Source organism: Pezoporus wallicus, unplaced genomic scaffold (assembly GCF_028554395.1).
Source record: "Pezoporus wallicus isolate ANWC-B61680 ecotype Strahan unplaced genomic scaffold, APGP_CSIRO_Pwel_v1 contig_7461, whole genome shotgun sequence".
Taxonomy (NCBI): domain Eukaryota; kingdom Metazoa; phylum Chordata; class Aves; order Psittaciformes; family Psittacidae; genus Pezoporus; species Pezoporus wallicus.
In genome coordinates, this window is record NW_026637976.1 from 387,144 (window position 1) to 458,764 (window position 71,621).

At 42.6% G+C, this 71,621-nt stretch overlaps 1 protein-coding gene across 14 annotated transcripts; it reads left to right on the plus strand.

Moving 5' to 3' along the window:
- The first annotated feature begins 18,122 nt into the window (after positions 1-18,122).
- Positions 18,123-56,676, plus strand: EMSY (EMSY transcriptional repressor, BRCA2 interacting). 14 transcript variants are annotated; one of them, XM_057408526.1, is made up of 21 exons: positions 18,123-18,401; positions 18,534-18,647; positions 22,163-22,262; positions 22,858-22,932; positions 24,829-25,004; positions 26,168-26,320; positions 30,407-30,666; positions 35,017-35,293; positions 37,501-37,785; positions 39,795-39,944; positions 41,412-41,585; positions 43,774-43,910; positions 45,369-45,542; positions 46,419-46,617; positions 47,866-48,030; positions 48,280-48,438; positions 50,358-50,417; positions 51,728-51,882; positions 52,579-53,142; positions 54,037-54,549; positions 56,021-56,676. In XM_057408526.1, the coding sequence occupies exons 2-21, from the start codon at positions 18,617-18,619 to the stop codon at positions 56,213-56,215; spliced, it is 4,002 nt and encodes a 1,333-aa protein (XP_057264509.1). In that variant the 5' UTR covers positions 18,123-18,401; positions 18,534-18,616; the 3' UTR covers positions 56,216-56,676. The 14 variants fall into 14 exon arrangements, with proteins under 14 accessions (XP_057264509.1, XP_057264507.1, XP_057264520.1 ...); XM_057408524.1 differs by having other exon boundaries at positions 18,534-18,642; XM_057408523.1 differs by lacking the exon at positions 18,123-18,401 and having other exon boundaries at positions 18,515-18,642.
- The last annotated feature ends 14,945 nt before the right edge of the window (positions 56,677-71,621 follow it).

The following is a 71,621-nucleotide window of genomic DNA, read 5'->3' on the forward strand; positions in this document are numbered from 1 at the left end:
AAATGCTCCATCCCTGGCAGTGTTCAGGGCCAGGCTGGACAGAACCTTGGGTGCCATGATTTAGTGTGAGGTGTCCCTGCTCATGGCAGGGGGTGGGAACTGGGTGATCTTAAGGTCCTTTACAACCAAAACCACTCTGTGATTCTACAGACAGTGTTCACATGCCTGTAGTTTTCCTTAGATGCGTATTTTTACATTTACTTTTGCTTTGGATTAGTTTTCTGAGATACAGCACAAAGCAAATGAAACATTTTCCCTAACAGGGACTTTTTTAGATATGAAAAATACTGTTTCCTCTGGTGAGCAAACCACTTGCAGTAATTGATACAAATGCATTAGTCAGCTCTTATTTTCCTCAACAGGATCTATGCAATCACTTTCTTGCTATGGATTTTTGAGCAACAACACACACAGACTGATTATGCACAGCTACTCCAGTAAAACTTATTTGTTCATTTATATATTTGCTGCACAAAACTCCAGCAGCTACTGATATCTCTATTTAGAAGTTGAAAAAAAAAGTCATTTCCTTCCTCAATAGGAGTGAACAGTGAGCAGCTGCAGCAAAGAAACCCAACAGGCTGCTTGGGAACATCAACAAGGGCATCACCAGCAGAGATAAAGATGTCCCTGTCCCACTCTACTCAGTGCTTGTCAGGCCACCCCTGGAATACTGTGTTCAGCTGTGGTCCTGCTGCACAAAAAAGATACAGACAGGCTGGAAAGGGGCCAGAGAAGGGCCACAAAGATGATCCAAGGACTGGCAGTGTTTGAGGAAAGGCTGAGAGCACTGGGACTGTTTAACCTGGAGAAGACTCAGGGGAGACCTTATCCCCATGTGCCAGTATTTAAAGGGTGTCTACAAAGATGATGGAGACTCCCTTTTTACAAGGAGTCCCATAGAAAAGACAAGGGGTGATGGGCAAAAGTTACTCCTGGGGAGATTCCCACTGGACACAAGAGGGAATTTTTTTCCAAATGAGAGCAACAAGTCACTGGAATAATCTCCCCAGGGAAATGGTGACCCCTCAGCATTGGGCACTGTTAAGATTAGGCTGGACAGGGTGCTGAGCCATCTAGTCTGGGTCATGCTGTGTCTGGAAAGGCTGGACCAGATGATCCTGAGGTCCCTTCCAACCTGGAATTCCTATAAACCTGCAAAAATAATGCACTCCCTTACACCTCGTGGCATCACAGAGCCACCACTTTACAACAGCTGTAAGTAAACAGTTGATAATATACAATACAGATGAGTAAAAACCTTCACATGAACACAACTACTGATTTATTTGTTCATTATTTAACTATACAGGGTGGTTACACAATCTCTCCTTCCTCCTAGGATAAATCCTTCTCCAGTCAAACTTAAGAACAGAGACAACTCCATTATAAAGATTTATAGTAATATCACAATAACTCTACAGCAAAAAGGAGAAGGAACTTCCACTTCAGTCTCAGTGACTTATTTTACTTTACTCTCCATCACTTTGCTACATAATCTTCAACACGGACTCATTTTTAAAGCGATCTGTTGGGTTCCATCCTAATTGGTGCATGTTGGCAATGTCCAGGAACCCACACAGAGAAGTTATGTGAAGAACCTGCTATTTCAGTAGGGCAAAGTAAGGTTGAGCTCCCCATAACCCAGTTAGTGCTGAAATTCATGAAAGTGAAAAAAATTACTCAGTCCACTTAAAACCAAAAGGCTTGAAATAGTCTTTGTGATTCCTCAATTAGAAAAAAGATGGGTCATGACCCAGGAAATAGCTGGAAGTGGATTCACCATCATCTCTACTTCAACTGAGGGCAATAAAGGGCAACTGTGAAGAAAAAAGGGGGGAATCTTGGGTTACCTCATGTTGTGCTAACTCCCCTGAATCACCTTCTGGCAACCACAAAGTGGTGTCAGCAGCGGTGAATCTAGAGCTGGCATGCAGTTGTCATGGACAGACAAAAGTCGGCCTGAATCCCTTTACCTCTGCTGTGGCTACCAACCAGAGAATAAGTTAAGTAGATACTAGTAGATGAGATTAATGAGTGATGGCAGAAGAGCTCTTTAGAGGGGGTTTATTCAGGAAATGAGTCTCCAAAGATTAAATTAACCACCCAGTACTTCTCTCCCTTCCCAAATTCTTCTACTATTACAGCTGCAGCCACTGCCTTTTGTACTGAAGTCAACACTGCCTGAGCACATGAGCCAAAAGAAGCCCTTAACGTGTAGAGCCCCATTCTGTATTCTCTGTTCAGACACAGGCGCCAAGCTCTTCACCTCATCAGAGCAGTGGATTAGCAACTGGAGCTCTAGACAGCTAGGAAATTCTAGGCAAAGACTGGAGCGTTGATGCTCTCTCTCAGGTGGCTGGAGGAGGTGGTGGAGGTTATGTGACTGGACTCAAGTATGCCAACTCCACCTGTGTTTGAATTCAGCCTTTCAGTCTTGCTATGAGTTTAGCTCCTAATCTAACACTCTCCGAGGAACAAGGAATGGAAGAACAAAGAAAAAGGAGATCAGACCCCTGAAACCACCCAACATAGCTCTGCACGGTGCTACCCAAGCAGCAACTAAAAAGATTTTGGAAGAAAATTATGTATAAAACTTTCTCCAGCTTTTTAGTATTCAACTAATGCACTCTGTAGACTGTTGCACAAGCACTTTAGTTGCAAAATATCTGGCACAAATTAAAAACCATCTCAATGTCATATATTACACCACTATTCAGGTATCATTCATTAGCTTTTAAGGTACATTTCTTCAGTCACAAGCTCTACATTTTCAGAGATATGCCGACATCTCATTGAAGCTCTAATGGCATTTTAATGGTTTATCTACACCTCAGTATGCTCCCTCCATACAGGTCAACTACAGCTGAATAGTATCTCTTTGCTTAAGAAGTATTTTGCTGTACTCACACTTCACCATAACTCAAACCATGACGACAGAGTCAGAAACACTGATGAGAGACAGACATCTTACTTAGGGGATCACGGCCTAGGCCATACAAAACCATAAAATATGCATCCTTTTTGAGGTAACGGAGGCTATTTATACATGTCGTGGGTTCAGCAGTAGCAGTCATGTTTCTCCTCCTTGGTAGCTGGTGCAGTGCAGTGTTTTGACTTTCGGCTCGGGAACAGAGCTGATAGAGATGTTTTGGTTTGGCCAAGGACTTTGTGAGCCTCATGCTCTGCCAGGGAGGAGGGGAAGCTGGGAGGAAGCAGAGACAGGACACCTGACCCAAACTGACCAAAGAGGTATTCCATACCACAACACGTCATGCCCAGGATGTAACTGGGAGTTAGCCGGAAGGGCTGGGAGACTGCAGGGTTGGAGTAGGTATCGGTCGGCGCTTGGTCGGGCTGGGGGGGGCGAGTTATCGGTCGGCTAGTGGTGAGGTGTTGTATTCTCTTCCCTTGTTATTTCCTTTATTATTATTATCATTGGTGGTAGCAGTAGTGATTTGTGTTATACCTTAGTTACTAAACTGTTCTTATCTCAACCCGTGGGAGTTGCATTCTTTTCGATTCTCCTCTCCGTCCCTCCGAGAGCAGGGGGAGGGAAAGAAGGGGGGGAAGTGAGCGAACGAATTACCTGACTGGGTTTAAACCACGACAATACATTAATATTTGATATGAAGAGACTACATACCATCCATTAAATGCAGCTGGTTCTTTTTTTCAAAGCCTAATCTGTGCACCCCTTCTCTTTATCTCAGGTAGTAAGAATAAATGAAGACAGTCTTCAATAACTAGTTAGCTCTCTCAGACATGCTAACACTCGAAAGAGCAGGCTTGGAATGCCTAACTGGAACTGCTTAGCACTGAACTGGGAAAAATACAAAAGCAATTATTCAGTTATTGTGGAAAACCTGAAAGCTGTAAAGTAGTAGAGACAGTCTACCTGGGCCTGTGTTTCTCACTATTTATTTATTTTGTAATTCAAATACTAATGCCATTATTCTCAACTTTCTCACTGGAAGTTACCAAGTGCAAACAACACATTTTTGTCACAAAGTACTTTGCTCACCAGACCAGTTTGACCTATAACAGTGAAAGGTTTCTATGACTGCGAGCAGCACACGCAACACATTGTCATTTACAACTGCAGGTGACTTCTGCAGTTCAAGCCGGAGAATAAACCACTAACACCCTCTAGTCTACAAAGCCATAAAGTTATTTATCCATATTTAAATGCTGTGGCTAAATTAGACTGTATGATCAACTTTGGACTTTTTAACATAGGTTTAAATGAGAAAGGCGTAAGATATGGGGGAGTACTTGTAGAAAACTTAAAGAATATCACCTTTGTCATTTCATGTTTTTAAGAGCAGAACTAAGACTCTACAAACAGTTTAGGTATAGCTTATCCTTTCTTTGGACAGTGGAAAGGTCTAGATGATCCTTCAGAGTCAATTTTAACTCTATTTTCTATTACTCTGTTACAGCAATGTCAGCTGTATCAGCCTGAACTACTTAAGAGAATTATGAAGTGAAAAAATCATACTCACACACTGTAGAAATACAACCCAGTACTTAGAACCACAGAATCATGTCTGTGATCCACTTTAATGTTAGCAAATGAAGCATCCATAAACCTATGTTTTTCCAACGCATTGTAGTTGAAATAAATTGGGTTTTTCTTCCAAATAATAATTATTTCTAAACTTACACAAGTGGTGGTTAAAAGTAGTAGTATTCTAATTCTGAAATGCTGTTTGGAAAAAACATCCCAACCTTTAAAATTAGTGCATTAATTACCTGCACTCTTTTTAATATATCACTGTATCGCTACCATGAAAACATTCACTCAAGATGTCTTTCAACAGAAAAATTTTCATTTGAAAGGGGTATTTTCTAGAAACAATGGATTTTCACATATTGACCAACTCGACAGGACTCAGATTTTACAGCATGGACTCCTTACAAATCAGATTAAGTTCAGAGAGCGCCAAAGCTCTTCCATTCCACACAAACTGCAACTGCTCCTCCAACTCACAGGATGGAAAGTGGAATTAGAAAATTCTGGGAGCAAATAATGCAAATGAAGTAGGACATACATACACAGAGTGATAGGACAGGGAAAATGGTTTTAAACTGAGAGGGTAGATTCAGATTAGACATTAGGCAGAAGCTCTTCCCTGTGAGGGTGCTGAGGCGCTGCCACAGGGTGCCCAGAGAAGCTGTGGCTGCCCCATCCCTGGCAGTGTTCAAGGCCAGGTTGGACACAGGGGCTTGGAGCAAGCTGCTCTAGTGGAAGGGGTCCCTGCCCATGGCAGGGATTGGAACTGGCTGAGCTTTAAGGTCCCTTCCAATCCAAACCAGTCTATCAAAGATTAAGAGTGGGTAATCAACTATTTTTATTTCCATTTTCATTAAAAGCATAAACATATATAATAGGGTTTGTACTGTAAAACCTAGCACATCTGGCCATCAGAAAGCTGTCTTGTTACTCCAGCTTTAACACAGGCATCGTATTCACCCAGGAGAGCCTGATGATGCATCTGAAAACACAGCTTTAAGCAGCAGCTACTACTTAATACAAGCTTTTCTATCTTCATTCAAAATCAGTTACAGGGAACTGTTTTCTTAGAAATAACTATATTCCCACCATTCCCATGGGGTTTGCAATTTTCTGGAAACCAGGTCAAGCAGCTTCAAGGAAGCAAACTATATATGGTATGTGTGTGTGCATATATATGTAAATATATATATATATTCTACACCTAGGTTGGAGCAATCCCAGGCACAGCTACAGGTTGGGCAGAGAAGAGATTCAGAGCAGCCCAAGGAGAAGGATTTGGGGGTGTTGGTCGATGAGAAAATGAACATGAGGCGGCTTCAGTGTGCGCTCACAGCCCAGAAAGCAACCGTATCCTGGGCTGCATCAAAAGGAGCGTGACCAGCAGGGCGAAGGAGGTGATCCTGCCCCTCTGCTCTGCTCTTGTGAGACCTCACCTGCAGCACTGTGTGCAGTTCTGGTGTCCTCAAAGGCCATGGAACTGTTGGAACAAGTCCAGAGGAGGCCACGAGGATGAGCAGGGGCTGGAGCAGCTCCTGTATGGAGCCAGGCTGAGAAAGTTGGGGCTAGTGAGCCTGGAGAAGAGAAGCTGCGTGGAGACCTCAGGGCAGCTTCCAGTGTCTGAAGGGGGCCTATAGGGATGCTGGGGAGGGACTCTTCATCAGGGACTGTAGTGATAGGACAAGGGGTAACAGGTTCAAACTGAAACAGGGGAAGTTTAGATTGGATATAAGGAAGAAGTTCTTTACTGTGAGGGTGCTGAGGCACTGGAATGGGTTGCCCAAAGAAGCTATGAATGCTCCATCCCTGGTGGTGTTCAAGGACAGTTTAGACAGAGCCTTAGGTGACATGGTTTAGTGTGAGGCATCCCTGCCCATGGGAGGGGGGCTGGAACTGGATGATCTTAAGGTCCTTTCCAGCCCTAACTATTCTATGAGATAGATATATATATATATATAAAACATCAAGAAATTTCAGCCCTTGTTACCTCCTTTTAGGGGAGAGAGAAGTGGTATTGCTCTAGCACTTATGCACCTTCCAAAACTGTGAGGAGCAAGTCAAATGATTTTAGGAGCATTATCTAGATTTAGAGATGACCTTCTCATAAGGGTTTCTATGTCTAAGTGCATGATTTATTTCCTGCAACCTCTTGCTCACACACTTCTTGCTCTACCAGTGCACCATCCCTGCTTTTTACCCACTGGGAGCTTGAATATCCCATCACTTCTGCTGTTGCTCATGGTGGTTTACCACTAACCACCACCCTTGTAATCCTGTGACAACTGCCTGTCACACCGACGTCCTGTTGTCACACACGTATCTCATCGTCCAGCACCTCAATACACACTGACAGATTTCCACCCCTGATCCAGTGCTGGGCTCCCCAGCCTCATCCTACTGCTCCCACACCCCTCCATCTGCCCCACACCTCCAACAGCCGTACACCCATGCCACTGCTGCCCCACAGACCTATCAGACATACAACCCCATACACCCCCCCGTACTACTCATACCCTCCCACTCCCCTCACAGCCAGGCAGCCCCCCCCGCTCCCTCCATGACCCATCGGACCCATCGCTCCCTCAAACCCCGAGCGGTGCGCATGCGCGCCCCCTAACGGGGCTTCGGGTCCGTTAGTGGTAGGGAGCGGTGTGTGAGCGGCCTTGGGTGGATTCACCTTAAAAATGGAGTTGGGATGTGGAATACGACGTGTTCTGGCTCTCTGATGGATGTTTTCTTATGTTCTGCTTTTTAGGAAGGTGTTACTCTGGAGCCTGCATGGGTAATGGGAGAAGGCTCGAGAAGTGAAGCTCCATGGGGACCTCAGAGCAGCTTCCAGTGTGTGAAGGGGGCTACAAGGATGCTGGGGAGGGACTCTTCATTAGGGACTGCAGTGACAGGACAAGGGGTGATGGGTTCAAACTGAAACAGGGGAAGTTCAGGTTGGATATAAGGAAGAAGTTCTTTACTGTGAGGGTGCTGAGGCACTGGAATGGGTTGCCCAGAGAAGTGGTAAATGCTCCATCCCTGGCAGTGTTCAAGGCCAGGTTGGACAGAGCTTGGGCGACATGGTCAAGTGTGAGGTGTCCCTGCCCATGGCATGGGGTTTGGAACTGGATGATCTTAAGGTCCTTTCCAACCCAAACCATACCACAAACAAGGAATATGTTAAGCAATCAAGTAATCAATCAGGGAGTATGCCTGATGTGGAGGCTTTGTCACATGTGTCAGAGGTGAAAGCAAGCTTAGGAAAAAGAACCAGGAGATGGAAGACTGGATGGTTGGAAGAGAAGAAAGAGTTATTCACCAAATATGGCTTGCTAGTAGTTTGAGGAATCATGGAATCAGAATGGTTTGGGTTGGAAGGGGCCTTAAATCTCCTCAAGTTCCAGCCCCCTGAAATGAGCAGGGACATCGTCAACTAGATCAGATTGTGCAAAAGTAGGTGAAGTAGCTATAAAATCTATAAATGCTGATGGCAAATGATAATGGTTTCAGGTATGGTAGTGCTGCAGTGTGAGAATTCAGCTGTGATATATTTTCTATATATTTTCAAAATCATATAAAAAAGTATCCTGACATGGAGATTTGTTGGGCTTTGGGAAGCAGAATGTAAACATGGGAAGCAGCCCAAGTCTTTGTTGTTTAAAAAAAGTGCATAAGGGGAAATAAACCAAAAAATTTACTTGTTTCTTTTAGCATGGCTTCAAGACTTGTAAGCTGTTCTGTATGAATATAGCAAAAGCTGTCTTTTGTAGGAAAAAGCATTGTTATCAAGTGCCTTTCAAACAAGGAGTCTCAAAATATATTTCATTGGAATAATTTTCATAACATTATTTGGTGTTAATTATTTGCCAGGATTCAAATTTAGGCATGGAGCTAATTCCTTATCAGTAGTTTTAAGCAGTCATTTAAGCCAATGCTAAAGGTAAGTTTTGGTGCACCTCCCTGCTTTCACTTTACTGGGCAATCACCAGCGTTCGTAGGCAGTGAACTGTGTAAGAAACTCAATCAGAAACTAACTCCTTTTTAAATACACTCATTTACCTTTAGGTTTCATTTAGTTCAGGTAAATGCCATGTGATATGCTGTGCAGATACATAAATGTTCACACTCAAAAAGAAGAGAAGGATCATTTTAAATTGCAGTAATAGTTCAGAAGCATGGCTCTGTAATGTTACGGGACTTTTAAAACCTGTTTCAGTAGGAAAAACTACTTTAGCCTTAAATAATATGAAAATTGAGAGTATGCTCTGCTCAAGATTGAAGGGCCTTTTCTCCTCCAAATTGATTGCCAAACAAAAGCATGTGTGTGGTAAAGCCCCTTCTCTACAAGTTTGTTTAAGGCTCTTCTAAATGTGAATATATCTGTATATAAACTTTCCTAATGAAATTAAAGCATCCTGAAGTCTCCTGGATGATGGGTCTTCTGAGGAGACTAATTTTCAAGTGATTGCTATATAAGGGAAAGAAAATGAGCTTAATTCTTTTCAACAAAATTACTAAAAGCCCATTGCCTATAAAGAAAATTAGTTTACTACTTAGTTGGAAATTATTAGCTTCTGTTGTACTGTACAGAAATCACCAAAACCCTTCTCTTCCTTGCAGAATAGCCTTTGAAGTGCATATATATAATCTGTATGCTGGTGATTTTGTGTCTTAGATAATACTTAAGACTAAAGTATTGCTCACAGCATATTTCCAAGTGTGTCTTTGCCTGTTGACATTGAATGGAGATTGCATATTGTGTTAGTAACATTGTACGTATAATCTGTATTCTCTGGATAAATGTAAGGAATTTTGCCTGCTCACATGGATTTTTAATTGCCTTTTCACCCCTCACTATCTCTTAAGGTCAGCTGTATCTTAAATCCAGGATCCCCTATCACATAATAGCAGTTGCAAAATGACTTCTTTAGTGTATGTCTCGAATTGAGCTGCACGTCTCTCCCAGGGTGGAAGTCAGTGGGGCTTGATGGTACTGTTAAAGTATGATTATGTAGTCTTGCAGGTTTCCTGCTATTAAAAACATATTTGCAAAAGAATATTTGAAGTCTGAAATGCTTTCATGACTCTTACCACTATTACATTCTCTTGCAAGTCATACAGCCCCGTTTTGTTGGCTTAACCTGTGTGTAAGAGGTCAACAGACATGAGGTTAATCCTGTGGAGGTGTTTTAGTAAATGTGTATCCAGACATGCTGAAATTCACAATGACGGGATGAAAAACAAGATGCTTCTATCCAGGGTTTGCCTACAGTTCTGCAGAACTAACTCTTCATTGACAGTGGAGAGAAGGGATGGGATCCAGAGGGACCTGGACACGTTGGAGAGGTGGGACCGTGTGAACTTAATGGGCTCAACCAGGCCAAGGGCAAGGTCCTGTCCCTGGGTTGGGGCAATCCCAGGACAAACCCAGGCTGGGGGAGACCAGATGGAGCAGCCTGAGGAGAAGGACTTGGGGTGTTGGGTGAGGAAAAGCTCCCCATGACCTGGCTTCAGTGTGCGCTTGAGCCCAGAACCCCCCTTGTGCTGGGCTGCACCCCCAGGGCATGAGCAGCAGCTCAGGGAGGGGATCCTGCTCCTCTGCTGTGCTCTGGGGAGACCCCCCCTGCAGTCCTGATCCAGCTCTGGGGCAGCAGCACAAGAGGGATGTGGAGCTGTTGGAGCGAGGCCAGAGGAGGCCATGGAGATGCTGCAAGGGCTGGAGCAGCTCTGCTCTGGAGCCAGGCTGAGAGAGCTGGGCTGGATCAGCCTGGAGAAGAGAAGGCTCCTGAAGGGGCAAGAGAAGGCAGCAATGTTCAGCATGCAAGAAGGTTTTCAACAGGGTGAGTAATCAGTGCTAGAGCAGGTAACTAGAAGGCAGGGTGGATTCTGCATCCTATGGGGGCTTCAGAGTTAAATTAGGTGGTTTTCTGTAAGTTGGGCTTGTGCATCCCAGAGAAGAGAGGGCTCCTTAAGAGAGACCTTAGAGCAGCTCCAGTGCCTAAAGGGGCTGCAGGAAAGCTGGAGAGGGGCTTTGGACAAGGGCCTGTAGGGCCAGGCCAAGGGGAATGGCTTGAACCTGCGCGAGGGGAGACTGAGCTGAGCTCTTAGGCAGAAGCTCTTCCCTGTGAGGGTGCTGAGGTGCTGGCACAGGGTGCCCAGAGAAGCTGTGGCTGCCCCATCCCTGGCAGTGTTGAAGGCCAGGTTGGACACAGGGGCTTGGAGCAAGCTGCTGTAGTGGAAGGGGTCCCTGCCCATGGCAGGGATTGGAGCTGGGTGAGCTTTAAGGTCCCTTCCAACACAAACCAGTCTGTTTCTGTGATTCTGTCATCCTATGTCATGGTTTAAGTCCAGTCACTAATTCAGAAAAACCATACAGCTGTTCACTCACTCCCCCCCCCCCCCCACCTTCCTCCCCCCGCTCCCAGAGGGATGGGGAGGAGAATCAAAAGAATGTAACTCCCACGGGTTGAGATAGGAACAGTGCAGTAACTAAGGTATAACAGAAACCACTGCTGCTACCACCAGTAATAATGATAAGGGAAATAACAAGGGAAGAGAATACAACCGCTCACCACCCTCCAACCGATACCCAGCCAGACCTGAGCAGTGATCCAGCCCTGCCAGGTAACTGTCCCCTGTTTATGCACTGGTCATGACGTGCTGTGGTATGGAATACCCCTTTGGCTAGTTTGGGTCAGGTCTCCTGTCTCTGCTGCCTCCCAGCTTCCCCTCCTCCCTGGCAGAGCATGAGACTCACAAAGTCCTTGGTCAGAGTAAACATTACTGAGCAGCAACTGAAAACACCGGTGTTATCAGCACTGTTCCCAGGCTGAAAGTCAATAACACAGTGCTGCACCAGCTACTAAGAAGGAGAAAAATGGCTGCTACTGCTGAACCCAGGACATCCTGTTATCTATGGAGCTGCCTTTGTTATCCAGTCTCTGTAGAGTAATCAAATACACCCTTTGCAGTTGATAGACTCAGTTGCTTCCCCAGCATTATAGCACATCTAACCTAAAAATATTTAGTCAAAATCAGGAGCAAGTCTTTCACTGATGAGTTGATGTGAACTCAAAAGTAATACATGGTCTGTTAACAGGTTAAAAGCACTACTTGAGGGAGAGCACACAAGCATCCCTAAAACAACACAAATCACATCCCAGCATGGCTAAATTCTGCTAAATGCTAATCTGGGATGTGTTCTTTGAATTGCAGAAGTGTGCTGGACTCAACAGTGGTTTTTGGTACATGTATGTGAGCACAGGTAAGCACACAAGCCGTGCAGTGGAGCGATAACTGTAATACATTGCCTTATTCCCACCCTTTCTATTCTGAGAAGTGGCTGTGCTTTCTTCCCAGCAAGTTTACACGTTCTTCACCAATGAACCACACTGATGGAGGTTTGCATCAGCCTCCCTGCATTGCACAGGGTACCAGCTTTAATTCGCCTTTTGTCATGGCACAAAATGACACAATGAAGGTTTATTTGTCACTATCTGAGGTTATTTAATCAAGTTATTGCCTCGGTGTAGTGAAGTGATGGATTTAAGCCTTGCTGATTTTAGGTACTTTGAGGAGTGAAGCTCCTATGTTTTGTAAAATAACTCTGTATGTTAAATATAATGTGTATTACTTATCATAGGGGAAAAAAAATCTCCTGTTAACTTGCAACACAAACCTGTTTGCAGTGAAAGCAGTTGAAATAGCTTTGGATTTGAATACAAGTAGTCCTGGGTGACAGTGCCTGTATTTGACAAGGCTGTGTGTAAAAGGCTCCTTTGGCAAGCCACTGGCACTGGAAAGTTGCTGAGGGTTCTGCTCTTACTTTAGCCAGGATTAAAAATGGGATTGGAAAGTGTTTAAGGAGGGAGAGTGGTCTGAGGGCAGTGGAATGAGATTAAAATAGGGTTGCTTATGTGAGGAAAACGTACCGAGTGATTGAATAGCCTCTTAAGTGGAAACCCCATTGGTTAGGCCTTTAAACCAGAAACCAAGGAAAAGACAAGTAATTTCTTTAACTTCTGTTAGAATTAAGGCTATTTCCCTCATATGCAAGACAGAAAACACTTTAAACCATCTTTAAATTCCCTCCAATTTTAAATCACCTGTAACTCTGCATTCATCTGACTATAAAAGAATAGTGGGTTTCTTGCTTCTTTCCTCAATTGCTTACAGGCTGAGCCAAGTAATATAATCTTTTTTTCCTTGATTTTCCCATTTTCCTTTAAAAATAGGACTCTTGGATGCTGAAACTTCACCGGTTACAGCAGACAAGGAGTAGCTGCTCACTGTTTCCATGTGCATAGTACCTCCGTGATGCACCTCTGTTCTACCTGGGAAAGGCTGCTCTGAAAAGGAAGGATTATGTCAGAGCCTGTATCAATTAGGTTGTAGCAATGCGAGTGGAGACGCAGTTAATAGCCCACAGCGAGGCTTCTGTGCTCATTTCCTATGAGCTCCTGAAGAGCTGAGAGGCACAGCTTTGTCCTGGTGACCTGGGCTGCATACAAATCACCTCCCTGCTCCCCCCTTGGGCCATCTCATGCCTCCGAGCTCATTGTCTTCCCCTTTCCATTGTCTTTGGGGATAGAAGGAAGCGTGGTGAGACACACATTCTTCTGTTAGTGCCCAGGAAGTTTAATTAATCAGAGCAGTGTCTGTAATTGATGAGAATCCTATTATTTAAGCTGATGGGGGATCTGAGGATGCCAGGTTGTAGAGAACATAAAGGAGAGCAGGAGTGCTTGATGGTCACTGCATTTCTTTACTGGAAGGAGGAAGAAATTTTGCTTAAATGCATATATTTGACCAAATTTTGGATTCCCCGAAGTTGGACACTGTTAAGATTGGCCTGGACAGGGTGCTGGGCCATCCAGTCTAGGTCATGCTTTGCCTAGAAACCAGATGATCCTTGAGGTCCCGTCCAACCTGGGATTCTATGATCCTTAAGGAAAACACCCAGCAGTATGCTGTTATAAATAACAATGTGTGGCTTTTGTATATCACTGTCATTAGGTTTTAAATGCTTTATATAAGTGGAAAATGGAGGCCTGGAGAGGTGATACAAGTCATGCAGTATTGCTCCCCAAGTCACCATCAGATGAAGAGTACTTTGTGTCCTGATGAGTCCCAGTTTCATCTCTGCTGGCTGTGATAGGAATGCTAATGGTGAGCTGCTGTTAACACATTTACATCTAAAGTATGAGCCTAATATGACCAAGGTACAGAAAATCAGTGATTTCAGTTTTAATTATGTTTCTTCTTAGCTCCCCTTGACTGCCAGAGAAAATGGATTATTACAAACTCCTTTGACCCCATGGGATTTTCACACTGTTGAGCATTGCCTCCTTAGGAAAGACCATGAAACACTGCAGCTCTTGGGAAGTTTGTCTCTTGGTTTACTTTGTGAACAGTCAGAAAGTGCTCTGTAATTTTGGGCCTCATTAAGTGATGACTCAGAGACTGAAGATGCAGGTAATGAGAACTAAGAAAGTGATTAGCACCTAATAGGCAACTGAGGCTAGAAAAAGTGCTGGCATTTTCCTATTCTGTGTTTTCTTCCTTTGTCCACACTGAATTCCTTCATTTTATATGAATTTACTGAGAATATGTGGGAAATTCAGCCGTATTTCTGTATTAAAGAAATAAGACCAAACCGTATTGGCTTTATTCTCATGGTTTTTTTTAGCCTATAATTGGAACACTCTTGACATTTTGTTCCTCACACATAAATAAATGCTGTTAAGTCTCAGGCTCCTTCAGGTGACCTCCCTTGATTAAGCTAGATGATCCAAGCTAGCTGCGTGAAGTCATTCTGAGTCCAGATAACCTTAATTTAGTCTTACAGAAAGATCAATGTTTCCCCTGGGACTTGTTAGTGCTGTACATCAAACAGAGCAGTGATTTTTATGGCACGGAGGAACTTGACTCGGGGACCCCTTCCACTAGAGCAGCTTGCTCCAAGCCCCTGTGTCCAACCTGGCCTTGAACACTGCCAGGGATGGGGCAGCCACAGCTTCTCTGGGCACCCTGCGCCAGCGCCTCAGCACCCTCACAGGGAAGAGCTTCTGCCTAAGAGCTCAGCTCAGTCTAAATCCAAATCCAAATCTAAATCTAGATCTAAATCCAAATTCAAATCTGAATCTAAATCTAAATCCAAATCTCAGCATCTGCTCCTCGGCAAGGGATCCATCCAAGTTGATCAACTACTGCAGAGCTCTGGCCATGCTTCAGGTTACTTAAGCTTTACAGAACTGATTTTTGTGTGCTTTGGGTGGATTTTTCCTTTGCTCACGGTATCCCAGCCCTCCTGTATTCATGGGTAATGGAGAATTGATTGTAGGTTAGTCTGAGCTAAATTGCGATGTTGCTGCCGTAACTACAAGCACAATTTGGCCTTCAGACTTTCTGGACTTATTGCATGTTCCTAGCTATAGGTCTTCTTTTTAATAAAACCAAGAAGTATTCATGTAAATCATCTTTAGAATCACAGCTATCACAGCTTCAGACACTTCATACATAACTGGCTTGGTTTTTACATCTCTCTTCTGTTCTGCATGCCGAAGGAAATGAAGCGTATACTATTTCCTTGAGTACATACATATGTATGCATGTGTGTCAAGCCACTCTGCCCATAATAACTTTGGATCCTGTTGGTGAATTCCATCCACGTTTGGAATAAAAAATTAAAGATCTAAAGAAAAGGACCAAATTGATGTAATGAAGTTTAATGAATATGGCTCTGAGCAGGCTGAGATAATGTATTTGTGCTCTCTCTGAGCTGTGTTGTTAGCAGAGATTTCACTGGGGAGCGTGTATGAGAACAGGGTGCATTAATAAACAAACCAAGTTGAAATACGCAGCTAAAATCTACACCTTAGTGGATAAATTTGCTTAATAATAGAGGGTTTGGTGTTTTCTTGCTTGTGGAATGATTTATTCTACAAACATAAGGGCCAGCTCTTAAGCCCATCAGAGGCAATAAAACCGATGCCCTGCTGGAGCATCAGTTACAACTGATGAATAAACCTCAACAAGGCTGTTTTATTCTGGTGAGCAGCAGGGTCAGTCCTGCTTGTGCCTATTGATCAGAGCAATCCAACACACAGGCACATTTGAGATGGGTTTGCAGTGGAGTCTTTGGTCTGCAAAGGAAGACTCCAGCTTGTGGTCCTAACCTGGTCTGCATCATCCTCAGGTTTGTGCCAAGCTTAGCACATATATGAAGTAGTACAATGCAGAGATGATGCTATTTGCCTTCAGCTGGTTCTTGTTTAGGAAGGCATTCAAATAGGAAGGAAAATTGTTGTAGCTGTCCCACAGCATCATTGTTTTCAAGTGCTTGGGTTATATACACCGCTGTGAAGAACAATGGGAAACTACAAGTGAGGATGTGTCCATCAGTGATCGCATTGAAGGACTATTTCTATCTATAGTTGGGTGGAAATAGCAGCACTCACAGATCTGGGAATAGGTGTTGTGATTCGATGCATCCCATCCATCTGCGTTGGCTTCCCCTCAGCCAATGTCCAGCTGGTTCTGGTGTTACGAAAGCAAACTATAACGGGGTTTTCTGAGAGAGAGTGGAATAAGGAGGAGTGTTTCCCTCCTCTTCATTGAACTCTCCAGCCCCAGGGTGTCTGTTTGCTTTGCAGAATCAAAAGGCATGCAAGAAGACTCTCAGTCTCAAAGGGCTCAACAAAGAAATGACTCAAAGATGGCTTGAACAATATATATCTAATGAGAAGACCTTTCCCTAACATTGTGTAATGAGATCAAGGTTTGTACTAGCATTATTACATTATATTATATTATAATTATATTGAAGATAGGCTGAGAAAGTTGGGGCTGTTCAGCCTGGAGAAGAGGAGCTGCATGGAGACCTCAGAGCAGCTTGAGGGTCTGAAGGGGGCTACAACGATGCTGGGGAGGGACTCTTCATCAGGGACTGTAGTGATAGGACAAGGGGTGATGGGTTCAAACTGAAACAGGGGAAGTTTAGATTGGATATAAGGAGGAAATTCTTTCCTGTTAGGGTGGTGAGGCACTGGAATGGGTTGCCCAGGGAGGCTGTGAATGCTCCATCCCTGGCAGTGTTCAAGGCCAGGCTGGACAGAGCCTTGGGTGCCATGGTTTAGTGTGAGGTGTCCCTGCCCATGGCAGGGGGTTGGAACTGGATGATCTGAAGGTCCTTTCCAACCCAAACCGTTCTATGATTCTAGATTATACTATCAAATTATATTATGTATTCATTTTGCACTTGCAGAGAACAGGACTGCTGTATCAAGCAATATGGATGCCCCATCCCATTTAAGGGACCTTAAAGCTCCTCCAGCTCCAACCCCTGCCACGGGCAGGGACACCTTCCACTAGAGCAGCTTGCTCCAAGCCCCTGTGTCCAACCTGGCCTTGAACACTGCCAGGGATGGGGCAGCCACAGCTTCTCTGGGCACCCTGTGCCAGCGCTTCAACACCCTCACAGGGAAGAGCTTCTGCCCATTTCAGTTTAAACGCATCCTCCCTTGTCCCACTGCTTCTCATCATCGCGCTCCAGAGATGCTCCGATTTGTTTCTAATCTGATCTAAGCCCTTTAAAAGAGATGCAATTCGCTGCTTATCTCACGGTACAAAGTTACAACCGCAGCTAGACACAAAGGAGCCGCGAGGCCCAGGGCTTTCGGCAGCTGAAGCTGGACGATGACAGGATCACACCGCTGAGGACCCCAGCCCGGAGCGGGTGTGCGCGCGGCTTTGGGGCGTGTTTTACGACCGTGTTGCGCGCACGGACCGTGTTTGACAACAGCCCGCACGTAACCACGGCCGCTCTTAACCCGTAAAGCCGGGAACAGCCCCATGCCGTCAGGGATGATGTCACCCCGCACGTTCCTCCTCAGAACCGGCGCCAAGCCCTTCATTCCTTCCGTTGAGGGGTGTGTGCGACGTCTTTAGAGCACACCGCGGCGGAGCGCGCTGCCGGGCACGGCCGAGCAGGTGGGTCCCGCTCCCCGGCAGCTCCTCCTCGCCGTGCCCCGGGACCGCCGCCGGGGCGCTGCCGCCGAGGAGCCCCCGGCACGGCCGGAGACGCTCCCCGGCAGCTCCTCCCGCCCTCCGCTTCCCCCGACGGCGGGGACCCGCGCCCCGGCCCCCGCCTGCAGGCCGCTGGCGCTGCCCCTCCCGCGGCCGCCGCCCGCCCGCCCGCTCGCTCCTTCCCGGCTTCCGAGCGCGGGGGGGATCCAGCGCCGCTGCCGAGGGCCATGGGGGGCACCGGGGAAGGGCTGGCGGGGAGCCTCCAGGCGCCGTCTGCCTCCTCGTACAGAGATGATCCTCCCTCCGTCTAACCCCGCGCCGGGGCTTTTGTTCCCCGTGCCCACCCCCCCCTCTCTTCGCTGTGTGCCGTTCCCTGCCCCAGCCTGCTCGCCTCCGGCTCCTCTTTTCCCCTTTATTATCCTCGTTGCGACGGGGAGATGCGGCTTCTTCCCCCGCCACCCCCGGGATGTCGCCGCGATGCGATGGGGCCAGGGGGTGTTCCCGTGTTTTGGTTTGGGGTCGGTTTCTGGAGGGAGGGGTTAGTGTTGGAAAGCGATTTTTCACGGTGTTTTTTTTTTTTTTTTTGCCGTTCTGTCATATAATGGGCTGGTGCTAAATGCGTCCCCCGGGGGGAAGGGGGAGCGTGCGGTTAGCTGTGGAAGAGTTCTTATAATAGGTGCTCTGTGCATAAAGAGAGGGAGGAGACTGGAGCATCGATTCGGAGAGCGTTTCGGCGTGAAAAAGGGCTTGAGAAGGAGGTGGGAAACTCGGTAAAACGGCTCGGGTGATGGAGCTGAGCTAGGGAATATAGGAGGTCCGTGCCCTTGTGAAAGCGCCAGATTCCTGCATGGCAAAGCGGTCCATTACAAAGGTTGGAGTGTGGGGATGAGAGGGAATGTGCCGTTGGAGTTGTGAGCAGGCTCGGGAGAGTTTGCATCAATCAAGTCTGGGAAGTTAATAAGTGACAGACTTGCTCTTGCTGTATTTATATTCCTTTTTCTAGCGAGGCTGAGCTCTCTGGGAGCGCAAACAGGAGGGCACGATGCCAGTGGTGTGGCCAACTCTATTGGACCTCAGCAGAGATGAATGCAAGAGGATCCTTCGCAAACTGGGTACAGTAAGATGCAATTTGTGGGTCTGTATGTTTGCCCTTTTAAGATTTGCCTGCCTGCTGCGTCCATGGAATACTTTAACGTGTCTACAGGCAACTTACAAGTCATTTCCTGCATTCTGCGTGTGTCATTGGTTTGACAGCCCTGGCTTCAAATGATGTTTGGCAGATGCTCTCCACCAGAGCAAAATGAATAGAGAATTGTGTTGGTTTGGGCGCGTTTCTCATGGATGTCCTAGTCCATCTCTGCCTCGATGGTGCATTGCTGTTCTTATTATGACCGTTACCATACAAGGGATACTCTGTGAAAGGAGGGTCCTCGTTTGATTTTCAGTTCTGTGTTAGGCACCTTTTTGTACCAAGAAAACCCCATGAAACCCTGGTTTAACCTGCACTGCAGGGGTGAGTTTGAGTAATAAAGGTAGAAAATGAATCTGATGGTTTGTGATCTGCAGTTACACAGATTGTCAGGGAAGTGTGAAATCAATGTGTTCTCAACTACCGTAAGAACAGGAGCTTTTTGCATTGTTCAGTATCTGAGACCCCTGCCTGATAGATATATACTGGGAGGCTTTTTGGTGCTCTGTCCTTGTAAATGTGTGAGACATGCTTTTGTATTTTGGCAGGTAATAACAATGTTTGTCCTTTCCTCACACATCCATTTTGGGCTACCAAAGGAGACAATCCTTTGTTTGACCATTGATCTGATCTTGTGCGGGCATTTCTGGGTTCTTAGAGATGAATTTAATGAAAGTTTTTTTTTTTGCCACTTAAATGATGCATAATGTGAGAAGAGAAGAAAAACCCCTTGGGTTTCTTGTCAGACTTTGTTCTGCAGAGCATAACACAGGAGATGATGTCAGGAAGAAGGTTGAGACTTCCTCTAACTTCCTGTGCCTGTCACAGCTTTTCTCGTTCTTCTTTTACTTGGACATTGAAAGATGATGTGTTGTGCTTCTTAACTGTGCCAAGGCTCTTGTACATGGGGAAGCCATCCCCTTTATCTTCTGAGAGTTGAGGATGTCTTTTCCCTGTTTATTTAATTTCTTGGGAATGTGGGAGCTGCATTCAGTTGAAACAGCGATGTTGCACACAGCATTCCAACTAAGCTGTACACCCGTTGAGTACCCTCAGCCTTAAGCGAGGCTCAAGAAGTACAAAAACTAAGAGAAAGTGCGGGATGCCAGAAGATTTGGACCGGATTCGTGCTGCTGAATTTTGTTAACGTAGCTCTGCTGGCTGGGAGCATGGAAAGAAAACTTCCACCCCAGCTGCTGGCAGAACCTTGCTGGTGCAGCTGAGCCAAACAGAGCTGCAGCTACACCTCCTTCAATGACATAACCTAGGCTGACAGGAAAAGAAATAAATAATAAAACCCTCTTTCTGGTTTTTTTTTTTTCCCTTTCCCTGTTTTTTCTTTCCTGGCATGAGCTGTGTCCCTACAAGGGGGCCCTGCATGTGTAGCAGAGGGTCAGAGCCCATAGGAGCCCTGTGTTTCCTAGGGAAGAGGAGCTCTGAGTTTAAATCCCTGTAACTGCAGGGCTGGAAGGGGAAGGAGCACGGGCAGTGGGAGTGAATAGCTGGCTAAGGGTTATATCCAGCAATATTCATCTGCTTTAGAGGGTTCTGCTTTTCCAGCTCTCAGCCCAACATTCATCGTGCTCCATCCCGATTGAAATGCAGTGGTGTAGGTGAGGCTGAAATGCATCCTGAGGTGTGCAATAGCTAGCATAGTTCTGCAGCATTTGTGGTTTAGAACTGAATAAAGGCATGATGGTAGCACATTGCACTCGAAATAATGATAGTTGTTTGTGAAACCTGTTTTGTGAAGCCGTTTGATGTGTTTTCTGTTGGAGAGAGAGCACACCATTTAGTGATTGCTTCATAGACACGCAGTCACAGAATGGTTTGGGTTGGAAGGGACCTTAGAGCTCATCTAGTTCCAAACCCCTGCCACAGGCAGGGACACCTTCCACTAGAGCAGATTGCTCAAAGCCCCATCCAACCTGGCCTAAATAAGGGTGAGGAACCTGCTTACAACTGTTCTGAAATCTTTACTATCTTCCAAAAGGCCAGAATGCATTTTTAAAGCCCTGATGTAAAGGATCTCTATCAAAAATGCAGAAAGAAACAAACATCTAATAATGATACAGTTGTATCTGAGAATTACTTCATGTTTTTAGCAGAGGAAAATAATTAGTATCTTAAATATTGTAACATGTTTGTCTAAATAAATGCTGATACTGGTAATAACCATTGCATTAATTAGCAAATGTTTTATAACTGAAGCTGTAAGTGCTTCTGTAGGCCACTCCACATTCCTGTGCAAGGCTGCAGGGTTAACCAAAGCGACTCTGCTTTGTGTTTTGTCTGGTTAATCAGGACAGGAAAGCAGGACTTCTTTTCAGCACAGTTCCTTGATTTGATTTGTAAATTAGCTCTTTGGAATCCTAAACTGAAAGCTTTTCAGATGAGCAGCAGTCTTTTGCAGTGAGCATCAGAGGTGTTAGGTTTTAGCATACCCCTTTTATTTTGCTTAACCGGGATATGTTGTGGGGCCGGTTTGGCTTGGCCACTGAAATGGGGGTGATAAAGCCAATTATGGAAGTGTCAAAAGAATTTGTGTTTCTGGTTTAAAGCAGGAGTTGCAGTGATGTTTCCTTACCCTGTGCTAAGCTTAGAACAACGAGTCATTCTTTGGCAGATCAGCAGACTCCATTATTTCATTAGGTGTGTTTTCACCCTGCTTCAGGGGACACAATTCAGACGTTTCAGTAGCCTTTAACTGTTTGATTTTTATTGAAACACTCATGGCATGACATTTAGATAGATCACCTGGAATTATAAATTCACCTTAACTGAGAGTTGTATGGTGGCGACTTAATCTCTGTGATAGTTCTACAGTTACACGAGTAGCTCTACATTTAAGAGTAGCCGCATTGTTTCTTTTGTGCTGAGCAGGTGTAATTCAGTGTATTGTGTCCTTTTCAGATTCAAGTAGTTGTGCATATCAAGTAAATGGGCATAAAAGGTTGTGATGATTCTATTTAACAGACTAGAGCTAATGTTCTCCACCCTCATTAAGGGAAGGCATTATGGAAAAATCAGTTGCTCTTTTGATAGTGCAGCTCTTTTTCAAGTCAAGCTTTCCTGTGGAACTTTTAACAAGGATACATGTTAAAAGATGTTCTTCTCCTGTTTCTAAAGAATTCTGAGCTACTCTCAAGTTTGGGGTCTGTTCCTTCAAGCATTCTGGTTGAACTCAGCTCAGAGCTTGACATTCAGTCGGGTTTATAAACTGAATAATCCTCTGTGATAGAATTGTTTCATAGAAAAGCTGTATGCTGCAGAGTAATTGACTGCGAGAGTTCTAAATCATCAATCTCCTTTGAGAAGCACTAAATAATTGAAAGACATGTTCCTCTTAATGGTTTTGCAAATTAATAGAATACTGTCAGAAGCATTTTTTCCCCCCTTTGCTGTGAGCATTAAATAAAATCCTATTTGTTCTAATTCTTCAGAACTGGAAGCATATGCAGGTGTCATCAGTGCCTTACGTGCACAGGGAGACCTTACGAAAGAGAAGAAGGATCTTCTTGGAGAACTCTCTAAAGTGCTTAGGTAACCCTGACCTCTTTAAAATCAGAACCAATGACCTGTTTCCTTTTAAGGTATTGCCTGTGCTAGGATCACAAAGCAAATCTTAATTCAGAGGAGAAATTCTCCATCTTGTGGAGGTTTAATTCGTCTTCTGCTTTGAGTTTTTAGCAAGGAAAACAGCCTTGTCTGTGTGGTTGAAGCTTTGCTGTTTTGGTGCTTTGTGAGATGCAGTGTTAAAAGCTTACGGGTAGCTCATGAGTGTGTGCTGGCTTCATCAAGGTAGAACTTCAAGGTCGTCTTCAAGAAAGAATGCTGTGTGTTCTGAGCAAATTTGTCTGCCACATGCTTTAAATTTATTGCTCTCATTAGGAGGTTGGATTCTTGCTGTTTGCTATGAACAGCAGTGTTCTTTTTATCCTTCAGTAGTATTTTCGAGCAACAATACAGTCATTCTTTCTCCCTGTGATGGCAAAAGTTAAGTGACAATCTCTTAAATGTAAATGCCCGTTCCCTTTCGTCTCTTGAGTAGATTATTCATAAGCTTAATTTCAGGCTAGAAGGTTTAGATAAATGTTCCCGTCTCCCTTTGACTAAAATATATTGCTGTTTTTAATAGTATTTCAACGGAGAGACATCGTGCTGAAGTTCGGAGGGCAGTAAATGATGAACGACTAACGACTATTGCACACAAGTAAGCTACGGGTCATTTTCTATGTGATATCAAAGGTACCCTGTGGAATATCCATCATGCCTTAACTGAAAGATAGAATTCTGAAGACTGAGTTAAAAAAACTGCAGCAAGTTAAGTGGTGACATCAGTGTCCACCCTTCCTGCTTGATGCAGCTGCTGTGCTGGCATCCACTGGGCTGGTTCCTCTTTGTGTTTGCTTTTGCAAGCTCCACATGATTTTGAGAGGTGGAGGGGAGCAAGAGGGCAAGTGCTGTCATATCTTTGATAGTTACTTAGCTGCCTTATATTAAGAACTGTCTTTAAACGGAGCAGGATTGGAAGTGTCTGTATTTTTCTTCTTTTTCTGTTACAGCCATTGATTTTTGACTATTGTAGATTAGGTGTCATGGGGAGAAAAAAGGAAATTGTACAACTAGCAGGCCAGTTTGAGTTAGCAGTTATACAATAGATCCAAGGCTTGCCAAAATCAGCAGACTGTTTTAGTGCTGCAGAAGGACTTTTAACATTTTAGTGTTTCAGTGTTCAAGTTTAAAGAGTTAGAAGTATGCAACCAGCAAAACCCACCAACTTCCTTACGCTCCTTTAAAGAAAGGGGAAAAAACTACTGAAGGATAAGCATTTAGTTATCAAATCAGGTGTTTCGTCTTGAATCAAGTTTCCTTTTTAAGTAGTAGTTCTGTTTTTAGCATTTTACAGAATGAGCATAAAGTTTGTCCTGAGGTGCTGAACTTCAGATGGATGTGGTATTATAATCCAGACAAGGTACAATTGTGAAGTGCTGCATCTCTTTATTTTTCCCTGTGGTAATTCTTTGTAAGTGATGGTTGGTAATACTGTATTTGACTTGAATAATTAACTCATTAAGGGAAACGGACTTCCCTAGCTTTGCTATGTGCGTTGTAGCCTTAATTTCTGTTGGAAAGATGTATTTTTACCTCAGCTGATGTAGCTCTGCTTACACTATGTGAATATGTATCTGAAGAACACTGAAGTGTGTCAGGATTTAACAACAGAGCAGGTCCTCTGCATTTTACAAACTGATTTGTGGTAGCTTTTGCTGCAACTTGCAATAGTTCGAGTGAGAAGTTGTGTTTTCAGAATATATGAATACATTAAAGTGGGTTGATTTGCTGAAGAACATAACGGCATTGAAAAATAATTTGCCATTTTGGTTTTGCTGATTTGACAAATGACTCGTATAATAAGTCATCAACAGAAACACTTTTCCTATCTTGATAAGAACAGCAATTTTTGGAAGCATTCCAGTTTGTAAGCACTAAGGTTAAGAGAAAACTGGAGCAGCAGGCTGGTTCCTGTTGAGGAAGGTGCTTGGGGTGTATTTAAATCATTTCATGTTCTATGACTTTGTTTGGAACTACTTTAATAAGTCTGAGAAACTCTTTTGATCAGGTAAAACAACATTTGCATTGGAAGCTGAGAGTTTTTCCCTGTGATGTAGCAGTAGATGTAAAATTCCAGTAGTCTTTTACTGGATGTGCAAATACCTACACATCCAATTTACACATCTGTTGGATAGGTAGATATTGTCATCCAGATGTAGATGTACTATTCAGGTACCAACTGTACCTGAATAGTAGCTAATCTCATCTGGGGGTTTTGAGCGTGACATCCACACACCTCTGTCCCCTCAAGGGCTCTTCAAAGCAAAACAGGTAAAGAAGCAGCAACTCTTAAGATTTCTGTGGGAGGATTTCTCCATCAGGTGGGAAAAATGTAAGGGCTTTCATGAAATGAAGACAGTTGAAGGTTATTGCTGTAGTGTGTCCTTGGAAACTTCCTTTTAGACTTTCACTGTTGAAAAAGCCTCTTGAATAAGAGTACTGGGTAGTTTGGAAACCGTGCAATATACTTACAAGGATGTGCATTTCTGTTTAGTATGTCTGGACCAAACAGCTCTTCCGAATGGTCTATAGAAGGTCGTCGACTGGTGCCGCTGATGCCACGGCTTGTTCCACAAACAGCTTTTACTGTTACTGCTAATGCTGTTGCCAATGCAGCGGTTCAGCACAACGCATCTCTTCCAGTTCCTGCAGAAACTGGGAACAAAGAAGGTGAGAGAAAGGCCTAACTGCTTCAGTCTGTGGGAATGTAGAAGTAATGTCACGGGAGAAATTGTTCTCTTAGGTTTTAAGTGTTAGATTATTATTATTATTATAATCTGAATCTTTCTTATTGCACAATATTCCTAGAAACATGATATTATTTATTTATTTAAATGTGTTTGCAGCACCTGCAGTGTAAATCTGATACTTGGTGTTAGTGAGCACACTAGCAAGTGAAATTAAGGAAACCAAATTGCCAGGAAACAGAGGGGAATTTCACTGGTTAACTTGTTAAGCTCTGTAAACTCTCAAAACTTGGACCAATGGCTTAAGCTTTTGTCAAGTTCTGTAAGTGCTGAAGGACGTTTAAGGTCTCTTCTGACCCAAACCATTCTGTGCTTTGATGTTTCAGAACACTTTAAGAATGTAAGTAGGTTTTGGTGAAAGTGGAGAAAATTTTGTTGGTTTCATTATTTTCCCCCTGCTTGAGATTAAACATACCCAGTTAACAAGTTAAAGATTGCTTTCTGCTTTCCCTGTGCCTTTTAAATAATGCTGGTAACACATTCCATCTAGCGTAGGTGAATAGGCTCGAATTGTGCTTCATGCAACCAGAGAACGTGTAACACTTCTTGAAACAAGCTGGTTGATTTTGGTTGTGTGAGAAATGCTGGATCATTGTGCTATTATTTACAAGAAAGAGTTGAAAAAAGCTGATTAGCAAAAATCAGTTGTTCATTACCGAAGGATTATTTTGGTTTCTTCAGCTGGTGTACTGTTGAGGATTGACACTAGCTATGTTCCATTAGTTATCAGTCTGGATATGGTCAGTTACAGTAAAGCAAAAAGATCAAAATACCAAATTAATGCTAAAATTAAAAATAATAAGTTGTAAAGTAAACCACCAGGTTAATACAAATAAATCTAGAATGAACAGCAGAGATTTCTGGGGGTGGGAGGATGGGAGGTTAGATTTCTCTGTTGTCTTTGAAAGCTATTAATTCAATGGCCATACTTAGGTCAAACTGGGGAGTAATTCACAGGATTGCAGAGGCAAAGGTATGGATAATGACCCAATAAGTCTTTGGCTTCCATTTCAGTTGTTAAAATAGTGATAGAATAATGGGATTCTGCACTTCAGTTATATGGAAGGTGTCTTTTCTCCTCTTCAGTGGTGGTTTGCTATTCCTACACAAGTACCACTTCAACCCCAACATCTACCCCTGTTCCAAGTGGCAGTGTAGCAACAGTGAAGTCCCCCAGACCTGCCAGTCCAGCCTCCAATGTAGTCGTCTTGCCAAGTGGAAGTACTGTTTACGTCAAAAGTAAGTGATACTAGCAACTGGTTAACAAAAGGGAAAGAAAGGGACAGTCTTGTGGCTGAAGCATGGACTGAGTTAAACACTTTGACCTTGGGCAAGTCGTTTAATGCCTTTATGCCTTCGTTTAGTCTAAAGGATGAATTTATTGCTTCCCCTTTTCAAAGAAATCACGTTCAGGATAAATCCACTCGCTGTAAAATGCTGCAGGGAGCAGTAATGACAAGGACAAGAAGAATGAAAAGTAGTTTCAAAATTAAACCTAGAAATTGCTGTATGTCAGTGGATTTCTAATCCAACTTGGTCAGAACTCATCTTTAAGGTGGCTCAGCTGCTGAAGTAATGCATTGTAGTCGCTTCCTTGAGTTAGAAGAGGTCCCTTCTTTCCACTTTCATTGTACACAGTAGCCTGGCAAGCATTTACATGCTCATATTATCTGTGGCCATTTTGTCATTTATTTGGAAGTGAATCTCAGTGAGGCTTGTATTACTTGGCAACTGTGAAAACTCCCAAGTGAAATCCCACCAGATACCCATCTTCATGCATTTAAACTTGGAAGTACCCAGGATATAACATCCACAATCAGTCTTTTTTCTAACCCCCTCTTCCTTCTTTCTTTGGCTAATAGATCAGCTGGTTTTAAAAGCAGAATATGTCCATCACATATGGACACCCAGCTCATCAAAGGTAGCTTTACTTAACTAATTAAAGCTGTTTCCTTCTGTCCTTACTTGGTGTCTATATCAAAATGCAGGTGACAAAGATTAACAGTGAAGTGGATAAGTGCTGTTTTTATGCTTGCTGTGGATCCCTTTCACATTTTAAAGACAATCTTTATGCAATATGTGGATGTTTGTATAAACTTCTAGCTAGCCAGAAATGCCACATTGTACATAATGTTACCTGCAAACTGCTGTCCTCAAGGGCTGAATCAACCCACAGAACCCATTACATGAAGATTTTTCATTTCTCTGATTTAGTGCACTAATCACTCTGCTTTAGTTTAAAGATTCAGGGGAAAAATGTTCTTAACCGCTTAAAAATTTAATTTAGCCCTCTAATGAATTATTACATGGTAATGCATGAATTATTACATGATGATGAGTGTAAAACCAGTCTAGACACACAGTAGAGAGATGAAACGTTCTCATTTTTATTCTGTCCATCCCTAGATTGCATTTTTTACACACACCCCCCCTTGCATGCTTCATTTTGTTCCCTTTTTCTAAGGAATTGTGTGTCTTTCAGTGTGTGTTGTATCAGTCACCTTAGTTTTAACAAACCTGCTGAAGAGCAAGCTCAGGAGGCCTGAGTTATAGTGGTGACTTTGCCACTGATCTGTTGCGTGACCTCATCCGAGTCACAGTCTGATTGAGCCATTAACCTCTCCCTGCCTCTGCTTCCTTGCTTGTCAGGTGTGAGTTACACTCAAGCTGTATTACCTTTTAGCTAAATGCTGGGGGAAAACTTTGTGCCAATGCAGTTTCTAACATGAAATCGTAGAAACAATGTCCTTGCAGACCCCCAGCAGTGAAAACAGGAGGTGAAATGAGCTCTGCTTACCAGAAAATAACATTCTATTAGTTTACTCTTACTTTCTTGTTTTTGTATTGTTCTTTATTGGGTTTTTTTGATGCATAAGGACTACAAATGGCTTTCTCTGAAGTATTTCTTGGTGGCCCACCAAGAAAACAGCACTGTCCTAACATCCTAGCTGCATATGGAGTTTTGATTCAAATGAATTCTGAAATTCCAGCACATTTTCAGTGTGGTTAACATCCTCACAGCTGTAAGTTTGCATTGTGCACTCACAGTAATACTTAAAACCCTGTTCATAATAGACTTTAAAGTCATGTAACCGAATCTCTGCTTTATAGGTGGAGATCACCTCTAGGCTTGTTCAGGGCTGTAAAGTGTTGATTAGAGCTTTGAAATCCACTTGTAGATATATGCTTCATCTGTACAGCTACAGCCAGCTAAAATGTATTTTTTGGAGTTCAAAGCAAACTTAAAATAAAGCCTTTGCTTTTCTTCTCTGGTTCAGCTTCTACAGAAGTGGATTTCCACATCTTTGTGTGGGTAAAATTGTTTGAAGTGCACCTGCGAATGAGCTGGGACTTGTATGAAGAGAGAATCCCATATTCCAGAAATCACTTGCTGTGCTACAGGGCACTTCCTTGTCCGTGTTAATTCCTACATCTTCACTTTTCAAGTGCCAGAATACTTAGTTATTTTGTTGGAGATTGTAATTAGCTCTTGACCCTAATTAGAGATAGACTGCCAACCAAGTCTGCTTGCCTTACTGGCAAGGCTGCGTTGTGCCATGACAGTGTTCTTTGTCTTTAAGCCCCAGGCATACGGAACAAGATCTTCAGCCTTGTTCTGCATAGGGGCAATTGTGTCTTTTTGGCTTATCTTTGGTTTGCTTAACACTGGCTAATTTGATAAACATAAATGCCACCCGTTAGCTGTAAGAGATTTTCAAGGTTATTAAACCACATCTTTCTGTAATGTATGCCAATTTATGAACTTATTGCCTACTTTGGAAAGTTTCACATGGATTTAAGATGCATTAATCACGCTGTCAGCCTTTGCTCAGCTGAGTCTTGCAGATCTTTGCTCTATGTGTGCAGTAGAGGGTTGTGAGGAAGAGCAAAATTCTTTGAGGCCAGACTTCTGTTGTTCATGATTGCCCATTTGGTGCCACTTTATGTGTGTTGCACAAAATGCACCAGACAAGGCAGAAGCTGGTAAAGTGAGGTTTGACCTTTGTAGTTAAAAGTATGTCATAAAATAAAGGATCTCAAGATGCCATGCTGAGGTGATAGGGAGAAGGTTTGCTATGATGATATGCATGGCATAGTAGGTACAGAGGTTGAAACTTAAACAGGGGAAATTTAGGTTAGATATAAGGAAGAAATTCTTTATTGTGAGAGTGGTGAGACGCTGACAAAGGCTGCCCAAGAAAGTTATGGATGCCTCATCCCCAGAGGTACAGGACAGGGCCCTGAGCAACCTGGACTAGTGGACGGTGTCCCTGCCCATGGCAGGGGGGTTGGAACTAGTTGATCTTAAAGTCCTTTCCAACCAAAACTAATCTGATTCTATGAAAACAGAGAAGACTACAGAAGGATCAACTGAAGGAGTCCAGTTGGTGTAAACAAAACCAGCAGCAAGAACAGTGTAATGTAGAGTTTTAAACTGAAATGCTGTCCTGGGTTCAGCAGTAGCAATCATTTGTCTCCTGGTGCAGCACTGTGTTTTTGACTTTCAGCCTGGGAACAGCGCTGATAACACCAGTGCTTTTAGTTGCTGATCAGAATGTTTACTCAGACCAAGGACTTTCTGAGTCTCATGCTCTGCCAGGGAGGAGGGGAAGCTGGGAGGATGCAGAGACAGGACACCTGACCCAAACTAGCTGAAGAGGTATTCCATACCACAGCACGTCATGATCAGGATGGGGCAGTTACCTGGCAGGGCTGGATCACTGCTCAGTCGGGCTGGGTATCGGTCGGCGGGTGGTGAGCGGTTATATTCTCTTCCCTTGTTATTTCCCTTATCATTATTATTGGTGGTAGCAGCAGTGGTTTGTGTTATACCTTAGTTACTGCACTGTTCTTATCTCAACCCATAGGAGTTACATTCTTTGGATTCTCCTCCCCATCCCTCTAGGAGAGGGCAAGGGAGGGAGAGAGGGAGGAACTGCCTGGTTCTGAGTTACTGCTGGGCTTAAACCACGACAAATGTGCATGATGTTATCCCAACCCCCTTGTGTGTGTAATCTCATTAGTCAAGCTTCTTGAGACAGAATGAAATCCCTCTATAGGATCTTAGGTTCTTTAAATCTCGTAAACTGAGTGAAGTAACACAGTAACTGAGTAGGTTGTGGGTTTGCTTGCTTTATGGTGGTCTGTATAAAGGACTCTGGTGTGATACAGGTTGGTTGTGACCATAAGATGTAATTTATACTCTAGTTCTTCTTACCTTATTTGAAAGTGCATACAAGGCTCAGCAAGTTTGTAGTGTTTTAGAAAGCACTTAGAGCTGCAGCTAGGGGAAAGTATAACTGAGATAAAGTACTTCTTTTGCAGGCGTCAGCTGCTCAGATGATGATGAAAAGCCCCGCAAAAGACGGCGAACGAATTCCTCAAGTTCTTCCCCTGTTCTCCTGAAAGAAGTCCCGAAGGCAGTGACTCCTGTCACTAAAACTATCACAGTGCCTGTAAGTGGCAGCCCCAAGATGAGTAATATAATGCAGAGCATTGCCAACTCCTTACCACCACACATGTCGCCTGTGAAAATAACCTTCACTAAGCCCTCAACGCAGACAACAAACACGACAACGCAGAAGGTATGTGGGGGAAGCTGCCAAATGTTACTTTATTCTGGTTTTATCAATGAGTAAGATGTGATGTTTGACTCTTCCTTGCTATGAACTGTCTGGCTGTTTTCTTAAGGATTGCACTTGGGATAAGGTAATCCCTCTTTAAAACGAACAAAGAGAAAAAAACCAAACTCTTGTATGAATTTAGTTCACCTGTGTGTGAAAGGACCTGGATTGACAGCCGTGGAGACTGAAGCCCTCTTTTTATCCACAGAACAGGTACAGCACAGGCAGCGGGAGTGCAAGCTTCCCCCAGACTGCCCCACCAATGTGCCTCAACCCTGACCTGAAGGGACCACTTCTAGGGATGAGAGGGGATTCAGTCTCCATGCTCATTCAATTCTTGGCCTCTCTGGTGAGACTGCCAACAAGGTTGCCAGTTAGTACCATTTGTGGTGTTGGGTTTTGTGATATGGACACTAGTCCACTGAGAACTGGATCACATAGGCCACTGAACAGCCTTCAGATGGTAACAACTATTGGTCAAAGGTAATCTTTCTTATTTCTATTTTCCTTATTGACGGTTATTCTTTGCAGTAGTAGAATTCCAGCAGAGGTGGCATGGGCTTTCCGTTGCCAAGCCTTTTGTCTAGAGACGAGGTTTTTTTGGGGTCTACAAAGCTTATCCTCGGAGCTGATCAAAGACTGGGGGGGGCTTTATTTTCCTTTCAGTACTAGTGTGCCATTTCTCATTCTACATTAACAGTGTTCTAGTGGTCAAAATCAGTTGCATTATTTCAGCTGAGTGTGCCCAGCTATCACCGGAATGCAGTGTGTGGAAAAGGTTTTCTGTGTTGAAGTTTTGTATTGGACTCAGGCTCTTAACGTGCCACATCTATGGCATAACTGTTTTCCCATGGCCTTAGGAAGCATTTTGGATATGTCTACTGTTTTGTTCTTAAGATGTAAGAAAGATTAATGGCTCAGACCAAGCTCATTCTTGGTATGGTTATTTATTAAGGCAGACTTAGGAGTGGGGGGTGTCTGTGGGATTAATTTGGCCCTGATACCAACAGATTGGTGGGAGGCTGCCCACTAACGAGCATTTTTTATTCCAACTGTGGGAGTTTAACTTGAGCTCAAACCCTCACAGGGTATTTGTTCTATTTGTCGTCTTAATTGTTTTATGACTCTATTTGGATTAGCAGAGTTCCCATGTCCTGACTCTTTTGGAAACAAAGGAAGATTAACTGAAGCAATATGCAATAAAGATCTTGCTTTCTGGCCTTTTCCCTCTTCAGAGCTCTTTGATGCTTTCGTTTGATTCACTGTTCTTTAACAGTGTCCTGAATCAAATTTCGTCTCTGAATACAGGAGTAGAAAGTTGTGAGTGAGCATAAACCATAAAGTAAAATGTCCTGTGTTCAATGCAGCAACTTCACAGCTAGTATAGGGCATCCTGTTGCTCTTGTTAGGCTCATCTTTACAGCAGGAAGAATTTTTCTGCCTTAAGCATCTGTAGTCTTGTATTGAGAGTTTCATGTGCTGGTAATTAAAGATGGAGTGTATTAAATCTCCAAAAGGAAGAGAATAGACTGTTGGTGAGGTCTTTCCTGCAGTTGTGCTTCTGCTTGTTCTGACATAGAAATTTTAGGTTTTGCTTTGCATGGCATTATTTGACTCTCTTTCTAATCTGCTATGATAGGAAAGCCATCGCTTGTTTCATTAGGGAGCCATAGTAGCGTTTGTACCTGAACTTGTCACCCTGCCCTCTTTTGTTGGATTTAGATATGCCAAAATACATAACTGTGGATCATTTTGGTAAGAGAGATCCCTTTTTGAAGTTTGAAATGAAATGCCAGACTTGTTACACTTAAATGGGAAGTGTACTCTTTTAAACAAGTTCTGGTAGAGATGGCTGAAGTTGTTGGATATGAATGAAATTCTTCATTCCTGCATGCCAGCTTTCTGAATTGCTTTGACATTTTAGTAGGTTGGAGGAAGATTATATTTAAGGACTAATAATGTCACAGCTCCAATTTGTGGATTCTCTTATTATAAAGTCCTCTGTCTGGGACACAGAAGGAATCAGGCTAGTGAAGCTTTTGGCAGTTAATGCCTTTGTTTCGTCAGGAGCAAGGTTTGATGTCTCTCAAAATAGACCTGATAGGACTAATTTTAATGTAGATTAGAAATTATTTTTTACCATAATAAGAAAAAAAAGAGCAATTTGCTTTTATTTTAGATTTTAAATCAAGCAGTCTTTCTTCTGTAAAATACATCATGCAGTTTTAGTACCCATGATAAGGTTACTTTAATTTCAACATACATGAGAAAAATAGCATCGCAAGAAATATGACTGTGATTTGAGCTTTAATCCCTCTAAGCTTTTACCTGAAAATTCTGTTTTCTGGATATACTTCATACATGAAGATCACTAAACTTTGTTCTGCTCTGTTAATCTTGAGAGAAGAAAAGAGACCCAAATCTGCTTAGTCACAGGCCAGCAATCATTATTGAACTATAATTTTTTACAAGCTTTATTTCCTTGTGTGATTAAAGCAGTGTTAAGTGATAATCTTGGACTGATGGCTTTATCTCTTCCTTTGAATGAAGAACAGCAGTTTTCAGGAGTTGTGATTATGCCCAGGTTCATCCTATAGGTCTGTACTTAGTTAAGATGCTGAACTTGTCCTGTTGCACTATGGATTATACAGGAAGTTTAATGTGAATAATGTTGTCCTTTGACTGTATTCCTAAATGAGTAGAATGGAGCTGGCCATAAAATTGAAACACTTGGGAAGTATTTCTAGTGTTAACTAACTAAGAAACAGGATATTGTAAGATCTTTTCACCTCCTACCAGAATCAAGCTGTATCATACTCAGCGCATCTTCATGGTTGTAGCCTCAGAGCAATTTCAGGAGGGTGTTTTGATTGAATCAAGGTTAGGTAGAGGGGAAAACTAAGAGTGTAACAGAGAAAATGTTCTTCTGTGGAGAATGCAATAAAGTGTTAGAGCAGCAGATGTTCTTCAGGCATTGGTCAGTTGTGGACAAGCTTGTGTAGTAAGTCTTTGGTTTTCCTCAGATCAAGATATTAAAGGCTTAGCTAAGTAGCGGGGATCACAAAAATCAAGCACTGGGGCAAAAGGAGAGGCAGAGGCAGTCATTGGGGTGAAATTTGCTGCTTTTATTCCATCCATGTGGTTATCTTTATTTTATTTTATAAACTCTTAATCTCTTACTGCTTGATCTCTCACTTAAGTCTGTTTCTGATGCCATTATCATGCTATTTCTTTTCTGTATCAGGTTTCACTATTCCTCAGGTTGTAGTATAAGACTTTTTGGTTTGAGCTGACCCAGGTTTTCTTTGCTCCTTCTATAGCTTTTTCTGTCTGCTTTTGGTACATTAATAAGTTTTAATTTTCAAGGTTTTAATAAATGAAATTATGTGGACAATTGCATAATTAAAACAACTCAATATTCTTGCATGGTAACATGAAAATACATTGCATTTCTGTGCTGTGTGTTTCCGTTTTAATTGTGTGCAAGTAAAAGGAGGTACATACAAGCAGAATAAGAGGAATCTCTTTACATTAACAGTCCCCATGTTCAACACATAAGAAATGCTAGCTTTCTAGGTCAGTTGTGTAAGAACAGACCTCTTCCAGTGTTATAATGAATTCTGTATTTTCCCTGTGTCAGATCAGATTAATGGTGGTGTAATTGTAACTCGCACCAGGGGTAATGTTTATTCTCTTTAGAGAAGTGGCTTTCAGAAGATAAGAAAGGATTTCTTGTTATTGAGAGCACAAATTAAAGCAGAAATTGTTTCAAACCTAAATCACGTCTTTTGCATTGAAGAAATACTGTTTACAGCTTTGTGCATCAAAAATGTTCCCCATTACTGACTCGGCAACTGCTTGTTCATTGCTGAAGAGAAAAAAGGAATCATCTATTCTCTCACTGCCATTTCTTGATGTATGTGCAAGGTTTGGGAGAATGGTGTTTCAAACTTGTTGGAAATGCCTTTAGTTCCATTTAAAATGATTTTTCAGGCTTCCTGGGCCAGTTTAATGAAGCCAAGCGGTTCATTCCTGTCTGTTTGCCTTCAGACATGAGATAATTCTGCTTTAATTAGATAGTAATTGTTTTTCTCAAACCCAGACCTTTCTAATTTTAAGGAAATGTTTATCACTATTTCTTCAAACTAATTGAGTGTTTTTGTTGCCAGCAAATGAGATGATGAGTCTTAAACAGTCTTAATAAGCATGTATCCCTAAAACTAAATACACAGACAGATGCATTACTGCAATTTTATGCTTTTAGATAAAAGCAAAGAACAAATGAATTTCTTGTTCTTTTTCTTCTTTCAGGTGATCATAGTGACCACCTCTCCAAGCTCAACTTTTGTACCCAACATCCTTTCAAAGTCCCACAACTATGCAGCAGTCACGAAACTTGTCCCAACGTCAGTCATTGCCTCAACTACTCAGAAGCAGCCAGTGGTCATAACTGCTTCTCAGTCCTCTTTGGTCAGTAGCAGCAGCACCAGCAGCAGCTGTTCCACTCCTTCCTGTACTGCAAATACTATTGCTGTGACTGCTGTAGTATCATCAACACCATCAGTGGTTATGTCAACAGTAGCACAAGGTATGGCAATAACATTATGCTTATAAAAGATGCTCTTTCAGTGGTGAATTTGGACTCTTTGTTTTGAGAATAGCATAGGGGAGATGCACTTGTTTGTTTACATATGATGCGTAAAGCACAGGAGATGTGAAAGAAATAGCTTTTGGTCTTGAAAAGATTTCACTTGCAGCAGTAAAACACTACACCCTCAAAATGCCTTGCTTTCAAAACTATTTGATGCATGGAATATGGATGTTCCTATTATTTAAAGATGATTGCTTCTCTTAAAGCCTCATTTACAAAGGTATGCAAAGTTAACATCAAATAAATAGAACCTATGCTTGACATGCTCGGTCTTTAGAATATTTCTTGTGGTAATTAATCTCAATGACAATTCTGAAAAGTAGAGAGGTGTTTACACCTTTTTATCTGTGTATTTTATCAGCATGTCAGTTTTCATGTCCTTCAGTTTAAGACCTGATTGGGCCTGGATTAAAATTCCTAGGTTTCTGATTTCCAGCTCCAAGTATGTACTAGCATGACTGTTTCAACTCCACAGCCACTAGGTAACATTTGGAAGAGAAGCTCTGGATGAATGAAAGTGCCTTAGCGAGCAGCCCTTGACAGATAACTGTGCCTGCCAATGACAGGTGTCACATTGCAATTTTTCCTTGTCTGTATTTTCCATTCTTGTTTCATTCCACAAAATATTGGGCAACCATGCCAAGGCTGAGGAGGTATTTTGCCTTTCATAGTGCTGCTGTTAATCAGATCCTGAAGATCACACAATGATAGAATGGTTTGGGTTGGAAAGGACCTTAAGATCATCTAGTTCCAGCCCCCCTGCCATGGGCAGGGCTGCCTCAACCTAGACCATGTTGCTCAAGGCTCTGTCCAACCTGGCCTTGAACACTGTCAGGGATGGAGCATTTATCACTTCTCTGGGCCACCTGTGCCGGGGCCTCACCGCCCTCATGGTAAGGAACTTCTTCCTTATCGAATCATAAAATCAACCAGGTTGGAAAACACCTTTAAGATCATCAAGTCCAGCCCTTAACCCAAGCACTGCCAATCTAAACTTCCCCTGTTTAAGTTTTCGTCTTGTCCTGTCATTACAATAACGCCCAAGTTAGTAACCTATAGAGCACAAGGGCTTACAGCAGAATTTCGTATCATTTGAACTGTGGATTTTTAGTTAGGTTTGGTCACAGGAGAGATTTTACTTCTAAAACACAGGAGATGCATTATCTCTTGAACAGCTGTTTGTTTTTCAAGACTATCAGTGTCATTGCAGAAGGTGCTAGTGAAACGTTCTGTGACGTAAAATAGTAATCACTCCAAATGTGAAGGAAGTTCTATTCATAAATGAAAACAAATGACCAAGTAAATGGGGAAACCATCTTAGATGATGCAGTGAGAGAAGGGTTATTTAGATTGCCAGAATTACTTTTTGATTTCTATCATTGTCACTGCCATCTGTAAGGGTAGCAAAATACGAATGATTTTCTTTGTATGTTCCAGTACAACTGGGACTTGGTTTAAAACTGCCTTTATGAGACATGGACTTTGTGTTTGCTGGTGCTTATGGATGTGCAGTTTAGAGTTATAGATGAAACCAGATTTTGCTGGAAATGTTATGACAGCTATGTAAGGGAATGACAGAAGTATTAAGTATTATTTATTTGGGAACTTCATCTTTCCATCTTACTGCAAACTTGTTTTAATCACTTTGTTACTTGTAAGATCATCTAACCTATCAGCGCAAAAATGTGTTCCATAGTTTTCTAAATTATATAAAAGTACTTGATTTTTTTAAACCAATACTGTATTCACTAGGAGATAACTCCCTTCTAATGTTGATGGGTTTGATGTTTGACATCCTCATATCCCTCACTTTTTGTAGCCATGATTTTCACTATAAATACTTGAATTTCTTGAAACCTAAAATATCAGACTTTGAAAATGTTTGTGAATTAATTGCACCAGAAAAGGTGCAGGAGGTAAACTGGCATCGTGGTCATTCCATTAGCTGCTATTCTGCTGCCACATTGCAAATCTGTATAAAGCTCTGTTGTCTCTGATTAGAGAATGTCTCCTATGTGGGAGCTTTCTTCCCTTGTGTATCTATGCATTTTTCACTAGGAAACGTAGTTGAAATGCAAAATGATTTTCAAAATTGTAATATTTGTGTTGCACTGTCTGGTCTTAAACCATTTACTCTTTCACAGGTGTGTCTACGTCAGCAATTAAAGTTGCCTCTACCAGGCTACCTTCCCCAAAAGGTCTGGTTGGGAACCCAACACAGATCTTAGCACAGTTTCCCAAACAGCATCAGCAGTCCCCCAAACAGCAGCTGCAACAAATACAACAGGCCCAGCAACAGCAACAACAGCAGCAGCAGCAGCAGCAACAGCAGCAACAACTGGTGCAGTCCTCTGCAGCTCAGCAGCAGCCACAGCAATCTCAGTTGCCACCTGGCATCAAGCCCACCATTCAGATCAAACAGGAATCAGGTAGTTGGAGTTAGTCTTGGGTCATATCACTGATTGATGAAGTCTAACCACGGCCTGGGAGAGGGCAGAATTCTGTCCCAAAATGTGCATGGGGAGCTGTGATTACTTGGGTACATGATGTTTGGTACAGATATTGCAGACCATGTTTTAGGGATAAATGTTTTACCTTTAGAGGTCAAATATATGTAAATATCTTCAAAACTAACACAATAGCAACCTGGAAGATGCCAATTTTGTGAAGATCCAAGAGCTCAATTTATCAAGTGAAAAAATAAGTTAATCCATCTTTTAACTGTTTTTTTTTCGGGGGATCCAGAAATCAAAACCTACTTTTGAGGTACTTTGTCAAAACACATACAATTAGATCTAAGACTGGAAGTTGGACTGCATTCTTTTTGTAGTATTGTTTCATTCAGTTGACTTTGGGCAAGTCTTGTCATCTTTCTATCTCTGCTGTAGAATACAGTTCTTATCTCCATAAGATGCAGTAAGAAATAGTGCTTGCAAAGTTACCTTATTCTAAAAGAAGTGCTATGAAAGTGCTATAAAAGTGCAAAGTATTTTTATGTCCATATTTTATATTAATCTTATTCATGTTAGTTAAATTATTACTTTATATTCATACTATTTAGATCAGAGAATTAAAATACACCACCGAATGAAATATAAACAGCCCTGCTCCTGTCCTTTGATAAACTTCCTTTTGGAATGGTCCTAGGACTGTTGCCTAAGGAAAAATATCTACTAATGAAGACAGATAAGAGACCTCCAGTGAGTGAACAGTATTTGATCAATAGGAACTTCATTCCTTGCCTTCTACCATGGGTTTAGGTTCAGTCTGCTTTTTAAGTCTCTTCAGAAATACTGTCTGATTCTTTCTGGAAGGTGTGAATCAGTTTTCACAGAGACTTTGGTTTTTATCCAGTTTTGTGTCTGGATGCCACAAAGGCTTCAATTTCTCTTTCCTAACTTCATTATTTAAGTTTGGAGCTAGCTTGCTCCATCTTGCTTTTATAGTCAATGTAGAAAGAAGAAAACATCTCAGGAAGATGTTTCACATCCTGAGTGGACAAAAACATTCACCTGGAAATATTTGTGCACTAACGTAGTGCCTACATTTAGATTGGATCAATTCAGGCTGGGTGTTTCATGGCATTTAACCAGCACAATGCAGTACGTTTCCCTTATCATGGAACAGACTGTAAGTTGCAAGTATCCTCAGATATACTTTTGAACAGATGGTGTGAATCTCCTGTTTGCAACTGAGAAGTGAATCTTGCAGAGGTCCCATTCCACACTGCACAAATGGAAAGAGAGGGAGCAGGATCCTTGCTGTATTAAAGTGTCCTCATCCTTTGTTCTTGCTGAATCTGCTCATGGCTTGTTTCAGCCCAATTCCCTTGTGTCTTCAACATTACAGGTAGATAAGAGGAGAGAGAGCAGTTTACTTAAAGCAGTCTTCCCTAACCAGTGTCACAGTTGCTTCCTTACACCCACTAATACTCTGTGCAGAAAGCTTGTATTAGTTTAGCCAAAGGGATGAAATTGAGCTAGGCTTCTTAAGAAACATTAAAATTTAGACTAAACTGATGAAGAATCATTCCACTTTTAGATGGTTCATTGTATATGAGCCATTTCAGTATTGGTTGTAACCTGTTGTTTCCTGGGAAACATTCTATGTTATTGAATCATGGATCAGAAAAGGTTAAAATCATTACAGCAAATCATTAATGGAATGGAATCCTGCACTTCTGTGGGAGTAGGTAGAAATTGAAACAGGCACCTGAAAGATTGAAAGATAAAGATGATTTTTTATTTGCAAAACAAAAACCAAGCAAAAAAAGCCCCAACCCAAACAAAATAAGTATTTTCTTTCAGCATCAAGAATACGTGGGCTCAGAATAAAAGCCTTGTGAGGCTTCTTGCCCTCTTGGGCTTGGTCTGAGAAAGCATTTCAGAAAGTAACTTTTCGTGCCTGTATTTTAACAGTGACCTTTCTCCTTTCCTAGGTGTTAAAATAATCACTCAGCAGGTGCAGCCCAGTAAAATCCTTCCCAAACCAGTTACAGCGACCTTGCCCAGCAGTAGCAATTCACCTATTATGGTGGTTAGCAGTAATGGGACTGTCATGACAACTAAACTGGTCACTACTCCCACTGGTAAGTTATGGCTCTGAGAAGGGAAGGGAGGGTTAACCCAGGCATACAGGTCGTCAGACATGGTTTATTAGAGTAAATAAAAGATAAAGCTCTTTTCTGTTGTAAACAGGGAGCACAACAGCACATTCACAATCCTGTTAGGATTTATTCTAGAGTAGGATTTTTGCACTGAAGGCTCTTTTATTCCTTTTAGGATACTTTTGAATTAGTACACAAAAACATGATCGTTCCTTCCCCACTGGGTTTGTTTTAAAGGAAGTTTTCTTGTGACTTACGCTGATACTTTGCACTTGTGTAGCACTTTATGTAGTTGATTTGTATTTTTTACGTACCTCAAGCAGACAGCATCATTGCTGCTTTACATAGATGGACTTTAACAGACAGGTGACTTGCTCATAGACCTGCAGTGACCTTATAAAAAGGCCAGTAAATTGAATTTGAAACTCCCAGTGTTTTTAATGTAGATCTAATTGTATTTGTGTTTTCTTACTGATTAAAGGTCAGAAATAATGCAGACTTGTATGAGGACAGCTTGAAAAGTGACTTTATCCTGTTTTCAGAAAACTACCTTCCTGATCTTTTAGCATGGGTTGAGAATAGTAACTAATGCTTTTCCATTTAAACTTTTGAGGTACTTCACAAAAACATTTAAGTGCATGAAAAACACAGCAGCTTTGCAGTTCATTTTGCTGGTAAAACTGTACTGTGCTCCGTTCCATTTGAGCAGATGGCTTTCTTGTTGTAACAAACCAGTTTGTTCTGTGAACTTTAGCCATCAAGGTCTATAGTGCACTACCTGCAGTAGTACAAGCAGAATGGAATTAGTCTTCTTGTAGTTGTTGACTTGTTTTATTCTGAGCAAGTTTTCTATATGAACCCATTTCTGTTTTCCTTCTGAGAAGGAGTAGGTCTGAAAACCCAGCATTTGTAACATGTCAGGAGGTTTCTTTTGTACTGCTAAAGGTTAAATCTATATAACTGCATTATCATTGTAAATAATAAGTTTCTTCTAGAGTGATATTTAGACCAGTTACTGGTGGTGCTCTTTATAAAACGGATTTGTCATATAGGAGAAATGAGAGTAAAGGTGTCTTTGAAAAGAGGGAGGGATCAGTTCTGGTACTGTCATCAGATACCAAACTCTTGAGCACCTAAGGGAGCAAGTGGCAAACATACAGGCAGAATCTAAACGCCTGCTGCAAGCTGAAATCTTAGGCATAAGGATGTGAATTAAAATATAGCAGTCGTGGAACGTTTGGGAAAAAATAGGTTTAAAAAATACTAGAACTGTAAAGACTAGTTATAAATTGCAGTGTGGGGTTTCTTTGAATAAAATCTGATGCTTTTTTGTCTCTCAGCTAATTTACTTTGCCGCAGACTGACTAACTTTTCCACAAATACTAGTAGATCGTGTTCTATCATCATCATGTTCTAACGGTGATCTTCCTTGTTCTCTCTTCAAAACAGGAACTCAAGCAACATATACACGGCCAGCAGTTAGCCCCTCGATAGGGGCTCGGATGGCTGGAACTCCAGGGGCTGCTACTTATGTGAAAACTACAAGTGGCAGCATCATTACTGTAGTGCCAAAATCACTGGCTACGCTGGGAGGGAAGATTATCAGCAGTAATATTGTTTCTGGTAGGTCATACTTTGATATTAAGACTTACTTCAACAGTACCTTTAGACTTGCTCTTATTGTTCAGGGCTTTTCTGTGAGTTATTTGCTTAAATAATTATTAGGACCTTTACTGGAGAAGAAGTTAGTTCAGAAGACAAATAGCTGAGGATGAAGAAGGTAATGGGTAGAGGTTACAGAGGTGAAGTGTTCTTAAAGATTGCAGTATTTTTTGTGTTTAAGAAGTAAACATCTAATGTGAGGGAAGCCTGGGAGGAAAAGGGAAATGTGGGGAAGGGGAACTATTATATTGCCTTCTGTTATTAGGCAGAAAGCATGCTTGCCCCAGTTTAAAGCATTTTATAATCTGGATTCTGCCCTTTTCTACTCCGCTGCACATCCAAAGAGGTAGAATAAAAGTGACCTGTGTATGTTAAATTCTGCTGTGCAGTCTTCACCTCACCTTGATCTTCTATCAGTGTCAGCCTGTTCTAACTTAAAACTCCCAGCCTCATTCAGACCCTGCTGCTTATCTGTGTTAGTCTGATGGCCAGCCTTGATGCTCTCTGTGAGTATAACCTCTAAACATAGGATCTCTTTAGGACCAGGAGTAAGCACACCTGCATCAGTCACAATTTCTTAGTATCTGTCTTGAACATCAGCCGAGTTAAAGCAGACCTAATGCTGAATTTCCTATCAAGCTACACATATACAGCAAGATCTGCTGGGTCTGTTCATCCTGTCTAGTAGTATCTTTAAATTACTCGAAGATCCTATTGTTGGCATTTAGCAAAGACATGACAGCAGCCAGCTCCTGTCACTAGAAGGTGTCCAGTAAACCCACTCTGGGGTGTAGACTGGTAGAGGAACATCAGTTTTTCAGGTGTCGATTCCTGTACAATGATATTTAGGGCTGATGCAGTAGCTTCTTTGGGAACAAGTGACTTTTTTAGCCTGTTGAGGCTGTGATGAGTTACTAAGAAGATTTCTAGATCTACTAGTGAGTTTAAACACAAATGCAAGTAGTATTCTCCTAACCAGCAGCTAATGCAGGGAAACCCATAATGGGTCCAGATAAGGATAATAATGATTGTTCTAAGCCATTACCAGTTTTAAAAGAATGCCTTTTTGTTGTTGCTTTGTGGTTGGTTTTGAGGGGGTGGGGAGTGTTGGTTTTTTTTTATCTTTCTTTTGCTTTGGAGTTATTTTTTTGCTAAAGGAGCAGTCTTTAGATACCTCTGAAGTCACTAGAATGAAGTAAATCATGATCTCATCTCAGCATATCTTCCTTTTCCCAGAATTAGTAGCATTATTAATCTGAAATACATAGTGAAGTACCTACAGGCATGACTAATGGGTGGGAGATAGTGAAGGGAGACATTGGGTTTGCAGCTCCGCTATAAGCGAGTGGTACTTTCTTGAAGGAGGAAGTGGAAAGTGTGGATGAGAAGCTGTTTGAATAGATACTGAAATGGCAGTTTGATAACACCAATGTCTTGCATATCAATGTAGGTACCCTTGTAGGAGAGCTGACCAAATTACCTGCACTGCAGGTAAATAAAAACCTGATACAGGGAATGGAACTAATGAAATACTGGGAGAGGCACAGAAGCAGCCAACACAGCTCTTCAAAACCAAAATCCCCCCACTTCTAAATTCAGCTTTTAAGAATTGATTGTAAACCAATAGCATATTTTTCTTCTTTTTCCTTCTTTCAATCCGCTACTTATCACTTGTATTACAGCAGTTCAGTGCCAGAAAGAGCTGGTATCTCTCTTGACTACAAGATACGTTCTTGGTACGTAGATTCTTCTACAGAGGTTATCTGTAGAAGAATATTTGTCTGTGCAAATAGGACCTTGAGTTGAGTATTAGTGGTGTCCTTATCCCCCCTCCTAACTCTAGCCTTTGAGAAGTTAGACATGTTAGTTTGCTCTGTAATTTGTGAGAAGGGGCTGACTGTCCTTATGCAGAATGAATTACTCTGTCCTGGGCATGCCTGTTTTTACTGTAGGTGAAGGACTTGTAGAGTGGGTATCTCATCTTTATATATTGAGTTGGGTGACATAAATTCCCTTTTCAGATAATGCCCTTTTTTTGTTGTGCTGTCAGATTTAAATACGATTCCTATATAACTCATCAACCCCTACAGTGGGAGGAAATGTATATGTGATAAATTGAGCGTTGGTTTTTATCCCCACAAAACTTTAGGAACTACGACCAAAATCACTACAATTCCAATGACATCCAAGCCCAACGTGATCGTTGTGCAAAAGACTACTGGCAAAGGAACTACAATTCAAGGGCTTCCAGGCAAAAATGTTGTCACAACGCTATTGAATGCTGGGGTAAGTTAAGAGTTTCAAGTCTCAGATTGATAGCTAAGTGACAGGCTGTGTGGTGGCTGCTGCATTCATTCTGCTAAAGTCCTTATTAAAAGCAAACTGTGCATGAGCTCTTTACCAGATACAGCATGCCTTGATGTCAAGGATGTTTGGAAAGCAAGTATGTTTTGCAGGATCTGAAAGATGCTTAAAGCAAACTGGAAATGTTCCTAAAGGAAAACAACTTTCTCAAATTTGCCCTTTTTCCATGGTTAAAAGGTTTTGTAATGCTGAAAGGATTAAGTGGAAGAAAATCACTAGAATCTTACCCTGTTTGTGCTCTAGTGAGAACCATGGTCCTCTGTGTTATAAACTTGCATCTCCAATCGTTTGTATTTGGGATGTAAAGAGCAGAAATAAACTGTCCCTTCACAGTACCACCTTTCAATTTCTGTGGTGTTTAACACTCTGTACCTGAGTATTATGTACTGTTAAATGATATATTTGATAACCTGGTGTATACTAAGAACAAAATCAAGTTTCCAGCTTCAACTGGGTTTACCTATGTTAGTAAATAAAGATGATGAATGTGCTTTATGCTCCTAGGTAGAAATGTGAGGCTTAATGCATTAATCATGCAATTTTTTAGTCTCCTTGTAGCAGAGCTGAATAGAGAGGGTTCTTTTAAACCTTTTGGGATTCTTTTAGAAGACTTTAAACTTCCCTATTTACAAAACTTAAAGCTGTGTTTTCACACAAGTGGAAACCTTGTGATGTTACACAGTAAGAACCCTCACAATGCGCTGGTATTGCTGGAACAAGTATGGTTCTTGGCATTTCCAGCTACCTGATGGGAATTTGAAGGAATAGTGGGAGAACTGGCAACTAATGTTGTTCCTCATCTGGGTTGTTACTGTGCAGAGCTAAAACCAAGCATGCTCGATGTCTTTGCTGCTCTTAAGCTATCAGGAGCCTACTCATAGTCAGCACTATTCTAAAGCCAAATGTTTCCTGTGAAACAGCTGTAAATCTATCTTTTAAATGAACTTTTTAGCTGGAAAATAAAGTCCATGACAATAAGACAAAGATCTATATTTAAAGAACTTCTTTTCAGAATCTCAATTCAAGTTTTGTAGATGTCTTAACAAAGTTAGTGTTAATAGAAGTAAGGGGTTTATTTGACAAGGATTTGAGGGAAGTTCCAACTTAGGTTGAATTCTTTGAAGCGACTTCAAAACACTTGTCAATGTCTTTTAGTTACCACTTTTTGTTCACCCCTTCAGAGCTGCTCAAAAGGTAAAGTAATGGAAAAGGGGATTTTGGTAGCTTTTTCCATTCAAAGGTGTAAGGTTATTTATATATATAGGCAGCAGCAGGTTGATGTCATGGTGCACACACTCACCCATAACTGTATTTCTTAGAGCAGTGGGTCTCTCTGAAGAATTTCACTAAGTTAACCTGTAAACTTTGACTTCTCTACAGGGGGAAAAAACTATTCAGGCAGTGCCAGCAGGAGCAAAACCTGCTATCATCACTGCCACAAGACCCATCACAAAAATGATTGTTACACAGCCAAAAGGAATAGGGTCCACGGTCCAGCCAGCCACCAAAATCATCCCAACTAAAATTGTTTATGGTCAGCAAGGGAAAACGCAGGTACAGTGAGGACCCATTTCTGTCTTGAAATGTACCCCTAAAATTTAATGGGAAGTAAATACTTTTTCATTGTGTTGCCACATAATGTTACAGGATTAATATGTGTCTATGGGGAATGAGATTTAGGGGTGTAATGAGGTGGCCTTGATACTTGAGCATAGCGTTTGCATTTGTTAGCTTTTTCTGGAGGCCTAGAGCAAGCCAGAAGGAGTTACTAAGACTTCTACGTAGCTGAAACTGTCAGGTCATGGCTCTAGGTGCCTGTTTAAGACTTACAGCTAATGGCTAGATGGTGAGAAATAAAGACACAGAGTCTGGACATAGATCATCCATAAAAGCTGAGGTTTTATTGAAGTTATTTTCTATTTAATATATGTTCAGGTTTACCCTGCAACCCTGTGTCATTGCTGGGGCTGTATGTAGGGAATCTGTCTTATTTCTGGATGCTTTCAGTTTCAGCTTGTTCTCTGGTTGCACTTAGTATTTAAAAGAACTAAACTTTTATCAGTTATAATACTTTGCGTGTCTTGGTTGTTCAAGACTCTCTTTACTGTGGGCTGCAGAAGAGGTGCTTGTCCTTACTAGTGCAATGCATGTTCCAGCTCACTTGTGTAGCTTTCTCCTGTCACGCCGTAGTTGTATCCACCTGCTTGGTGGTTTATTGTGTTAAGTACTCCAAAATACTGAATGAGAAGTAAGTTCTTGTGCATTGCCATTTATTTGGGCTTTGTGGCTTAATAATCAGAGCTGCTGAATTTACAGGTCGACTCTTTCAGTAAATTAGGTAATATTACGTAGGTCTTGTACATACTGTGATTGCTCAGATCTGTTTTCTTGAGTGCTGTTACCGTACACAAAGCTTGTCTTTCTGATTAGGTTCTCATAAAACCAAAGCCAGTGACGTTTCAAGCAACAGTGGTGAGCGAACAAACTAGGCAGTTGGTGACAGAAACGTTACAACAGGCATCAAGGGTGGCAGAGACAGGAAACTCCTCTCTCCCAGAAGTAAAAGAAGAACCACAAACCTACACTGAGAGCAGCTCTTCCTCTACAGAGTCCTCCCAGAGCTCCCAAGGTGTGTATTAGTGTCACTAATGGACTGCCTCCCAAGCATCCTAGCTACTTTCATATAGTGAGTGGTTTGGGTTGGAAGGGACCTTAAAGACATTAGTACCAACCCTCTGCTATAGGCAGGGACACCTTCCACTAGCCTAGGTGGAATTTAAACATCCATATTTAATTTTTAAATGAAGGTGGAAATCTAAGGTAATTCCTCACCCTGTCTCCTTTTAACATAGGTTTTCACTCAGTCTGTTACCAGTGGGTGTCATTTCCCTTATGGCTTTATTTGCCTCTTACAAGCTACTTACTAAATGCCTCCCTTTCATATGTGAAAAGTGAAGATAATGGTGTCTTGCAGGGCTGTTACAATGCTTGTGACCTGCAGCCTGTTCCCTCTTTCTGGGGAGTCTCCCAGAAACAGGCAGTGTAGAGGTTATGGTTTGGGTTTTGGCAGCCACCTCTTTCCTAAGTGTATGGAAGCATCTCTCCACTTAATGACTGAAAGCTGTCATGTGAACCGACATAAACTGTGGTCCTTTTATAGGCACATATATGTGCATCATGACATGTATCAGACATGCAATAATGGCGGGGATGCTGCCGTAGCTGCAAGCCATAGTACAGATGTAGCTCTTTGTGTGATAGAGAAGCATAAATAATAGGACATAAATAACACCCAGCCTTTGCTCGGGAGTGACCATAGGGTGTATCACTGCATCAGCTAAAAGCAAATGTCTCTGTGAAATGTGTGTACTTACATGCCTTTCAGTCAGCTTTTCTGTATAATTCTGTGATATTGGTCTATAATGCTATTTTAAGTAAATTAAAGAGAAAAATTGAAGATTGAACAAACTTATCAAAATTGAGGAGCTGTTAATTCAGAATACTGAATACTTGTCCATTACCTGAATGTTAAAACGGTCTGTGTAAGAGTTCAATCCAAGGCAAATTCAATGTACAAAGAAACCTGCTGAACTTTGGTTGTTCAAGGCAAAGCTTTTACAAACAATAAGGATATAGGATCTCTTTTCTTCTTTGTTCATAACATGAGCAGTATTTTACTTCAAGTCAATTGTAATAAGCTAAAGTGTTGCATAATGAGTGTATGCATCCTTGACAGTGTTCAAACTCCTATGGATAATGAGTAACTTGGTCTAATTTTGACCTATAGCCCTACTTCATATCAAGACGCTGGACAGGAGACCTCCAATCTAAAATGATTCTGTGATGACTTGACATGCCTTTGTTCTTTCACAAACAGATTCTCAGCCTGTTGTCCATGTGATTGCTTCAAGAAGTCAAGATTGGTCAGAACATGAAATTGCTGTGGACACAAGCCCTACAATCATCTACCAGGATGTATCCAGTGAATCTCAGTCAGCTACTTCCACAATAAAAGCATTACTGGAACTTCAGCAGACCACAGGTGTGAAAACCCATGTGGTTGTTTAGGATAACTCCAAAGCTTATTACTTGTTTAAGCAGCAGTTTGTAATAGGTTTTGTAATTGAAAAGCACCTATCTTGAATCAGCTTGATTCCTTTCTTCTTATCCTGTAACAGTTTGAATCTAGTATAACGTTCACCATCTATTTAATTGAGATTTGACGTTTATATTGGAGGTTTATTTATGGGGGTTTGTATATTGGAGGTTTATTATATGTTTTCTTCCAAAGCAGTGAAGGAAAAGATAGAATCGAAGCCAAGGCAGCCTACCATTGACTTGAGCCAAATGGCTGTCCCAATCCAGATGTCCCAAGAAAAGAGGCATTCTCCAGAAAGCCCTTCAATTGCTGTAGTAGAGTCGGAATTAGTTGCTGAATATATCACAACTGGTAAGTGACTAAGGTGGTGGTGGGTTTGCAGTTGAAGTGTGGGCACTTAATTTGGGAGTTTTCTTACAATGAGTTTCATTTTTGCTGTGATTTGCTGTAGGGGACATGAGTCTTTTCTTCCACTTTTGAGACCCTGTGCAGGGGACTGAGCTTGCATCTGCTCAGGGATATTGTGGAGAATGCTTCTAACTGAAACAAAAGGTTGTTTCAGTTAAGGATATCCCAGTTGTGTCCCATGATCAGATGGAGAGGAGAGGCTGTCCCACTTGTCCTTAAGGAAAATGCCTAGTAAGGAAAAAGTAGAAAATGCAGTTACAGTAACTGTATGCTGTTTTCCGTACATATCAAGGAGTCAGGCTTTGGGTTAGTTTAACCCATGCTTGCAAATTGTTACTTGCTTACCATGACTAAGTGAGTTTTTCAGACAAGTGTGCATTTAGCATGCTAATGTAGTCCCCAGTTTCTTCATTGTGAAGATAGGACAAAGGATAATGGGGTCAAACTGAAATGGGAGGTTTAGGTTAGATCTCAGGCAGAAGCTCTTCCCTGTGAGGGTGCTGAGGCGCTGGCACAGGGTGCCCAGAGAAGCTGTGGCTGCCCCATCCCTGGCAGTGTTCAAGGCCAGGTTGGACACAGGGGCTTGGAGCAAGCTGCTCCAGTGGAAGGGGTCCCTGCCCGTGGCAGGGGTTGGGACTGGATGAGCTTTAAGGTCCCTTCCAACCCAAACCAGTCTCTGATTCCATTATTTGCCAGAAGACTTTGAACTGATAAATTTGCACTCTTTAAGCAAGTAACTATTGAAGTTGAAATTACAGGTGAGATTCAGCTCTTAACTTGACTCTTGGCTCTGTTGTTCCCTGCTACCCCAGAACATGAGGTGAGCCACTTCCCATACATAGATGAGAGGGTTAAACTTCCTGTTTTCCATTTTCATTTCTTAAGTCCGTGTTATTGTTTGCCTTACTTTATTTGGAAAATGAAAGTAAAAGTGTGTAGAATATGCACACTGGCAGAGAGCAATAAAACTTGATAGCGTTAAATTGCATAAGTACAGATCCGTAATTCCAGAGGTTTTGTGGTAAATGTCTAGTCTGATATTTACACTCTTTGTTTGCCTCCTCCGCTCGTTTCCATCCCTTGTATGGTCTAAATTTGTGTGAAATTGGAGCGTGAGAGGATGTTATTGTTATTCTTCTAAATAACACTTACTCTATCTTCAGTTTTCAATGTTTGGGTTGTGCTCCCTGGGATCTCATTTAAAACAAACTGAAAAGGACAATAAGGAGTGTTAAAGCAATCTCCAGTTAACAGTTACCTTCCCTGACGCAGATACTGTGCACTGAGCTGCTGTTCAAGGTTCCAGTTTTTGCTGCTGGTGTAAAATAGGGCCCTTTGCAGGGAGGATGGAAATGACATTTGGTGTCCGTGTAGACTTGAGTCCTTTTCTGCAGCTTAGAAGCTGTACAAAGTACAGAAGCTGAGAATTGCCTGGAGCTGTGGTTACTCCTTTCAATACTGGGATTTTTATAAACCTTGACTTGATCTACAGGATGCTACTAAAGAAACTCAGGCTGCTGTGATTTGACTTGCAGCAGTTTCTTCTACACCATAAAACTGGTTGGTTTGCTCTTAATTTTGTCTCTTCCCCCAGTTTCTGTGCACGCTGCAGGTAACTCAGTGTTTCTCTTTGCTTTAATTCGTGCTTCTAAGGATTCAGTAATCCATGTAGCCGTATTTTCTGCTAAAGGTTGAGTAGTAAGATAGCCAACAGTCTATAATCTGTCATGAAATCTGCATGCACCTCAACTGAAGGATGAGGCACCCTTTAATCTCTATGGGAGCTGGGATTCAGCATGTGCTTCCTTGTGAGATGAAGGAAGCACTTCCCACATCTTAGTGTCACCGTTTTCTGTCTACAGACTCAGGAAGACAACACTGTATTGGTTCACATTCGGAAGAGTATCTACACAACCATATAGGTTAGAAACTTTACTTTTAAATGAAGGTTTTAATTGTGCAGGAGCTGTTGGGGGATATCCGTAACTGATCTGGCACAGCATGCAGGCCGGTGCTGATCTAATCCACCTCCTTTAGGGAGTGGCATAGTAAAATTACCATCTTAATTCAAAATATGACCTTTCTTCTAATTTCCAGAAAGGTCACTGGAAGCTTTTTAACTTTAAGTGTGTTACAATTGAATTTAAACTTTGCTTGTTCTCCTGCAGTTACTATTTTGTCACTAAAAACTTAAAGCAAATATCTCCATACTAGTATGGACAGGCATCAAGTATTTGGATTCATGTCTTATCAGTGACTGTAATATCAATTATCAATATCCGTGTTGTGGTGTTGGGTTGGTTTTTTCCTCAGCAGAAGATCACTTCTCTGTCAATCCACTATTTAACTACAGAGCCATCACCACAGCTCCGTAACTCATGCTGGGTTCAAACTGGAACAGGGGAAGTTTAGGTTGGATATAAGGAGGAAGAAGTTCTTTACTGTGAGGGTGCTGAGGCACTGGAATGGGTTGCCCAGGGAAGCTGTGAATGCTCCATCCCTGGCAGTGTTCAAGGCCGGGCTGGACAGAGCCTTGGGTGCCATGGTTTAGTGTGAGGTGTCCCTGCCCACGGCAGGGGGCTGGAACTGGATGAGCTTAGGGTCCTTTCCAACCCAAACAATTCTGTGGTTCTATGATCTGTTCTAAAAGGTGCCATAGACCCATGGCAAGGTCTCAGTTTTTTGGTCTGTGATTTGTGACAAGCCTCACTGACTTTCACAAGATCCAAATATTTCCCAATTGCTAATCATTCCAATTCAGCCTGTGCTCTGGAGAGTCTTTCTTGCAGTTTATCAGTGATAGAAATCCAGTGAGCAAGGCTTGCTGTTCTTTATCGCAGTCAATTGCGCAGGTGCTTTTAGCAGCATACGAACCACAGAATAACTCGTGCTCTCTACAGTTATGCTGGTGCTGTATAAAGAACCCAACTGAAAAATCAAGTATGCATTCTGCTTGCAAAGTCAGTGTGCTGGGAGAGGGAGGCCAAAGGTTCGGATCGAATGTGGGCACTTAGGTAACAGACAAAAGCAAAGCCTCAGAGTTGCTGCTTTATGATGCTTCTCAGAATAGATCTACACTTGAAGGCTGAAGCTAGGATACAATGAAAGATGGTTTTCATGCTCAGATCCTTATTTCACTCATATGCTTTCAGTTGAAGCTTAAATGCAAAGCAAATCATTGAAGTTACAGCAGTTAGCTCTGGAGAAGTGCCACTGACCTCTTTACTTTCAGTCAGCCATCGGTCCCAGCCCCACCAACAGTCATCTCAGCCCCAGAGGACTCTCCTGCAGCATGTGGCTCAGTCGCAGACAGCAACGCAGACTTCTGTTGTGGTGAAATCTATCCCTGCATCTTCCACGGGCGCAATTACCCATATCATGCAGCAGGTTGTACCCTTCCTTTTCCCAGCACTCTATAAGCAGCAGTAGCATGTGTGAATGATATAGATCTGGGCTTGTTCTGAATGAATGTGTCATGTTGCTGCCACTGAAAATGCTAAGTGGATGGGTGAATTAATAACTTCATTTTAATATTACTTGTTTTTATGGTGAGGGTTGTGGGGTAAAAGGGAAGCAGTTAATGAGACTGAGACCATTAAGTCAGCAGGCTGTGGACATTGGGGCTGTTCAGCCTAGAGAAGAGAAGCTACATGGAGACCTCATAGCAGCTTCCAGGATCTGAAGGGGGCTACAAGGATCCTGGAGAGGGACTCTTCATCAGGACCTGTAGTGACAGGACAAGGGGTGATGGGATCAAACTTAAACAGGGGAGATTTAGGTTTCTCTTGTTTCATATCCAACTGCATGCAACATTAGGGGCTTTGAACCTTAGTCTGACACGTGTGAGGGCTTCATAATCTCCACTGAGGATTAGTTATGCAGAGACGTACCACACTTTAACATGATAAAAATGGCTATCAGTTGCTTCTGAATTGTAGAATCTCCATGTAAGGGCATCTTTTTATACATGAATTGGGGGTCTAATGGTAAAATAAGGTCAAGTAGTCCAGTTGAAACACTAAACATGATATTTATGTATTCTTATATTTCTCTTTACTAACTTGCTCTTAACTTCTTCTTCAGGCCTTAAGCAGTCACACTGCATTTACCAAACACAGTGAACAACTTGGAACTGAGGAAGGAGAAGTGGAAGAGATGGACACCTTAGATCCTCAGACTGGCCTGTTTTACAGATCTGCCCTGACACAATCGCAGACACAAAACCAGCAAAAACTGAGTCAGCCACAGCTGGAACAGACTCAACTGCAAGTGAAAACCCTGCAGTGTTTCCAGACTAAGCAGAAGCAGACAATCCACCTGCAGGCCGATCCCATCCAGCACAAACTCCCACAAATGCCCCAGCTTTCTATAAGGCATCAAAAGCTAACCCCCCTGCAGCAAGAGCAAGCACAGACCAAACCAGATGCACAGCACCCCCCCCACCACATGATGGCCAAAGAAAGGCAACTCCCTACCTTAGTGGCCCAGCCACAGCAAACTGTAGTACAGGTGCTGGCAGTAAAAACCACACAGCAACTGCCCAAACTGCAACAGGCACCAACGGCACAAAAAATCTACGTGCAACCCCAGCCCCCCCAGAGTCAAATGCAGCTACCTGCCTCTTCAGAGAAACAGCCAGCAAGCCAGGTAACGGAATATTGATAGCATGCAAAAATACACGTCACTGTTCAAGGCAAAAAAACCAAACCCACCAAAAAACACCAACCCTGTCGCTGTAGCAGTGTTTTTGTCCTGGCAAAGAGAGAGAACTCCTCATTCCGCTGGTGTTAATGACCCCATCAGAAGGTTGACACTAGGAAAGAGAAGCACATGTTCTAGGGGAAACCAAAAAATCCGTAGAGCTCACAAAAAGTGTTTTGTTGGACAGTTTTGATGGATTTCTGCCACCATTGGTGCATGGAATTTGTCCCTAAGTTATTTCCTTTGAATTTTTAAGATCTTGACACGTTAAATTTCCATTCCCGTAGCACTTTTTATTTCTCTGGAAATAAAGGTGGACACACTGCAGTCTCCAAAGGCTCTCCATTGTACGTCTTCCTTTGTAGTTTACATCTTCCTGAAGTGACGTGAAGTGGCTTTCATTTACAGGAGTAATTTGGTTTTTCTTTGGGAAGGGAAAATGTAAAGACTGAGAAAAGTAGAGGATAAAAACACATATTTTAACTCTAGAAAAGTGGTTATTTTTTCTTGGCCCTTTCAGGAATACATGTGAACCAAGAGGGCTAACAAACACATGGGGATGTAAATCCCAAAGGAAAACGAAGCTGCTGTGGTATTATACTGCTACAATCCTTACCTGGCAGCCTAAAAAGCTGCTTTTTGTCCCCCCAGGCTTCAATTAACTGTTACCATATCATTGCTAATTCCTTTGTTAAAACACTGAGTTTCAACTGTCTTCCTAATAGCAAGTATGTTGTTTGTGCCATACTGTCCTTTGGAATATTGATTAGATTATTTTCGATGATAATACTTAAAAATCTAAATTAGCTGTAACATGCACAACCAAAATTTGATTTTCAGGTGCAGCATCCAATTATAACGCAAGGATCCACTGTTCCAAAGATAACTTTTGAGGGGCATCAGCCTCCTTCTGTTTCAAAGGTAGCAGGTGGCAGTTCTGTGCCCAAACTGGCGTTGCCGGTTACCAACCTATTTCCCATGCAGGCATCCGAGAAGACAGCAGTAACAGATATTGTGAGAGTGTCTATGGTGGAAGCTCAGATTGATACAGACATAGAACAGACGGTAGTGGATCCCCCAGACAAGGCCATGTCCACTAGTAAACTCGCTAGCGAAGGAGAGTCGTCACCTTGTACCCAGGGGCCGAGGGTCACTGCAGTGGGGATGACGGCAACTTCCATCCCCGAGCAACAGACGCGTACAGAATCCAGCTCAAGTCCTCCTGCTGTTGGTCCCACTGTAACAGAGAGGAAACTCGATGCACAAGGAATGCCTCCAACAAACCAGTTTATACACATTCAGGATATATCACAAAAGAAAGCTGAAGAGACTTCGTCAGAAATCGTTATCCAGGTAAGAGAGGGCCAGAGCAAATAACGCAAAGGTTGAGCAGAGCAAACTCATATCTACTGTGATGATAACAACCGAAAGATGCTGGGTTATTTTTGTTTTCCTTCTGCAGTTTTTGGTTCTTTTTCTATTCTTCATGCTTGTAATAGTTGCTACATCAGTGTGTAGCTCTGAAACGGAGCTTGAGTTTCTCAATCCCTGTATTCACTGTGTGGTCAGTGTCTTACTTTTCTGTTAAGAAAACAACCCAAGCTCGTCTCATTTTACAAAGTACTTTTATTTGACATGCTTAAAAATGTGACCTTCAATACTTGTTATGGATCTAGAGGTTTTTATAGCATCTGTTAAATGTTATCATTAAAAATACAGTGAGGTTCTACTTACCTGGAAAGTTTACCAAATAAGATCTGGATTCAGAAGAAAACTTGTTAACTTAAAGCCATTCTTGCCACTTCTGAGATAAAATGGCTATTGATCTTCAGCCTGATGCTTTGAGTCATTGCCTGACTAATGATTGATACTTTCATTGCTTCTGCTGCCTTAAATATGATGTTTTATGATGGAATACGTGGTCTGAATGTCAACCAAGCAAGTATTTAAGTCATCCGAGGGCTCGTAGAGGTATAACGTGAATCGTCATAGACAAGTTGGATGTTCACAGGAATGGCAGCGTGGATTGAAATGGTTTTATTCTGTCTCATATTTGTGTTACAGTGGAAATGCCTCTAATGTGGGAAATTTGTGTGCAGAGCGTTCAAAGTTTTCATGCTACTTTGTAAAACCTTCATTGCAGTGAACTTGGCTTTTGTAGAAATCATCGCTTTTGTACTCATTTTTAGGCCTCATTTCCCTAAATAGACAAAGGTAGATTTCTGTTTTACTTCAAATCTGTGTATTTTGGAAATCTGTATTATTTAGCATTGTGGCATGCTACGAGCTGTTTCTACAGTGAAATACTGCTCAGGATTTTAGTTGTATAGAGTTGTAGATTTAGCTTTTACACCCCATGAAAGCCAAAGTAGAAATAAATAGCTTAGATGTGTTGTGCTTCCTCAGCGTCTGTGTTGCTGCAGCTGTCAGCAGGGCCAGAGCTTGTGTTGTGTTGTATCCAGAAACCATAGCTAGTCCTTACATTTGAATGTCTTGTCTGAGCAAGATAAGGCCAAGGAAAGTATTATCTGTGCTTTGCATTTGAGGAATGATGGATGGTGAGCATTGTTGTAGCTGTTGGTTATGCTGTTGCAGAGCTTTAGTGAAGATCTAAAGCCAGGATGAATGCCCTAAGAGCAAGATTATTCAAATCTTATCTTTTACAACCTAATCTGGTGAAAGGGTGCTTTGAAGCATTAGCTAATATGCAGTGGGCCTTAGCTAGAGAAAACTGCTCTTGGAAACCAAATATCCACCGCTTGCATAGATGTCTTTACCTGCCAAAACCCCACATGTTAAAACTGAAATCTTTTCTTTCTTTCAGGCCATCCCTCACTATTCCATCCCTTGTCACTCCAGCTCCAATGTGGTAGTGGAACCCAGCGGGCTCCTGGAGCTCAACAACTTCACCAGTCAGCGCCTCGATGATGAGGAGACAGTGATGGAGCAAGATGTGGACAGTAGCACTGAGGACGGCACTGAGCCCAGCCCCTCTCGAAGTTCTGCTGAACAATCCTAAGGAATTGGGACACTGGAGTGCACTTTATAATATCTTGGGATTTTTGAGTATCCAAGATGCCCTTGTATTGTGATGTCTTAGAGCACTTTGCCTATTAGAGTTGTTCATTGGACCCTTGAAGCATCAGTGTGTTTTAACAAGACGGTATTGCAAAAGCTGCATCTTACAAATTGTTTCCAAAAAGGAAAAGAACAAAAAACAAAAAAAAAAGGAAGAAAAACCATGATGTAGTCACTGAGATTCAGTAAACCTGTGACAGTGGAATGTACTCCTGTTAAAAAGCAGATCTGCAGCGAATTCTACAGCTCGTGCTATTGAAGCCCCAGATACTGAAACAGCCTTCAGTAAAAAGGGATTTGTTACTTTGCTGTGGTTTTTTTCTTTTTTGTTAGCTGTTGAGCAAAGCACCATCAGAAGAGAAAAAAAGAATGTTTAATAAAAATTTGTATTTTTAAATAGCATGGGAGAGAAAAAGTGTCTCTGACAGTGCTGGAAAAGCCCCAGGAATTTTGGAATTGGTTCGCTTTCTTGCACTTGTGCTCACTTAGAGTTAAGGTTTTTGGGGTTGGTTGCTTTTTTTTTTGTTAGCCTAAAAATAGAGTTTTATATTGAGTTTTATATTGATTTAAATTCTCATTGCTGAATGTTTGGAAGTAAGCAAAATCACTAACTGGTAGCAAAGTGGATTTGCTAGTGGTTTACAACAAGTCGAATGACGATGGCGTATGGGGCGTTCCTTCGTGCCGTAAGCACACGAAATGCTCCATCTGCTCTGGTTAATCTTTGGATTATTTATTGAAATGTGAAATCTAAAGTGAGGCCAAGTTGTTGAAGAAGTTCCTGTGAAACAGGCAGGTCTGTTGATTCTGATACAAAAACCATGGTGTGTGTATGGGGCGGGATGTATTTTGCTACAAATCAGTTTTTCAAAATCGGGGATATGTGGTTCAGCATCTTTCCAAGTTGAACCTGTGAAATGTGCTTCAAGGCTTGTAAAAAACCTGTATTTTACTCTTACATGCTGTTTTTAAAGTGACCATATTTTGGCAGTTTAAAAGCTTAAATCAGTATACAGTGTTAGGTTTCAGAAATTAGCCTTATGACTCGGCTTGTTGAAGCAATACATTGGGTTTTTGTGATAGTTACAAGCCACAGAGAAAGGTTTGGGTTCAGGTGGGAGGAGAGAACCAGTTTTAATACAGTCTGCTAATGAAGACAATACTTTTTTTCCCCTCCAAATGTATATAAAACCCACGTTTTTACCTGTTTTGTATAGATTTCATTATAAATAACTAAGCATTTTAAGACTTTTGACATATCATTTAATTGTATATACATCTATGAGCCTAACTGCCCACTTTTTGGTGCTGAAGTACTACTGTAAGTAGATTTCATCCAAAGTCTAATACAGCTTTTTTGCGTCAGTCTTTTTTTTAAGCTGTGATTTTACTGTTGATATTGTAGCTAAGATTAAATTCCAACTAGAAGAACTCAAAACTAAGAAATACAAAACCTCAAAACCAACTTATCTTACTTGTCCTGAGTATCCGCTGTGTAAGAACGTGCAGTACCCCCTAGATGGTGCTGTTTTTTCATCTAACTTCAGTCGTTTCTAAAGGAAGTCCCTATGATTTTCATACACTTTTTTTCTCCCTTCTGTTTTCTTTTCCATCAGCATTAGTTCCAAATTAACATGGTTTGTTATAGTGGAGAAGCGTGCTGGTAATGTGCAAATGCCAGAATATAGTGGGTTACAATCCTAATTACTTTCGTGTTACCTTTATGTTGGAGTAAGTATTGGTTTGGTTTCTGCAGCACTTAGTGCTCTGGATAGAAGGGAACATACAAAATGAAGCTTAGCATATCTCTTTCTATAGTAAAAAAGGAATAACTCTATCAGTATGCCAGTTTAGGTGTTGATAGTTGTTTTGAAGCTCTGACCCTTGATTAAATCAAGTAATGGTGACCAAATTCTGACCAAAGTCCTGCAAGTTCCACACTGCTGCAGAATGTCAAAAAGCAGTTGAATTCGGATATTACTGCCAGCAGGGTTGGGTAGTGTTATGCTTTGCAGATGCCAGCTTATGGCATCAGCTGTAGTTTTCCATACACAGTTGTGAGAAGCCCAGAACAGATGACACACAGTTCTTCTGGCTTACATCAAGCTTTCATTATCATCTGGGGTCCTGCTGTGTATGAGCAACCGTATGGGGTTGTTCAGCCTGGAGAAGAGAATCCTGCTTTGCAAATGCACAACATGATTGAGATGAGCTCTTAGGCAGAAGCTCTTCCCTGTGAGGGTGCTGAGGCGCTGGCACAGGGTGCCCAGAGAAGCTGTGGCTGCCCCATCCCTGGCAGTGTTCAAGGGCAGGTTGGACACAGGGGCTTGGAGCAAGCTGCTCTAGTGGAAGGGGTCCCTGCCCATGGCAGGGGTTGGAACTGGATGGGCTTTAAGGTCCCTTCCAACAGAAACCATTCTATGATGGTTTTGAGTGTGTCTGACATGTCTGGAAGGCCATGAGGATATAAAGTAGAGCAAGATTTTTCTTAAGCTCTTTTGCCCAAAACTTTGCCTTAAATTACAGGTTCAGGATTAGGTGAATGTGTATGTTCTCCAGGCAAAAGGGGATGCTAAGAAATGGCATAAGGTGATTTTGACACTCCTAATGCATGATGTACATTGTTGAATTCTGTTTCAGTTTAGTCCGATGCTTTATATAGAGTCACAGAATGGTTTGGCTTGGAAAGGACCTTAAGATCATCCAGTTCCAACCCCCCTGCCATGGGCAGGGACACCTCACACTAAACCATGGCACCCAAGGCTCTGTCCAGCCTGGCCTTGAGCACCACCAGGGATCATACAAGACACTTGTTTGCATCTTTAGTGATGACTTCACAGCAAAGATGTGAACGTGTACAGTGAACTGTTTGACAGTTCCTTGAAGGCAGCAAATCTCCTTTAAAAAGGTGAAAGCTTTCTCTGTTGCTATGAGATGTAATTGTTTTCAGACTGGCAAAACTGTAGCACATGGTGGGGGTCTTTAGGGGTCCTATGAGGAATTTAGAGAAGGGACTTTTGTAATCAGTGCATTCTTGAAACTCTTCTCGTTGCTATCCCAAATGGAGCTTGATTTTTGCAGATTCTCTGATTTAGTTTGTCTGTTCCAGCCCTTCACTATATAAATACCTTTAGCAGTAAAAACTACACAGGATAAGCTAAAACGCAGGGTCAAGATGTTATTTTCTTTCCCCTAATTCCTTGATTTTTGAGAACAACTCTAAGAAGACACACTCAGAGCATTTGCTCATCTCCCCCCTTTTCCAGGCAGCGCTGCCTGTTCCCTGTCCTACCCCTGGGATGCTTACTTTATCTCACTGCAGCCGTGTATCCACTCCTCGCAGCCTTATAAATATCACTGAGCTGCTAAAAATAAACCATTAGTGTGTAAGATGACATTTGCATATCCCTTCTCCCTAATGAGCTGCATCTTCCTTCCTGAAGTTAATTTGAAGACCCTCCTTGGAATAGAAGAAAGGTGAACCGTGGTGACAATGGGTTCCCAATACTGGGAATTAATAGGTGCTAGGCTTGTAACTTAGCAGTAAGCTGTGGATGAACTGCAGAGCAAGTAAAACACCATTAAAGAGTCGCTTTGAATTCAGTGTTGTAACAAATGTGCTCGGGTACTGCGATAGTACATCCATGAGTTTTCAAATCAGGATGCTGAAGTAGTGAACTGAAGTAAGAGGAATGACTGAAACAAGGGATAAAGGTGTTCTCAGCCTCAGTCTTTCACCGGCGAAATGAGCTGTTGAGATTTCAGGGTTAAATAGCTAAACAGAAGCTACTTCCAGTTGTGTCATCTTGCATATGGAAGGCCCTTTGAACAGAGTGCGTGACTAAATAGATGGGATTTAAAAAGAAACAAGCCACCTAAGACCTTTAAAAACATCAAAAGTCAGGGGAACTTTAGCTTCAATGCTCTTGTCTCTAGCGTGTAAATAGTTCCTGAAGTCTAAGGGGTTTACCCCATAGGTATACTGCAAAGGCAGATGAGTTCATCTTGGCAATCAGAGAAGTCTGATAATAATTTAAGATAATGAACTAGAAAAATCATGCTGATTGAAGGTTAACCTGTATTGGAAAATCGTGTGTTTAGTGCCTGTGTGTCTCTGTTGGGTCAGGACTTGCTCCTTTCCCCGAGTTTGATGTAAATGTGCAGATTTTGCTGTACCTTTACATCAATCCTGTGCCTACATTAGCTGGTGCAGAGCTTCCTTCCATGCTGATGGGGCTTTGAGTTTCCCCTCCACCCAAAGTCTGTCCTGAAAATCTGTGAAACTGGTGTCTTCCAGTGGAAACACAACACCTATCCTATAATAAATTCAGAGCTTCACATAGCTTATCAAAGAGGAAGTTAGGCAAAAAGTACCTTAAGATGTTATTTGTGGGTTCCGATGCAAGAAGAAATTGTCTTCAGGGGCTTTTAGCCTGGTATAGAGGCATAGGGGTGGAAACTTGATGAATTTCCATAGACAGATTGAGGATAATTAAATAGGATTATCGAGGAATGTTGTGTTTTTGGTCATTTGGAGTCTTTTCTCTCCAATGGGCACAAAGGCTCATAGAGTGAGCTCGTATCTCATATAGTTGCCCATAAAAGATGGTTGCGTGGTTAAGCTAAGGCTTTAAGCTATAAAAAGATAGGAAAATGGACTAAATGCTGGTACCTTGAGGCAGGTAGAGCTGTGACTGGCAAATGCAAGTGACTGATGATTTTGTGGTGGTGGTTGCTCGTTTTTCACTGTATTTAGGTGGAAAGTTGAAGTGATGTAAATAGGATGAAGAGTACCTGGGAACTTCATCATTTCTAGAGAAAAGGGTCTTTGAATTCTTTGGGACAGGAAAGATATTAAGAGGTTCCTAAGCATTGGGAACTGAAGTGTAACAGCATGGCCCTGGCCCTGAATCATTTTTGGAGTCCAGGTCCAATAGATACTACTCCAGCTCAGGCCCTATTCAAAACATCATATGGTACTGGTTTTGCACAGTATTTGGCTGCTTCTGAAACCCAGAATGTTTTGTGCTGATATTTTGATGTTTTTCTCAGCTTTCCATCTCTCAGTAAGTTCTATGATTTTCTGGGATCCTGTTTTCTGGAGCTGCCTTTATTGACTGGATTTTACCATAAGGATACTCATATCACCTAATGGAATGGGTAGTTAGGGCCATGGGCTCTTTGGTTTATCCCTCAACCCTTCATAGGGTGGTAGGCACTTCAGCTGGTCTTTCATGGCCTATGTGTGGGATTTAGACTCCATAGAATGGTTTGGGTTTGAAGGGACCTTTAAAGATCATCTAATTAGGTCATTTGAATGCCTACACTACTCAGCATGAAGTATGATGGAGCTGTAGCTGAAATGTTGAAAGCTCTTGGTGTGAGAGCCTGTCTAATTTACTAGAGCAAATGCTGTTCAGGAATCGATGGGGTTTATGGTAACAAATCCGGCTTTTCACAGCTTGTAGGACTCCAGGAATTTTGGACTTCCTTCACATCAGTCTTTACCAAAGGCCAACTAAAGACTCTGGAAGTCACTTTGCACATGCTTCTGTTGCTGTTAAAGATGCTGCTTTTATATATATATGTGTGTGTGTGTGTGTGTGTGTGTATAAGGAGCATGTAACAGGCTGGTTGTCTCTAGCGATGATGGTGTCCTCAACATAAAAAGGACATGGAGCTGTTGGAACAAGTCCAGAGGAGGCCACGAGGATGATCAGGGGCTGGAGCAGCTCCTGTATGGAGATAGGCTGAGAACATTGGGGCTGTTGAGCCTGGAGAAGAGAAGCTGTGTGGAGACCTCAGAGCAGCTTCCAGTGTCTGAAGGGGGGTTATAGGGATGCTGGAGGGATAGGACAAGGGGTAAAGGGTTAAAACTGAAACAGAGGAAGTTTAGATTGGATATAAGGAAGAAGTTCATTACTGTGAGGGTGGTGAGGCACTGGAATGGGTATTTCAGCCTTTCATTTAAAAGCAAAGCAAGTCAATGTGTAGGTTACCGTTTGTTTGGTGTCTGCTTCAGGTCTTTGCTTTCCTAATCCTCTTTGTTCCTAGGAATCTGCTCTCCCCCTAAATTTAGTTCCAACCTGTAATCTCTTCTTGCTCTCATTCTTCTTACAAGAAGATAAAGCTGACTTCCATGATTTCCATGGACAGAATGGGAATACTTGCATCACTTCCTTGCAAGAACCTTCTTAGTGCCCAAGACCTGAATAGAGCAAAGGGTTCTTCATGCATTCATGTGGTCAATGAAGTTGGCAGGAACCTCTGGAGATCATCTCATCCTCTTGCTCAAAGCAGGATCACCTTGGGCAGGCTGCTCAGGACCATGTCCAGGTGGGTTTTGGAAGTCTATGATGGAAACTCAACAACCTGCTCCAGTGCTTGACCACCTGCATGTTCTTCTCATCTAGTTTATGCTGTGTTTTCCGTTTCTTCCTTGGTTTGTTTTGGACGTGACACACAAACACTGCACTGGTCTGAGAAGAGGTTAAAACCAGCATGAGAACAAACCACACGAAGTAGGAAGCAGCACGAGTGGGAACAAAGCTCTTGTAGCTGCGGTGTTCCCAGAAATAGGAATATTTGTTTTCCTCTCCGGATTTTCACTCGTACGTTCTCCCTGCAGCCGCATTCGGAGCGGGATGACGCAAGGCGTGAACAAAGCACGGCAGGGACTTCCCACTTTCTAGTGTTTCTTAACGCTGAATGTGCCTGGAGAAGGATGTGGGTGCTCAGAAGTCTGTTTTCCGCTGCACCAATCTATGGTTGGATGGAAAAGCTGGCAGTGAGCGCTCTGCAAACTCCCTTTTTTTGCATGAAAACATGTAATACTGATCCATAGATGACCACAGCACAGCTTTAGCTCTGATTTATGGCTTCTGCTCACACCTCTGATGTAAATGTGCAATATGCTAGCCCAGAAGGGCTAACTTGAGAACTGGAGGGCTGCCTTCACTGCCGAACAGTGATTTTGGCCAGGATGGAGCCCAGCTAGCTTTGCCTTGAGGACACCCAAACTCATTTGGCTGCTGATACCGCTTCAGTGCCTCCCTCTGAATTCGTCCTGAGGGATGCATGAGTTCTGCAATAGATGGGATTGGGGAGACCAAAATAACAATAAAGATCTATTAAAGCATTTGAACATAAAGGACCCAGGAAGATGCTGCAACCCAGAGCTGGCTGAGTACAGAGCGCATAGGATAGGGTTGTATTGCAAATAGTTGTTATGCAGTTAGACTAATACTAGTACATGGACTCGGTGAGTGATTGCCTGGTCTGGTCAGCTGCTCTGAGTGTCCCATGGGGCTTGGAGCTGCTGTTGGGTTAGTTACTGTGCTGATCAGCATAGGTGCTTCATGGAAGACTGTTGTGGCCATCTTTGGAAATAGGAGTCTTAAGCTGAAAGGGGTTGGGAAGGAGGGGTTAAAAACTTAGAATTTGAGGGTAAATGTAACCTGCATCAATTCAATTCTCTCGGTCAGGGTGCAGGAAGACACTAGGACAACTCTGGTCCTAGAGCTTGAGTTTCCTTGCAAGAGTTGAGCAGAAGTATTGATCTGAGAAGTTGCTTGACTTGGATGTGTGTGGTATCTACGGATGGTGTGTGAGACATGGGAAGTCATAGAATGGTTTGGAATGGAAAGGACCTTCAAGCTTATCCAGTTCCAACCCACTGCCACAGGCAGGGACACCTTCCACTAGAGCAGGTCGCTCCAAGCCCCATCTAACCTGGCCTTGAACACTGCCAGGGATGGGGCATTCATCACTTCAGATCCAGCAGGACAACTGGAGGGGGGAACTACAGGAATCCCCTACTGAGAGCTGCAGCTCCTGTTCCTGTGGGACATGGTTAGCCCTGCTTTGCACCCAGGTGTTTGATTTGGTGGTGTCACGCTTGTTTGGGAAGCTTACAAAGGCTCTCAGAGTAAACCGAAGTTAGCAAGTTCCTACAGTAAACTCATCACCCCATTACCTCCTCCACTTCCACCCCGAGAAGGTGAATTCCCCAACTTCATGCTTAGTTACTGAAACCCACTTTTCCTGTCTGACAACTTTCTTATGGGAGTGAGCTTTGTTTTCATCACAAATCACACCCTTGCTCTTGGTTCTGGCAGAAGGGATGTCCTTTGTGTGGATGCCAAAGGACTTCATGGTTTTCCTTTCCCTCCTCTGTCCTGTTCCTCCTGGGCTTTGTGGTCATGCTGCAGTGATCTCCACAGCACAGAGAACAGTGGGATGGCTGTAATGTAATGAATGGAGGTTTTCAGGTCAAATCTTAAGTTTCCTTTGGAAATCCCCATGAAATTCCTTTGTTAGGACAGCCTTGGAAAAGCATCAGGCCATTCCCTCACCATGGATCTAGAAGATCTGGATTCCCATGTCTTGAAGACCACCACAAAGAAGAGAGGTGGGAGAGGGATGTTTGGGAGTGCTTGTGGCGTGCTGTCTACATGGCATGAATCAAGATGTTGACGTTGGATTGCATGTGTCCATTGCCTTTGGAGACACATGAGCTACCCCACAGGCAGATGAAGCCCATGGGGCCATTGAGAAGCAGGAAGGAAGGAAGAGGACCTCTTCTGTAGCCTAGGGCTGGTGGGATCTACAGGTGAATTGACACAGGAGACTTCAGGTTGTCAATCATGCCAACAAGAGGTGTGATGACATTAAGCATGCAATCACTACCATTGTCCCATGGGATGTGCAAAGAGTCCTACATGTGGTGAAGTTTTGCATTATGATAGTGATGATTGAAACCTCCCAAACCCATAGAGTTTCCTGAAAGGAATCTGATGTGGCTTCATCCTTCTCCTTGTGTTCTGGCTCTTTGGTGATACTATTCTGTTCTCTGCAAGTAAGTGAGTCCACACTGCAAAAAGATTTCCCAGACACCCCATTTACTACAACAGCCTATGGCAATGTCCCTTGAAGTAGTGACAGCTCCTGCAGAGGTTTCTGAGCTCACTTGTTATTCCTGGAAGATCACAGGCAGTGGGAATGTCAGGATGCACTTGGATAGCCTGGATTTCATAGAATCACAGAATCATTTAGGTTGGAAAAGCCCTTTAAGTTCATCCAGTCCAACCATTGCCAGCACTGCTGAGCCCATCACTGCCCCATGGCACTGAGGCCTTGTCTCCATGAGGTGTGAACACTTGCAGGGACGGTGACTGCAGCCCTGCGCTGGGCAGCCTGTTCCAATGCCTGAGCACCCTCTGGGGCAGGAATTGTTCCTCAGCTCCATCTAAACCTGCCCTGGTGCAGCTTGAGGCCGGTTCCTCTTGTCCCATCCCTTGTTCCTTGGGAGCAGAGCCCAGCCCCTCCTGGCTCCATGCTCCTTTTGCTCCTGTGGCAAACGATGATTGTTTCTCCTCCAGACTTAAGATTCCTTTGTTCTGTTCCTAACTTTTTCCTGCTTTACCAGAATTCCAATGCATTTGATTTGAGCCCTCTATTTATTGTATTCCACCCGTACTCTTTGTCTGCGTTCACCACGCTCTTTATGGAGAACATCCATCTCTCGTTGCCACCAAACCACAAAGAGAAGCCCAATGAAACAGAGCAGTCTCACTTCTGCAGCCCGTGCTGCCCGGTGTCACTCGTCCAGGAGCCTTGTCTTCTGCTTCCCTCGCCCTGACGTGCTGTGTACTGCGGTGTGGTAAACAGCAGCTGCCGTTAGCGTAACGCTCGCTATTGCCGCTCTTGGAGTCTCGCCATAAATATTGTGCAGTTTATTTGTCAGATTTCAACACCAAAACGTAAATAATCCAGCCCAAGAGCGCTTAATGGAGATACCTTCTGGTTGGCTTGGCAGGGACCCAGCCTCGCTGTTGTGTTGACACAACATGCTCCATGCTGAGCGGTGTCTTGGCTACGGTCTTGTTCCTCCGAGCCTGTGGCAGCGACGTTCCCACTTTGCTGTTGCGGTGTGCTCAGATTCATCCTGTTCTTCCATAAAGCATCTGGGTTTGAGATGTTTCCTCTTAATGCCTTGTGCTGATCCATCCTCTTCCGACCGGAGAGGAGTCACCATGGAGGTTGCTTGGGAAAGAAACCCTGGACTCAGCTCCTGCAGCTCCTCTTCCCTACAGTCTTGTATTAGCACACAGTTTTAGTTTTCCATTTCTATTTAGGTGGTCCAAGTCTCTTCTGAACTATGTGGGATGCTGCTGGTTTGTGGCAATGGAAAAGCGAGAGGTCCCTGGGATTTCTAATGCACTGAAGACAATGAAGAGCTCATGGCTGCAGGGAGCATGAATGGGTTAAACCAAGAAACTAAAGGCCACCATTACTTTGGATTTGAATTGATTTCTGTCACAGCTTCGAGTTCTGCTTGCTTTTAGGTTCAGTTACTGAGAATTTGTTGTTTCATTAAGAAAATATATATGTTTTGTCAAAATAATAGAACTTGATTAGAATATTTATATATATAATATAAATGATTATAATATTCAGGAAAGGCTGCTTAATGCTTCATTTCTGAAGCACGAGTCCATGATGTTGTATGTTTGTGCTTTTCCTTTGTGGCTGACAAAGGACTGAGCTGGCAGAAAACATACGTGAGCTTTGATTTAAACCCATGATTTCCCCTTCTCTTCCTCAAAGCCCTGTACCTATTGATATAAAAGGCAAAGCAAAGGGTCAGGTGTCTTTATCGGATGCCACCTGCATGAAGCTCTCTAGGAATGAAGCCAGGCTCCTGCAGCAGTGCTGGAGGCTTGCTCTGGATTTGCAGGAGTATAAACAGCCCTATGCAGATGTTTCAGAGCAATCCCGAATGGGAACAGCACAAACTGCATCCCACTGGAAACACAGCTTCCTGTGAAGAGCAATAATACTTAATCACTCTTTCATGTCGTGGTTTGAGGTTGGCGGCAGGTTGGTCTCCTCCATGACAAAGGAAAGAGCTGGAAAACATCAAATTGCTACCAGAAAATACCCAAAATTCTTTAATCTGGTCACGCCATGAACCATGATGTCATCAATCTGGGTTCTTCACTTTCTTCTTCCCCATGAGGGTGCTGAGGCGCTGGCACAGGGTGCCCAGAGAAGCTGTGGCTGCCCCAATCCTGGCAGTGTTCAAGGCCAGGCTGGACACAGGGGCTTGGAGCAAGCTGCTCTAGTGGAAGGGGTCCCTGCCCGTGGCAGGGGTTGGAACTGGATGGGCTTCAAGGTCCCTTCAACCCAAACCATTCTGTGATTCCCAGACTCAACTTGAAGAGAGAAATGATGCTCTTTACCAGTCTGCATTTAGTTTCTTACTCCGCTGTTCATGCCTTGCCAGTTGAAGTGGTGACCAAGAGTGAACAAAGCCAGCTTCTGGTTAAAGTCCAGTTCAGTTCTCCATATATTTGGGTTTTGTTTTGCAGCTCTTAAAGCGTGACGTGTTGTAAGTGATACACATAGGGATAGAAAACCTGTTCTTACTCTTTTCAGAAGCATCTTGAATAAATTGTTTTCCAAAATCAATGGAATTGAGTTCCCTGCTTAAAATACATGTGGAAAATCCTGTTATGTCTCCATATGAGAAGGAGGAAGGATGGTAGTTTCCTGTGATGGAATAGAGCACTTATGCTAACCACTGAAGAGACTGTGAATGAAAGAAATCAGTATCGGAGGGAATGTGAACAGGGAAATCATGATTTATTTCTTGCCTTCATGCATACAGTTACCTTTGTTTTGGATGGCATCTCCTGTGGTGAGCATCACAGGGGTTTGTGAGAGATGGAACTGAGCAAAGATAGTATTTCTCGTTACTTAGCCCAATGCACTTTCTGTTATATTCTAATTGTCTCTAAGGGCAGGTGGTGGAAACCATAATGAAGACTCCTGGGCAGAGCAAAACCATGGGGTGTCCTGTAAGGAACCAAGCACGAACTTGCTGTGAGTTATGCAGATGCCACTGTTACTGTCTTGGTGTCTATAACGTTGCCAAGGTGTGCTTACATTTCAGAAGGTGATGTAAAAGAGGAAGATTAAAAGCTTCTCTTTCAGGAGAAGTGGCAATGAACACCCATAGCCAAGGAGAATGAGTTTTGGCTCTTGCATAGATGTTGCATAGAATCATAGAATCATAGAATGGTTTGGGTTGGAAAGGACCTTAAGATCATCCAGTTCCAACCCCCTGCCATGGGCAGGGACACCTCACACTAAACCATGGCACCCAAGGCTCTGTCCAACCTGGCCTTGAACACTGCCAGGGATGGAGCATTCACAACTTCCCTGGACAACCCATTCCAGTGCCTCAGCATCCTCACAGTAAAGAACTTCTTCCTTATATCCAACCTAAACTTCCCCTGTTTCAGTTTGAGCCCGTCACCTGTTACCCCTTGTCCTATCACTGCAGCATCTCCCCTACTCTGCCTTTTCAGCTGGACATTCGTAAGAGAGCTTGTAAGGATGAAAGCCTTTTGCTGAAGCAAGGAAGACCAGACTGGATCCAAGTGTGCAGGACATCATCCAGTGATTAGAATTGACTTTGTTGACTTTGTCTTGGTGCTAAGCAGCCGGTCTAAAACCCACAAAGGACTGCTTCTATGTTGATGACAACGCATTACCCTCACCAATCCATTCAGATGGTGGAAACCACAGCTGGGAAACCTGTGGCTTCCAGGTCAGGAAGGATGCAGAACTCCTTTTCATGCAGCCTATGGGAAAAACCATGGGTAGCCGTAGTGAGCCAACGTCTTGCCTCTTGTTAGGACCCATCCCACTGCCCTCTCCATGAGCTAACCCAACAGTGCTCCTGTTCTAGATAGAATGTATTTTTTGTCCACTGGAAAACTTTTCTAATAAGAAGATGATTTGGGGCTTTTTCTTGTGGTATGTACGAAATTTCTCTCCTCTATTAGCATTTTTCTTATCCTCAGGCCTTTCTCCTTAAATAAGTACCAGCAGGTTGCTGACCAGCTTCCCTCCTTTGGGAAAAGCATGCCTTTGTGGTGAAGCCACCAAGCTAGGGCTCACATCATCTGGGTTAGACAGTCCCTGTGACCTCAGGCAAATAAATCACTTGCTCTGCTCTTTGCTTTGGCTCCCGGAGCTTTTGGCCATCTCCCTGCTCCACAGGGTAGCGCAAGGATAAAATCCACTTGTGCTTGTGAGTTGCTTGGATACTGTGTGTGCTTAGGGCTAAGCAGAAAATAGATAAATAGACAAATGCATCTTCTAGACTCGTCCCTCTGCTCTCCGGCCCCTCCTCATGTAATTAACCAACTGCTGTGTCTTTCCTCAGGCCCATTTGCCATCCCGAGCTGCTGCTTGTCTGGTGTCCTCAATCAGCATCTCCCCGCAGGGCCCTGCAATTTCTCTCCCTAATTGGAAGCTTTTAATTGGCAAATCATCCTCTTCCTCCAGCACGATTCCTCCGCTCACTGCGCCATCCCCGGGTGATGCCTGAACAATAAACCCATGACTGATGTCCTCTTCCAGGGCTTTCCCCTCACCATCTGCTCCTTGAAGGAAGCCGATGCAGTCGATAATGGGCAGTGCTTATTTTTAGCCTTATTTTGCTATTAGGTTATATGGTACCTATATGTATCTCAGGATTATCTATCTATCTATCTATCTATCTATCTATCTATCTATCTATCTATCTATCTATCTATCTACCTACCTGTATATCTGTATCTCAATATTATCTATCTATCATCTATCATCTATCTATCTATCTATCTATCTATCTATCTATCTATCTATCTATCTATATATCTATCTATCTATCTATCTGTCTGTATCTCAATATTATCTATCATCTATCTATCATCTATCTATCATCTATCTATCATCTATCTCTACCTGTATATCTGTATCTCAATATTATCTATCTATCTATCTATCTATCTATCTATCTATCTCAATATTATCTATCTATCATCTATCATCTATCATCTATCTATCTATCTATCTATCTATCTATCTATCTATCTGTCTGTCTATCTATCTATCTATCTCTCTATCTATCTATCTATCTATCTATCTATCTATCTATCTATCTATCTATCTATCTATCTATCTATCTATCTATCTATCTGTCTGTCTGTCTGTCTATCTATCTATCTATCTCTCAATATTATCTATCTGTCTATCTATCTATCTATCTATCTATCTATCTATCTATCTATCTATCTATCTATCTACCTAATTTTTATTGCCAGGCAAAGATTATGAGTCAGTTGGAAAAATCCTTAGAAGCCATAGCTACAACTCTACAACTATTATCATGCAGTGGTGGCCAAGGTGTTTGCAGTTCTGATATGAGATAAAGAGGTTTGCAGGACTTGGTTAAAAGGGTTTGGCAGGGTTCAAAGAGGATGTACATAGGTCAGCCCATGCTGATGGTAGTAGAGTTATGCTAGTTGAAACCTGCTTATGCACCTTGATTCCAGTCAGTTATAAACTGATATTTCTTTTTCACATGAGAAGGAAATTACTATTACTTTTTTTGTACATGTGTGTACACTATAGGAAAGGCTTTTCAATGCCGTTAGCTAGAATCATAGAATCCCAGACTGGTTTGGGTTGAAGGGACCTTAAAGCTCATCCAGCTCCAACCCCTGCCACAGGTAGGGACCCCTTCCACTAGAGCAGCTTGCTCCAAGCCCCTGTGTCCAACCTGCCCTTGAACACTGCCAGGGATGGGGCAGCCACAGCTTCTCTGGGCACCCTGTGCCAGCGCCTCAGCACCCTCACAGGGAAGAGCTTCTGCCTAAGAGCTCATCTCAGTCTCCCCTCGGGCAGGTTCAAGCCATTCCCCCTGGCCTGTCCCTACAGGCCCTTGTCCCAAGCCCCTCTCCAGCTTTCCTGCAGCCCCTTTAGGCACTGGAGCTGCTCTCAGGCTCCAGCCCTCACAGCATCTTTGTGGCCTCCTCTGAACTCACTTGTCATTGGCTCTTGACATTGACTCTTTTTCCTTTCGCTTACTCTATTCTTTTATCCCAAGTCCACACTTCCCTCTTGGAAACCAAGACCTCACACAACGCAATCACACATTTGAAGTTCTAAACACAGCTCTCCTAAGACCTCTCCTTTTCTACCTGCACTGCTCCCCAACCTTCATAACTTGAGTTTTTCCTGCCAGGACCCAGACCTAGACCATTATTTCCATTGGTTTATTTCTATCTTCTCATCTAATTCCCTTTTTTATCTCTACATTCTTGGCCTTGTGCCTTTGCCTCTTCCTTGTGTTCATCTGTCAAACATCCTCTTTTCTTCAAAGCACTGCTTGAAATTCAGCCCTCCAAGCAGCACTCCTCTTTCCTAACCACTGGTAACCCCAGATAATCCTTGCAATGAAATATTATCTCATGTGCTGCCATGTGTTTAAGTTGACTGCTTCAGATTTC

What these genes read in the sequence shown, in the direction of transcription:
- EMSY (XM_057408524.1), top strand. Translation starts at nt 18,573, where the DNA reads ATGCCAGTGGTGTGGCCAACTCTATTGGACCTCAGCAGAGATGAATGC. An exon ending in CAGCAGTAATATTGTTTCTG is followed by an intron (nt 41,586 to 43,773) that starts GTAGGTCATACT and finishes ACAAAACTTTAG; the next exon opens with GAACTACGACCAAAATCACT. An exon ending in CAACGCTATTGAATGCTGGG is followed by an intron (nt 43,911 to 45,368) that starts GTAAGTTAAGAG and finishes ACTTCTCTACAG; the next exon opens with GGGGAAAAAACTATTCAGGC.